The sequence below is a fragment of the Hibiscus syriacus genome, unplaced genomic scaffold (assembly GCF_006381635.1).
Source record: "Hibiscus syriacus cultivar Baekdansim isolate YM2019G1 unplaced genomic scaffold, ASM638163v2 tig00113725_pilon, whole genome shotgun sequence".
Lineage (NCBI taxonomy): Eukaryota > Viridiplantae > Streptophyta > Magnoliopsida > Malvales > Malvaceae > Hibiscus > Hibiscus syriacus.
In genome coordinates this window covers 20,231,698-20,303,786 of record NW_024063471.1, presented here as the reverse complement: position 1 = coordinate 20,303,786, position 72,089 = coordinate 20,231,698, and the positions used below count along the sequence as shown (strand labels likewise).

General features: G+C 33.0%; 2 protein-coding genes and 3 pseudogenes across 2 annotated transcripts; 2 read left to right on the top strand and 3 right to left on the bottom strand.

Annotated features, from left to right (window-relative positions):
• Positions 1-14,951: 14,951 nt before the first annotated feature.
• Positions 14,952-16,635, bottom strand: LOC120187509 (F-box/LRR-repeat protein 4-like). Its single transcript, XM_039191219.1, has one exon. It carries the CDS (start codon positions 16,417-16,419, stop codon positions 14,983-14,985), a length of 1,437 nt encoding a protein of 478 aa, XP_039047150.1. The 5' UTR covers positions 16,420-16,635; the 3' UTR covers positions 14,952-14,982.
• Positions 16,636-18,650: 2,015 nt separating this feature from the next.
• LOC120187331 (glycosylphosphatidylinositol anchor attachment 1 protein-like) lies at positions 18,651-22,525 on the bottom strand. Its single transcript, XM_039191071.1, has 6 exons — positions 22,268-22,525; positions 22,056-22,147; positions 21,640-21,739; positions 20,241-21,099; positions 19,911-20,041; positions 18,651-19,661 (listed from the first exon to the last, which is right to left on the bottom strand). Exons 1-6 carry the CDS (start codon positions 22,372-22,374, stop codon positions 18,803-18,805), a joined length of 2,148 nt encoding a protein of 715 aa, XP_039047002.1. The 5' UTR covers positions 22,375-22,525; the 3' UTR covers positions 18,651-18,802.
• Positions 22,526-27,523: 4,998 nt separating this feature from the next.
• Positions 27,524-51,889, top strand: LOC120187390 (annotated as a pseudogene).
• Positions 31,423-34,285, top strand: LOC120187389 (annotated as a pseudogene).
• On the bottom strand, positions 36,026-47,624 carry LOC120187740 (annotated as a pseudogene).
• Positions 51,890-72,089: the final 20,200 nt, after the last annotated feature.

Sequence of the window (72,089 nt, the reverse complement as noted above, 5' to 3'; positions counted from 1 at the left end):
TAATGTTGTTGATTCATGCATGAAAGCAAAAAATGTCGATGATTGGTCCGAAATACCAAAGGTGAAAATTAAACAATTATGAGAATGTTTAAAGAATTCGATTTTGGATATGAAGCCAAGATTGAAAGAAGTACAACTAAAAGCTCATGACATCCTTCAGGATTATAAGGATAAATTGGAAAATTTTCATCAAAGGCTTTCTCGGAAAAAATTAACCTGACGGAGAAAACGAATGAAATGGAAAGAGCATCACTCTCAGAACATGTGATCTGAACTAAGCAGGTCGTCAAGCTAGCGACGTTAAAAATGAAACTAATGGGAGGCAACCCATATTTCACTTTCTTTTAATTTAATTTAATTCGTTTCGATTTTAGTTTCTGTTGAGTTAATCGATTGATGAATTGGCCAAGAGGGGGTGAATTGGCAATAAAAATTTCAGTGGAAGCTTTTGTAGAAAATTGAAAAAATATTTGCATAGCGATTTAGGGTGGTTCGACTTTCTCAACCAAAGTATACGTCCACTACCTTAGCTATCCACACAAAGGATTTTCCACAAATTCACTAATTTGTCTTTCTTTTGAGGACAAAGAGTAACCTTACAACTCCCTCAAGAATTATACCTCAAATTCTTGAGAACACTCTCTCCCAAAGAGAAACTTACAAATTTCGCAAACTTACAGAAAAACCTCACTAGGTAAGATGTTTGCACAATTCTAGAACAAAGAAATAACACTCAAGAATGAATACAATTGAGTACAAATGGTGTTCTTGAAAGCAAAATGAATATTGAATAAAAATAGGCTTGAAATACTCAAACTTGAGGTTTGATGTTTTCTCTTTGATTCTCTCTTGATTCTTGTTTCTTGTTGTTGATCAATGGCTCTTGAGCTTGTTTAAATACACCTTGGATCACTTCTGAATGTTTGGGGTCATTGGTGAAGTCAATAGAGTCGTTATGGTGTGAATACCATTTAAAAAATCTGTTGGGAGCGTAAGTGTATCGGTACACTATCAAGGTGTATCGATACACACAGTGTAAAATTCAAATATTTCGACCGTTGGTTGACCTAGTGCATTGGTATATCCCAGGTGTATCGGTACACTAATTACATTTGATGTTTCTCGGAGCCAAGAGTGTATCGATACATAGACTATGTATCGGTACACTTATTATATTCGAAATATGGGGTGTATCGGTACATACAGAAGTGTATCGGTACATACAGAAGTGTATCGGTACATCTCTTTGTAAAAATTATTTTTGGCCCGATTAAGGTTCAAAATACTTTGTAAAAAATTGTTTCAAAAATATTTTAAGATTAAAACACAATTTTACACTTAAGTAAGGATTAAAATTGACATTTGAAAACTTGGAGTAATATTTTGATATTCGAATAATTTACTCGAATATTAATTTTGAAATAGAATAGAAAATGTTAAAATTCAATTAAACTTTATTTGTAATATCGAAACATCAAAATGTTTTCAACAATCTCCCCCTTTTTTATATAACAAAACATTTTAGTAATTTTAAGATTTTCTTTGAAAATCATTTTTGAAATCAATTTTGAAACATGAAAAATTACTCCCCCTTACTTTATTCTCCCCCTTTTTGTTAAATCAAAAAGACTCTATAAAACGTTTAAACAAGATTATTAATAAAATAGCCAATTGGTATAAATAGATAGATTTTAAACTGCTAAGACCACAATCAAGAGAAAGATTAGTCATTAGTTTATAATCAATATTCAAATATAAATGCGTAAATTGGGAATTGGTCATATGAAATCTAATATGTAGATGATGCAAAAATTAATGAAGTCAAAAACATCCAAACATCCAAAAACACAAAAATCCAAAAGATTAAAAATGTTTTAACAATAAGTTCAATTTCAATCCAAGAAAACTAGGCAAGAAAAGGTCTAATCATCCATAAGAGGATCGGGAAGAGGAAAATGTGATCGCATAACATCCATATCGAGTGAAAGCGCATGTAGTCTTTCGTTAATAGCTCCATTGTTAGAACCATCTCCCGTTGAATCTCCAATTATTGAGCGTAGCAGGATTATAAATTGAAAAAAGAACGAAATCTGACTTGTATTCGTTGATTTGAAGCAATTTAGAGAGTAGGGGTTGAGAGCATAAGAACTGACTGTGGTGTTTGTGTTTTAGGGTTTTGACACAAATGAGAAAATTTGGGATTTAAAGTCAAAAACCTGACGAGTGTATCGGTACACTTCAGAGTGTATCGATACACATTCAAGGAATGTATCAATACACATTCATAGTGTATCAATACATAGCAAGGGGGTATCGGTACCTAGGTATCGATACACTTTGAACAAAAATGTCAAAATCTATTTTAAGCACTTAGAATGCTAAATTAATTAGCTCTGGTGGTATTGGCAACTCATATTTCAAAAATTAACAATGTTCAATCAATAAAATCTATCCTTAAAATTTTATTTGAACATATTATTAATTTTCACTAAAGATCATAAACTCCCCCTAACTATTAGCAAAGAATGCAATCAAAAGTGTTATTTTTATAAGCATTTTTCAATTATAATTAAAAGTGTTAAATTATTTTAAACACTAATTCAAGGTAGGTTTGTTAAACCTAATTCTCTTCTAAGTGTCCAAAATCTTTCTTTATCTAAAGGTTTTGTAAAAATATCAGCCATTTGATGCAAAGTATCAACAAATTCTAGAACTATATCTCCTTTTGTGACATGATATCTAATGAAATGATGTTTGATTTCAATGTGCTTAGTTCTAGAGTGTTGGATGGGATTTTTAGTGAGACAAATAGCACTAGTATTCTCGCACTTGATAGGTATGGTACCAACTTCAATTCCATAATCTAAAAGTTGTTGTTTCATCTATAAGACTTGTGCGCAATAACTACCCGTTGAAATGTATTTCGCTTCAGTGGTAGATAATGGAACACTATTTTGTTTCTTTGAAAACCAAGAAATCAGCATATTTCCTAGGAATTGACAAGTTTCGGATGTACTTTTCCTATCTATTTTCCATCCTCCATAATCCGCATCAGAGAAGGCATGCAAGCTAAAGCTAGAGTCTCTAGAATACCAAAGTTCTAAACTAGGAGTTTCCTTAAGGTATCTAAAGATTCTCTTAATGGATTTTAAATGTGATTCTTTAGGACATGATTGAAATCTAGCACATAAGAAAACACTAAACATTATGTACAGTCTACTTGCGGTTAGTTAAAGCAAAGAGCTAATCATAGACCTATAAAGTTTAACATCTACACATTTACCTCATTCATCTTTGTCAAGCTTTGTGGATAAGCTAATTGGAGTGGCTTGGGGTTTGCTATTTTCCAATCCAAACTTTTTGAGTATATCCTTGACATATTTTGCTTGATTGATGAAGATGCCATCTTTTCTTTGTTTGATTTGGAGCCCCAAGAAAAATGAAAGCTCCCCCATCATGCTCATCTCAAATTCACTCTGCATTAGCTTAGAAAATTCTTGGCAAAGAGCATCATTAGTAGAACCAAATATATTATATCATCAACATAAATTTGAACTACTAATAAATCTTTACCTTTTCGCTTTAAAAACAATGTAGTGTCAACCTTCACTTTTGAAAAACTTTTTTCAATTAAAAAATTTGACAGTCTTTCATATTAAACTCTAGGAGCTTGTTTTAAATCTTATAAAGCTTTTGTCAATTTAAAAACATGATCTGGAAATTTTGAATCTTCAAAACCAGGAGGTTGTTCCACATACACTTCTTCTTTTATAAAACCATTTAAAAATGAACTTTTAACATTCATTTGATATAATTTAAATTCATTGAAACATGCCAATGCTAATAACATTCTAATTGCTTCCATCCTAGCTATGGAAGCATATGTTTCATCATAGACTATGCCCTCTTCTTGAGTATATCCTTGAGCAACAAGTCTAGCCTTGTTCCTCACTATATTACCACTTTCATCAAGCTTATTCCTAAATACACATTCAGTACCTATAGTAGATTTATTACTAGGCCCTTCAACTAATGTTCATACTTTACTTCTCTCAAATTGATTTAACTCTTCTTGTATAGCCATAATCCAATTTTCATCATTTAATGCGTCTTGGATATTCTTAGGCTCTATACATGAGATAAATGCAACATAATTATATATATATTTCTAAGAGAAGATCGAGTTGTGGCCCCTTTCGATTGATCACCTATAATCTCACTATCCTTGACATAGTTGTATTCTCTTGGGTAAGATACTTCCCTTTCTTCAATGGTTGGATTCTCGAGAACATCTTGAGTTTCCTCATCTTTCAATTCTTCCTTTGATGATGGTTCTCCAACGTCATGGCCAACGTCATGTGTTACCTATATCATCATCAACACAAGAATCCTTCCTCAAAAGGAGATTATCATCGAAAATAATATGTATAAACTCTTATACCACTAAAGTTCTTTTATTAAGTACCCGATAAGCTTTAGAATTTAAGGAATAACCTAGAAAAATTCCTTCATCACTTTTAGCATCAAATTTGCCAAGATTGTCTTTACCATTGTTTAAAACAAAACATTTACATCCAAATGGATGAAAATAGCTAATGTTAGGCATTTTATTTTTGAAAAGTTCATATGGAGTTTTCTTTAAAATAGGCCTAATCATTACTCAATTTATATCATAAAAGGCGGTATTTGTGGCTTCCGCCCAAAAATATTTTGGCAAATTGTTTTCACAAAGCATGGTTCTAGCCATTTCTTCTAAATTTCTGTTTTTCCTCTCAATAACTCCATTTTGTTGAGGGGTTCTAGGTGTTGAAAATTATGGCTAATTCCATTAGAATTACAAAAACTCAGTAAATCCAAGATTTTCAAATTTAGTACCACGATCACTCCTAATACTAGAAATGGAGTAACCTTTTTTATTTTGGATTACTTTTGAAAACGTGATGAAATTTTCTAATGCTTCATTTTTAGTACTTAAGAATATAACCCAAGTATATCTAGAATAGTCATCTACCAAGACAAATGCATATTGTTTTCCACCCAAGCTAACAGTCCTAATTGGCCCAAAGAGATCTATATGGATCAATTGTAATACTCTACTAGTTGATACATCATTAATGGATTTAAAGGAGGCTCTTTTGTGCTCTTCTTTAGCACATGCATCACAGATTTTATCATTATCAAATTTTAGCTTTGGCAATCCTCTTACTAAATTTCCTTGAATTAGTCTTTGTAAAACACTCATCTTGTATGTCCTAGTCTCCTATGCCATAACCAAATATCATGTTCATCCTTGGCAACTAGGCACAAATTAGTCATATTTATTGTATCTAAATGCACCATGTATATGTTTCTTATTCTATTACCAACAAGCATAATCCGATTATATGCAATGTCAACAATTTTACAACCATTTGTTTCAAATAAGACATTGTATCCTTTATCACATAATTGACTAATACTCAATAGATTATGCTTTAACCCATTCAGATATAATAGTTTTTCTATTTGTATGGAAAAGGTATTACCTATAGTACATATAGCTTCAATGTAACCTTTTGAGTTGTCACCAAAGGTTACCACTCCTCCATTTTTTTCGTTAAGTTCTATAAATCGGCTCTTGTCTCCGGTCATGTGTCTTAGGCATCCACTATCAAGGAACCATTAATTTGAACTTTTATTTTGAGCCTTGTACCCATGCTCCTTTTCCTACAAACATTGATTAATTTCTAATTTTTGGTACGTAATTTATTTTGGGTCCATATTCATTAGTTTCAAAAATCCTAGTCCCCTTGGGTATCCATTTTTGTAGAATATCCTTATTTTTAGTAGTAATGAGTTCTTTAGGAACCCATATACTTCTAATGATTTACCATTTGAGGTTCTTTAGGGGACTTTATGATTGTCGTTTTTAAAACTTTTCTAACAAAGTTGGATTTTGAACTTTCTCCATTTTCAAAACGTTTTGTTCCAACTTTATTGAAAGAAACTTTAAGATCATCAATTTTTTTAAGATCGTCATGAACTCTTGAAAGTAAATTATGCAAATCATAATTTTTCTTTTCAAAATCTTCGATTTTGATTTGCAATTCTTTAATATTACTTTCAAGATTAATGGTTGTCTTGGATATGAGATTATTTTCATTTTTCAATTTTGAAATATCTTTCTTGTATTTTGAAAATAATTTATCATAATCCGAAGTCAACCCAGAATATTCCTCTACTAACTCATCATAAGAATAATCTTCTAAATCAAATAAGTTAAAGGTTACCTAAGAATCTCCCTCGATGGCCATCAAGCACATGTTTACTACTTCTTGTTCCTCTTCATTTGATGATTCATCGTCATCGCTCCATGTAGCCACGTGTGCCTTGTGCTTCTTCTTGGATTGACCATTTTTCTTTAATTACGGGCAATCGTATTTGACATGCCCGGGCTTTTTGCATTCGTAGCAAATTATCGGGTCCTTCTCTTTTGGTTCATTTTTGAAGCCTTCATTTCTTTTGAATTTTCTTCCTCTGTTGGGCTTCATTAATTTTCTGAACCGTTTGGAAAATAATGTCATTTCTTCATCATCGTCATCGTCATCATAATCACTCTCATCTTTTGTGGATTTGAGAGAAAATCCAACGTTCTTCTTCTCTATCTCCTTCTTTCTCTCGTTCTTCTTCTCGAGGTCTAACTCATCTTTAATCATCATTTCATGCATAAGGAGAGAATCGTTGAGTTCATTGAGAGTTAAAGACTTTAGGTTTTTAGCTTCAATGATCGTCGTCTTCTTCGATTGCCAAGCTTTAGGAATAGAATATATTATCTTCTTCACAAGCTTCTCATTTGGAATGATCTCTCCATATGACTTGAGACCATTGACAATCACGGAAAATCTATCCGTCATAGCTTTGATGTCTTCATCCGGTTTCATCCTAAAATTTTCATAGCTATGAGTTAGAAGACTAATTTTTTATTCTTTTACCTCGTTGGTGCCTTCATGAGTAACTTGTAGTTTATCCCATATCTCTTTGGCGGTTGTAAAAGATGAAACTCTCTCGTATTCATCTGGTCCAAGAACACAAAATAGAATATGGATAGCCTTTGAGTTGAGCTGGAACATTCTTGTCTCTTCTTCACTCCACAAATTTGGATGTGTGGATAGTTCGATGTATTCATTCACCACGATTTGCCATGCTCCCATGTCACTAGCTTGAATGAAGTACCTCATCCTATTCTTCCAATAAGCATAATTAGCTCCATTGAATAAAGGAGGCTTGTTGACAGGCTGAGAATCAAGAACGAAGTTGAAGTTTGAAGTGGAGGTCATCGATGACTTGAATATCGATATAACTCTTCTTGAATCGACTCAAGAGGTGGTAAAACCTTTAAATGAGTGTATCTTTGATACCAAATGTTGAGTTAATTGATCGATGAATAGGCCAAGAGGGGTTGAATTGCCAATAAAAATTTTGGTGGAAGCTTTTCCAGAAAATTGAAAAATATTTGCACAACGATTTAGAGTGGTTCGACTTTCTCAGCCAAATTCTATGTCCACTACCTTAGCTATCCACACTAAGGATTTTCCACAAATTCACTAATTTGTCTTTCTTTTGAGGACAAAGAGTAACCTTACAATGCCCTCAAGAATTATACCCCAAATTCTTGAGAACACTCTCTCCCAAAGAGAAACTTACAAATTTCGCAAACTTACAGGAAAAACCTCACTAGGCAAGATGTTTGCACAAATCTAGAACAAAGAAAGAACACTCAAGAATGAATACAATTGAGTACAAATGGTTTTCTTGAAAGCAAAATGAATATTGAATGAAAATAGGCTTGAAATGCTCAAACTTGAGGTTTGATGCTTTCTCTTTGATTCTCTCTTGATTCTTGTTTCTTGTTGTTGATCAATGGCTCCTGAGCTTGTTTAAATACACCTTGGATCACTTCTGAACGTTTGGGATCATTGGTGAAGTCAATAGAGCCGTTATGGTGTGAATACCATTTAAAAAATCTGTTGGGAGCATTGCTGTATCGGTACACTATCAAGGTGTATCGGTACACACAGTGTAAAATTCAAATATTTTGACCGATGGTTAACCTAGTGTACCGGTACATCCCAAGTGTATCGGTACACTAATTACTTTCGATGTTTCTCGGAGCCAAGAGTGTATCGATACATCAGTTGTGTATCGGTACACTAATTACATTTGAAATATAGGGTGTATCGGTACATCCCTTTGTAAAAATTATTTTTTGCCCGATTAAGGTTCGAAATACTTTGTAAAAATCGTTTCAAAAATATGTTAAGATTAAAACAGAATTTTACACTTAAGTAAGGATTAAAATTGACATTTAAAAACTTGGAGTAATATTTTAATATTCGAATAATTTACTCAAATATTAAATTTGAAATAGAATAGAAAATCTTAAAATTCAATTACACTTTATTTGTTATATCGAAACATCAAAATGTTTTCAATATTTTCTCTTTGTTTTCGATTTTAATTATTTTATTTTTCTTGAGTTTAATTCTTAAATTTTTCTTGATTTTGTAGGTGCCCTGTTGTCCAGTGTTGAATTTAAAATTATTCATCGGAAGCAGTTTAAATTAACGGTCGAAGAATCGATTCGAATTAAGCATGATGAACATTCCTAAAGCAAATAATTTTCAAAGGAAATTGGAGCAGGAGAGCAAGCCAATTTTAGGAGGAAATTGGGTAGCTTGGGTGAAAATTGCATCCAAAATTGAAACTCACCATTTCATTAAAGCAAGGGGTACATGTTAGCAAGGTAAGTAGGGCCGACGCACGTTAGTAAAACCCAAAATTTGGTCCCCTCTTCATTGCCTCCTACCCCACCAAATATCCCCCAAATTCCAAACACTTTGTTTTGTTTGCTTTCAGTCGAAATTTTCACCCTATTATCCACATTTTTCAAATTTTTGACTAAAATTAAATTATTATTTCTTATCATAACTCATCCCCTCCCTTTTCACATAAACCCAACAAAACCAAAACTCTTTCATCTTCTCCAAATGCACGTCGACCACCCAATATTGCCACCGCCTCTTTTTCTTTGATTCGATTGTGCACCGCCACCCCTATTGCTCTGATCATCACTCTGCTCCGATGCCTTACCCGTGCTCGACAAAGAATCGTGCACCACCTTTACAAGAATTTGAAATCTCATCGAACTCCATTCCCACCACCGATCGTCATTTTTTCTTGAACTAATCATTTTCTTTAACTATGGTTCGTATAAGAAATAAAAAAAGAAACCCGCCTTGACCGCCTGTCACTCTCGGAGGAGGTCACTGACGCTTTACCGACGTTAGAGCTGGTTCATATGGCTGAACTATCCTTCTATGCTACTACCGAGTACAACTCCATCGATTATCTCGTGTCACCACAATCTTTTTACAGTCCTTCTCATGCATGGGCGCACTACTCGTAATCCTCCGTGGCCTGTTCCTTCCATATGGCACCTTCGGCATCATGTTCTCAATCACTGTCGAATGAGCCCTCGCCCGCGCCTGAGTGCACTTCCTCATCACGCTACTTTTCCAGGCAACATTATGTACCTCCCTCTCCCGCTCATTCGACCGAATCCGAGGAGGTGGACAATGATGAGTTCGACCCCTTCGACGAGCGCAATTGTCGTGGTCGAACTTATTGTGTTCCGTTCGAAGAGGTGTTGCAAGGCTATCTTGACTTCGACGATGTCGAGGCGTGGCGCTTTGACAATATCCATCAACGTTGATTTCAATTTTGTAAGTATATCCCTTCACGTACTTTAGATATTTTACATTTGAGTGATGACATGTTATGCACTATTTCGATGCTATAGGTTGGACTCTATATTTTCATATTCATTGCAACACTTATTACGAGCTAATCTTTGAGTTTTATACAACTTTAAATTTGCTCAAAATTATGTTATTACTTTTTGTTTGTTGGGACAATACTTTCAGATGACGTTCGTTGATTTTAACTTTTCCATGGGGTTCGTGAAGGATGTCACATACCAAGCATTTTTAATATCTTTGTGTGAGATTCCACAGGAATTTGACACCGATATGCCATACGAGCGTTTATCAGTTTGGTGGGAGTACAATTCGACTCTCTGACAACGAAGTGTGGCACAGTCATGACCTGACTCTTTGATATGTTCAATGATTTCTAGCATATAATTACTTCAGCCGTAGTGACACCACATCTTTCTTGAGTACTTGGAATTGATGAGACTTCTCACCGGAACACCAACCGCTCCACATATCGTGCCTCCCGGTACCGTTACGCCGCGCCTTGAGCGCGTATTTGTGAGGAGGACCGATCCACCACCGGCACAAGTGGCGTTCGCTCAACTCGACATACAAGAATAAATACATGGTGTTTAAAAATTCCTTGCCTCTATTGAATCCAACCTTGCCGAGATCATCTCCTATTTGCACCCAGGATCGTCTCGAGCGACCGCGGATGCTACCGTAATTAATCGGGGAGAACTCTTTTACCTCACTTTTATACTTTAATTTAATCATCGTTTTGGGACAAAACGAAATAAGTGAGGGGGATAGTTGAATTTCTCCTTACTTATTTGTGCTTGAAATTGAAAATTTTTGAAGTTAATATGCTTGAAATTGGTTTCATAATTCCTTGACTTGTTGATTAGTTTGATTGATTTTGTAATAAATTGCTAATATTGCTTTGAATTGATGATTAGTTGCATGATAGTTCGTTGGTTTAGTTACTTGATTTTCGAAATTTTTGTAAGTTTGATTAATTAAGTGATGCGTGTACTTGATTTAATTAAACCAATTTGGTGAGACTTGAGCCTATAATGAGCATGATATTTTGATTTTGTTCCTTGCTTTTTGTTTATTTGAGTGTGCCAAGCATTGTATTGCATGCTAGAACTTGTCATTTAATACTTTTCGAGGTTACATGCATATGGATTTAATGTATTTGGATGATAGAGGCATTAGGATTAACCAACTTCTTCTCCCAAATTAAAAAGCTACCCTTTAATTACCCCTTAGTGAACCCAATTTGAGCCTAAACCTTTCTTTGTTTTCACCCAAATTCAATTAAAATTAACCTTAGCCTTTTCTTTTCTTTTACCCCTCTTTTTTCCACCCTTTATCGAAACTTTGGGAATTTGTTTTCACCACTCAAATCACCATTTTTCTTAAAAGAAAACAACAGTCAAAACAGTGAAAATTAGCTGCTGGAGTTTTCCCTTTTAAAATAACAGTTTCGAAAAAACAACAAAAATAAAAGTTTCTCCTTGTTCGAATAGTAGGAAAAAAATGATAAAAAAATATTCCTTCATTCGATTATCCTTTGGTTATTTTCTTCTTTGTTCTTAGTTTGATTTGTGGCATAATTTGATTTTCCAATGTTTTTGGCATATTTCCCTACCCAAACCTTAGCCAAGTTACAACCCGAATAAAAGACCTCATGACTTTTACATTGAATTTGTTTTTAACTAGTGGAGATTAAATTAAATTACAAGCCTATGGTTGTGCTTTAACTTTTCTTTGTCTTGAGTGTTTCTTGTCCTTAAACACTTAGAGCGAATGAGCAAAACCTTTCTGAGGTGATCAAGTTATGTATCATTAGATTAATTTGCTATTGGAATGTCTAATTTCGATTGTTTCTTGGCTTAATCACTTACTTGAAATGCTTTCTTTGCTTAATTGTGGTTTGTTAGAACAATTGAGTTATGAAATGAGTTAGGGAATGACAACCTATATTTTATGCATGTTAATTGAGAAATGCTTGAGGACATGCATTAGATAAGTGAGGGGGAATTTGACTGAGGTTTATTTTGTGCCACTTTTCTTGTTTAATTGCTAGTTGTTTGTTCACGTTTTCTACTAAAATGGGCGCTTTTACATGCTTTTTGTGCATGAAGATAGATTCTGGAAAATGTGCTAAAAGGGGGCCAAAACTACACTTTTTGTTCTAGAATCAAGACTAGAAAAGTAGGCATGAAATTGGGCATGAAATACTAACAGTGACTCAGCAGCTTCTAGAAGGTCCAGTCATCATCTAATCAGCAAGCTTCTGGAAGACGTGCGAACGGCAGAGCAATTCAAATTCAAGAAATTAGATTTATCTTTTAAAATTAAATTCAAACATTTTTCAGAATTATTTTTTAATTTTATTTGAATTATTTCCTAGCTTTTCTAGGGTTTTAGAGGCTATAAATACCCACCTCGGGTAAGCCATTTTCATCATTCAGTACTTCAAAATTCTCTTGTTCTTTCTTTGTTTTATACTAAGTTCTTTCCCTTTTATTTTCTTGTTCCTACTTTTTAAGTTTTTGTTTTTAAAATGTAAAGTATAACTTTTTTCATGCTTAGTTAATTTTCCTTTCTAGCTATGGGTAAAACTGATGACTTAATTCTGAAAATATAATTGAATAGCAATTAATAATTTAGAAATTTTTCTCTCATTCTCTGTGCCTATTTTCTTTCTTTATTCGCAATTTTTTTGAAACTAGAGATTGACTTCGGTATTGATCATTGTCGTGATTAAATATTTATGGGAGGAAGGATCGGCTCAACGCACATTTGACTTACTAGGAACACAATTTAACAAGATTGCCTTGTTAAGTGGGAATTGAGATCGGATAAGCGATTATTGAAATATCTTGTCCGAGTTGGTTGCAAATGCACTTGGGTCATGATCATTATCAAGATTGTCTTTGTTTTATTAATTTTCAAATTTGAAATCGAAGATTCACTTGGGTATTCAGTGTACAACGTAGTCGTGTGGATTGCCCATGCTTGATGTGGTAACCGACGTAACTCCCGAAGGGAAAATCCGTTTCGATGATCCGAAGAATTTGAGTTATAACTATTACCCAAGGATGCCTAAATCAACAACATTTTCAAGTTTAATTTTAGTTTCTTTATTTTTATTTATTTAATTTAGTTTCTTCACTTTCTTTATAATCTTTATTTTAGCTTAATTTTCCCAAACAATTAATCCCCGTCATTTTTTTTTACTTTCCACGCAAACACGCCAAAGGTCCTTAATCAAAGAAGCGAAGAAAATCACTAGTCTCCTTAATCCCTGTAAGATCGACCCTATTTCTCTATTATCATCCAATCTAATTTTCTTATTTACTATGTTTTATTCAAGAAGAAAAGAAATTATTTGACGCGAAAAACGACACGCATCAGTTAACCAATGGATTTATGTGAGAATTTGAAAGAGAGAGATAGCATGAGAGAGAATACGAGTAATCTAGGTTAAAGTTGGGGGGAGAGTTCCCCTTTTAGTCTTTTTTTGAGGTATAAACATCTTTGTTATAGGACGGTTTGTGTTAGACCTATGAGGGATTGGTGGTTGTTTATAAGTTGATTTAAATAAGATGGTTATAGCTGTTGCAGGTTTATCTATGACAAATTATGTGAGATTGTCAACGATCCCATGGTGGGATTTTCATAACTCCCGATGGATCATAAGTAGATGTGTTATTTTCAGATAATGTATTTGGAGGATATCTTCAATTGTATAATAAGTTTTTTGACAAAAAGGTAAAACAATTTAACTAAAAATGTAGGGTCATATGGAAGATAAAAGCCTAAGTCAAGCGCCAAAACTACCCTCAACAAAACGTTAGGGATCAAACTACATCAAAAAGTCTTGGTCCAAATTGCATATCAAAACCAAAGTTAACGACCAAAAGATACATTAACGCTTTATTTTATTTTATCAAAATCTTTTGGGGTCTGCACTGCCCGACTTTTTTGGCAGGAAATTTACCCTTAGAAATTTTAGGGCTTGTTCCCACCTCCAAAATTAGGCCACAATTGACGAGATGATGATTTGGCTCAGTGCTGATGAGAGTGAGGGTTACTTTTTAAGGCAAGCCATCATTTTAAATTTTATCACAATCCTCCTCTTGGTTGACTCTTGATATCAACTTATTTGGTTTATTTTTTCAAATATTATTAAAACAAAAATTAATACCAAAAATAATTTTTATCACAAGTTTATAAAATTTTATTGAATAATTACTTTGACTCTTATTTTTTTGAAATATTTTAATTCTAACATTTTATTTTGGAGCAAAAATATCTCTCTATAAATGAAAACTATTAGTTAACAAAATAATTAACGCTACAAAATAGAAGTTTTTTACCCTAAAATAAAATATTGAGGGCCAAACTGCTCCACAAAAAATAAGAGTCAAAGTGACTATTTGATTAAATGTTAAGAGCTCTTTTACTCTAAAATAAAACGACTTTTGCCTACTTGAGCGGCTTCCTCGCCCATGTAGGGCGTTGGAAAAAAAATTCCTCATATAGGGCTCTAACCAAATTATTTCTTGAACTGGGGTGTTTGCTACAGTGACCTCATTGGTCGCCAAGTGCTCCTTGCGACAAAACCTCCTCTGTTGTAGCAACTCTTCTCTCTTCCCTCGCAGTTGCAGCTCCATAGGTCGCCAAGTGTTCCATAGGTCGTTCTGTGCTCCTGGAGACCTATGGTGGTCATTGTAGCAATCACCCTATTTAAGTAAATAATTGTTCGACTGCACTATGTGAAGAATTTTTTTTCCATTGCATTATTCAACCACTTTTGCCTAGTTGAGCTGAAGCCTTTATTAATCTATTTCTATTTTCACACGAACCAAAATGACAATTTTAATAAACGTCTGAGGTTAATTTTCACATTATGCCTTTATTAATCTATTTTCTATTTCTCTTGTTATGGGTTTGTTTAATGTCCAAATTATGAGGTCTACTTGAGCTGAAGCCTAAGTTGCTCCAATTAATATATGGCCCAAAAACATGGACTAAAAGATATAACCTATTATATTAACACTTGAATGCTTTAACTAGAACCAATCCAGTGACTCCACTGTTTCCTTTCCTCCAATTCATGTTTCAAATAGAACAACACAAACTGTATGTTACACTTTTCTTATTACAATAACATGTATATTTTGGTACCAATAAAAGATGAAGAACTGAAATATCAACCAGAAGTTACCTCTATAAATTTATGACAAGCCCTTGTCCTTGCAATGTCTGAAACCTTGCTGTCCTCAACCTGAATCTGTCTCAAAAGTGGACAATTCAAGACAAAGAACTCCACATCCTGAGTTTCAATCCCATGACAGTTCATAATATCAACACTTTGCAAGCTTTTGCAGGTCTTAGATATGGAAACCATAGTAATACTCGTTAGCTTTCTGCAACCTCTCAACCTCAATTCGGCCAGATTATTGCAAGAAACTAGCATAGAAACCAACTCTTTATCGACCAACATTTCATTGTAAGACAAGTCCAGTTTCCTTAGCATCTTCAAATTTTGACCCATTGTGGCTAGCAACCCTAGTTCTCTATCCACAACATCACAATTTATTAAAGCCAATTGTTCAAGTGTAGGGTTCAAGGCAGTCCCGAGAAGCTGCAGACCTTCACCGGTTACCAGACAGCAACTTTGAAGCCTAAGTGTTGAGAGGCTTCTTGTATTCATAGCAATGGCTAAGAGGTGATCGTTATCAAGGTCTAATGGCAATCGAAGGTCAAGTTTCTGAAGATTACGCCTGCAAGTTGTTATGAATTCAAGCAACACTTGTCTGCTACATCCATCGTGGATCAGTAATGAATTCAATGAAGCACAATTCTCTGCTAATCGTAAGAGTACTCTATCAATTATGCTCCTACATTTCCTTAACTCTACTTCTTGAAGACCTTCCACGCAGCAGATAAATGATGAAAAAGACTCTCCATCGCCAACACTCTCACAGCTCTTTAGCTGTAATTTGTTGAGCCTTTTGCAGTTCCTCCATAGCCAACTAACGCCCTTATCAGCTGCCCGAATTCCTGACAAACAGAGAGTTTCTAAACCGAATTTTACATCCAATTCTTCATTTGAAATCGGCTCAAATCGCTTATCTTCGTCATCAACACCACCAGCAGTTGAACACACATACAAAAACAACTCCTTCAAGCAAGAAAACGAAACAACCCAGTTGAGAAAAAGAGGTCTGGATAAAGAAACAGTGATTGAAGTGAGTTTGGAACAAGATGTTGATAGGGACAAGAAAGGAAGACCAGAAACTGGGCCGGCTAAGAACCTGAGATGACGCAGGTTAGAACAAGAAGAAGAAACAATGGAAAGCAAGTGGTCGGAAAAGGCAGTGTCGGTTGAGTTGTTGATGGAGGAGGTGGCATCAGATAGAACAAGACTGACAAAGGAAAGAGAAGGGTACTGAGAAAGAAGAGAAGACAGAGAGACAAGAGTAGAATTGTGTGGAAGGAACCTGAGAGAAAGAGATGCTTTTGAGACTCTGTAAAGGTTAAGCCAACGTTTGGAAACTAAACAAACTGATAAAGAAGATGATGGTTTTGATGGCAGTTTTCTGAATATTTCTTGAACTAATTCATCGCATAACATGCTATCCATGGTCTGTTTCTTTGCAAACTTGAGAGTTTTTTGTGTTCTATGTGAGGCTTTCAGTTCCTTTTCTGGGTTTTGAAAACTGTTTTCGTGGCTGTGATTTAAAGGCTGAATCTTGATTATCTGAGAATTTACCTAAGCACATATGGAAGCCCGTGGAACACATGTTGGAAGTAAAACAAGCTTCCCCATAGAAAACAGGAACCAAAACAAACAACTTTTGAACAACTGACTTGTAATTCTTTTTCAAGTTTTTTATGTTCATTTCAAGATCAAAGATTTGTATATATAAATAAAATAATATACTATGGCATTTAATTGTAAATCATAATAATTAGTTAATTATTCTTGCCTTTTTCACCCAAGGTTTATAGGTGATTGATTAAAGTAACAAATTATCACGACTTAAATTTTTAATGCTGTTGGTTTAGTTTCTGTTTTAGTTAACTTACCTTATTGATGTCAACAAGTTAAAATATGATAAGGATTTGTACTAATAATAATGTTGTAAGTTATCATGATCCAACCATATTATAAAATTATTGCTTTCAAAACAATTCTCTTACACCAACAAAGACTTTCAATTGATTGTTTTTTTAAATAATCACCTTATCTTACCGTTCAATTTATAACTTAAAATTATACTTGGAGGCAAAGGAAAATAAACCTATAAGCAAGCTAAGATTTCTTTTAAAAAATATATCTTTAATATGCTTGTATCAGAGAATTTTAGTTCTATACTCTACATTAAGCTCTTATTTGTTTGAAATTAATTTTTTATTTTCTAAATTTTATTGATCTCATTTATGAAAAGTTTAATTATTGTTTTCCTTCATGGGTGTTTCGGAAATGTGAATTTCATCTACCGGCTTTGGCAAGAGTGCTTTGGGCTTGGTATAGGTATTGGCTACCACGAAACACCAGCTCGTTTTCTTTCACTCCCCGCCTTGACGAACTTCCATGCCAAAAATAAGGTTTTAATTTTTTATACATAGGAAGGTTGGGTGGTTTGATGTATCGAAGGAGTTTCCTCACAAAGCGACGTAATTTGTAGTTTAATACTAAGAGGTTTTGGTAGCAAAAGCCCAAAGTCTTTGTCTAAACACTTACTGCCATAATGCAAAAAAAAAAACTCTTTTAGATTAAATTAAATAGTGACTTTGATCTTTATTATCTTTTGAATTACTTTTATCCATAACGTTTTATTTTAAGACAAAAATACTCTTAAATTTTAACTTACTAATCACTTTGACTCATGTTCTTTTGGAGCATATTAGACCCAATTTTTCATTTTATGATAAAAAGACTTTTTAGAACGTTGATAGTTTGTTGACTAACGATTTTTACTCATATAATGGCCTTTTTGTTCCAACTTAAAATGCTCCAAAAATAAAAATCAAACCGATATCGACATTTATTTAACATTATATCATTTTTATTCTTCTGAACTTTTATTGATTATAACATTAACAATCAAGAACACGTTTTGAAACAACATTAAAAAATTGCAGCTTCGCCGTAAAAGGTTTGAACAGATGCATCGATCGTTAAAAAAATTGAAGAAGAAAAAAGATTCCCATTGATCAAATAATTAAACCAGCAGCAAAAAATCAATAGAGATCAATTTGCAACTTTATGAGTGAATGAAGTTTTTTTTCTTCTAATTGGTTCCTTATTTTTTTTATGGTGGATGTTGAATATGTTCCTTTGGTATCTCGCGTCTGCTTTGCTCATCCGTGACAAATATGTCGCTTTACCTAGAGAAAATGGAGTTGGCATATAAAACAAACATATTCAATTGGAAGCTAAGGTCAGCAAGGCATCTAGTCCTTATCATTTTCTTCCTTCTACTTATATTTAAACCTTCAACAGTCTACCCCTATTTTTAAATAGTCAAAACAAGAGATGATTCCCTTCAACTCGAAGAAATTATGTCGACATAACCAATATTCTGCAACAATATCATGCCTAATTTTCTATTTCATGGCCCATCTTTTTCATAGAAAGCAAGGATGGATGCAAGCATTTATTTGTGAGTGGAAGAATGTCACGGAAATAAGTAGAGATATTAACTCTGTGTTTCCGGATCACGTCGAATCAATTTGGCACAAAAATAATCATAAAGCGCTCATCAATCAGTGGGTTACCACCATTCCTTAAAAGACCTGTAACAAGTGTGCCAAAACCTCATTCTAGTCCTGCCAGCTAGCTACAAAATCAGACCCATATCATCCAAGTTCCAGAATATCGTGAGAGTTTGACGAGCAACGATCTCATGTACTCTCCAAGCTTAATTCCAGTTTTCATTAAAAGGTTAAAATTAGTGAAGGCAAACAATGAAACTAAAGTGCACTTGATACCAAGTTTGCAGGTCCAGAATTAAGACGCGTCAACAACTATGAAACAAAATGCTAACACATAAGACCCAGCATGGCAACTGTACCATACCAATGAAGAGATATGTAGCACTGTTCCATGCCCAAAGAGACTCAACCCACATCCAGAAGTCACCCACATTGGCACTGCCGAAACCGTCAAGCATCCCTTTAAACAGAAAAAATGCAGCTGGCGGAAAGGCAATATGCCCTAAAACCAGATTGCAGATAATCCTGCAACAACTTCTCAAAGTACCAACTCTAACATCAAGCTTTAAAGGTCGAGCAAGTAAACACATTGGGACCATCAACAAAGCTCCAATTTCTGCAGTAGCAAAATTAATGACTGACATGAGCCCCAACCCAATGAACACTGAAGAGATAGTCACTGATTTCACAAGAGCCCATTCTTTCTCTTGAGATGCTTTAACACAAGCTAAAGGAGAAGCAAGAACTAAGTTCAGGATAAGAAGGCTGAGGATTGAAAGCAAAACCCAGATCATGAAACTGGTCGTTGGACTACAATCAGGTATTTGGCAGATGAAATATGGGAGTAATGAAACGATAGCACCCCATAAGTGAACAATAAAAACTGATTTTGCTGAGTTAAGCCACCTCCAAGATCTGATAGTGATACCATGTTCATCAGTATCAGTGATTGCAAATAGGAATGAGCTATCACCTTTTGAACTATTTGCATCAACATAGAGAGAAGCCGCAACCATGGGAAGAGGTGCTATGAGAAGTGCAAATGCAATCATGTAAACTCCTACTGACACAAACTTACTAGGAGATGTTAAGAGGTACAAGAAAAATGATTGGTGAAACTTCTCAAGGAGGTTATTCACTGATCGTATGACTCCTTCAATCAACCTGCGCCAGGCACATGAAATCCTTCAGAAAACAGAACTGCCAATAACAAAGTTATCTACTATTTATCTATAAATCGTAAAACCTCTCCAAAGGCTACTACCTGTCTATACTCTATGCAACTTAACTACAAGACTATTCACATTATCTAGAGTTCAAAATTTCATGATAACCTCCTGTCGATCAAAAGCCACTTGCTGATGAGAACTACAATAATAAAAAAAATGGAAAACAAAGGGAAGTAACACTTACCGGCCACCTCTCAGAAGAATGTCACTGCACCAGACTTTATCCAACGAAAATTTAGGTGAAATCTCCAATGTGATTGCATCAACTTGGTAGTCACGGAAAGCACCGTGAGGGCCTGTTGGCACACCTAGAGCCTAACAAAAAACAAAAGAAATATGGATAAAGTAAACATCTTTTCAATGAACAATGAGAAGCACAAATGTGCATCTCCTTAAAATTTAAATTCATCTATTTAATACTATTAGAAGTAGAATATTTGTGGCAAATGTAACATAAAAATGGAGGAAAACAATGAATAAAATCAGAGATAACCAAGTAACAACCGTATTATACCTGATAATACAATGAACTTGCAAGTGTAGCAATGCCTTCAACATACTCTGTTGCAGGTATACCAAATTTGAATTTAGGGTTTAAGCTTTTAGCTATAGTTGCTAGAGATTCAAAGATCTCACCCAAACTTTTAAGCCAACCGGAATTAAGGAGGGACCACAATTTCTCCACATTTACACGCAAACCTTGTCTATGCACTGCCAAATAATTTACAACATTGATGAGGTCCAAGTTTGGCATCTGTCCGTTAGATGCCTCAGCATAAATGCTAACAGTGTCATCAAATTGTTCACTTTGATCTCTAACCTTCAGAACCAAAGCAGCAGTCATTGTCCCAGCACGCCTAAAACTATTGGAGAATTTACTTCCAGCCATAGAATGAACTTTTATCTCAAAAAGATAATTAATATCTGGACACATCTCAGCGTTCAGGGTACTATGGCTGCTAAATTTAGGAGTCTGATATTCTCTTAACCAAGCAGAAACTGCTGCATATTCGCCAAATTGCGAATCAACAACAAGCCATATAATATCCTTGGCTAGCCAAGTAACTTGAGTGAGCAAGGAAAAAACCGAGTATGCAATGCCTAAAGATAAAACCTCACCAAAGCTACTCGTTAGGGCATTGTATGGTGTTACCAAGACAATGGCCTCCTTCCCATCACCACGAGGAGCTCTTATAATCCCAACAGTATTGATACCATATGATGAACAACTGCAATTCTCTTGTATCTTACCAGAATCAGGACTAGAGAAAAAGTGCAATGGATGAAACTGATTCATCTGAGGGTGAAATTTGTGGAAACTAACTTCAGCACCCACGTCTAACATGTATTTCGCAATGATTTTGTGACTTTCTCTGAAATGAAAATATAAACAAGGGAAAGAGAATCAGATCACATTTCTTGGACCCATTTTATCCATGTATTGTTCAGTGGTAGGCGATAACTACAAGCTCATAATCCAAAAATGTGAGAGAACAATTGCATATTTAGTCAGTTATGAAAAAGAATCTCAAAATAAACAAAAAGATCAAATTCTATCTATTTTTAAATCAAATATTGATCACATTCAAATTCAAGCATTCTTTGTTAAGCGCAGGTCAGCTAAATTTCAGATTCCATATGTTTAGGTGTGGGTTTTATCTATTGCTTTAGCTTCCCATGTTTAACCAAATCAATATGACCCGTGGCAATAAACAAGAACCCGAAATAAAGGGATGCTACATCATAAACAAAACAAGAATGGACATGATAACAATAACTTGCTCTTAAACATAAGCTCTCAAGCATTCTCTGTAAATACAACATGTTACAATACTCGAACTCTTTGTGCATAGAACAACAAAACTATTGCAAACAAGACTTTAGAAACACATATGCACAGAACCACCACATACATTCCTGTTTCAGAAGATTTCAAATTTGAATTAGTAAGATCCTTCACCAATCTATTTCCATCCGAAACATGATGATTAGAAAGCATGGGACTTGCAGAACCTGCATAAGTCAAAGCCGCACATCAAACATAAAGAATGCAGATCGGAAAAATCAAACAGTATTATCATTACTACAACATCCATATAGGGATCAAATGCTGGTAAAATAAATCACATACATAATAAAAGTAAAAGATAATCTTATATCAGCTTTTTTTCTTATTAACGTGATGAATTCATTGTTCTATTTTGATCAAATTGCATCAACATAAACAGTAAATTAACTTCAACTTAAATCCAAATTCTATTCAGCTATTCAACAGAATCCATTCAAATTATTCAATCTGCAGCATAAAGCAGTGAAAATGAAAGGGAACCTGGCATGAGGGCGTTTTCGGAGATGTAAGTGTTTTTAGCAAGAACAGGCAACAGAAACAGAGCCAAAACCCCAGAAGTGAAGCAGACGACGCTGAAATAAACATCAAAAGATTCAGAACGACAAGCACATTAGCAAATAACTGATTTAAACCCGGAGAATGGGGGCGAGAAATTAAAATTAGCATTAGAGTGAAAATAAACTAGTTTACACCTGACGAGGAAGCTGTGAGAAACTAGGAAGATCCCGAGGCGAACAATTGGCCGTACTCTTGGCTTGGGTTTTTCGTCGCTGTGGCTCTTTTCTTTGGTTTCGGCCATCGTTTTCTTCTACTATTTTAGGTGAGAGCTTCGATTTGGCTATGGTAATATCAGATGTTGAATTTGAGAAATTCCATTAGCAATCTACTCAGTGTGAAGAACTAAAATGAGGAAAGGGAGAAGGGGAAATGAAATCTTGGGGCTTCAAAGAGATGGATCAGGTCGGATAGAACCATATTTCACTTCAAAGATTGTTGGGCCATTTTCTGGCTATGGATTGGGTTTTGGTTTTGAACCCCTATTTCTCGGCGAAATTGACCCAATAGATCAATTGGGTAAAATATTAAGCTCATTAGATTATTTTTAAAATTATTTTAGGATCTGCAATAAATGTTATAGTATAAGAAAAACTCATCACGTCGACGTGATAAATTTTAATAAAATATAATTTTTTTCATTAAATTTTATTACATCAGAGTAAAAATTCAAATAAAAAAATATTTTTTATTAAAACTCATCATACCGACGTGATGAATTTCTATTATACTAGTGGACCCCTAAATAATTTAATTAGTGTTTTATTAGACTAAATAATTAGTCCGCATGACATATGGGCCAATTTTGCCGCTCCTTCGTTTCTCACAAGGGATGTAGATTAGGTGAAATAAGATTAATCTAGGTGATTATAAGTGTTAATTTTTGTTTAATTTTTTTTAAATTATTTAACAATGAATGCTTAAATACCTATAATCAATGATGCTCAAAACCAAAGTCTTTAGAGATAACAACATCCTTCTAATTACTGAGATCACTTAATTCATATATTTTCAATCAATGTAGTAACTGTAAACTAATAATTTAAGTATAAATTGATTTATAATATCAACATTTTAATATATCTAATGAAATAAATAATTGAGTTTCGAGATTGTTGAGTTAATCGATCGATGGAATCGGCCAAGAGGGGGTGAATTGGCAATTAAAATTTTGGTGGAAGCTTTTGCAGAAAATTAAAAGTAATTGCACAACGATTTAGAGTGGTTCGACTTTCTCAATCAAAGTCTACGTCCACTACCTTAGCTATCCACACTAAGGATTTTCCAACAAATTCACTAATTTGTTCTTTCTTTTGAGGCCAAAGAGATAACCTTACAACTCCCTCAAGAATATACCCCAATTCTTGAGAACACTCTTTCTCAAATAGAATATTACAAATTTGCAAACTTACAAGGAAATCCTCACAAGGTAGATTGTTTGCACAATTCTAGAACAAAAGAAAATAACACTCAAAAATGAATACAATTGAGTACAAGTAGTGTTCTTGAAAGCAAAATGAATATTGAATGAAAAATAGGCTTGAAATGCTCAAACTTGAGGTTTGATGCTTTCTCTTTGATTCTCTCTTGATTCTTGTTGATTGTTGTTTCTTGTTATTTGATCAATGGCTTCTAACTTGTTTAAATACACTTTCAAATGATTCTGAACGTTGGGGATTCTTAGTGGAGTCAATAGAGCCGTTTAAGTGTGAAAACAATTAATTAAAGCAGTTGGGAGCGTCAGTGCATCGATGCATACCCATGGTGCATCGGTGCATCAGTGTAAAATTCAAATATTTTGACTGTTGGACCCTTAGTGCATCGGTGCACTAAGAGTGCAACGATGCATCAAGTGCATTCGATGTTTCAAAATAACCAGAGTGCATCGATGCATCAAATGCATTCGATATTTTCATAAAATCCTCAGTGCATCGATGCATGGTATGTGCATTGATGCATGAAATGCATTAGATGTTCAATTTAATTCATGGTGCATCGATGCATGGATTGGTGCATTGGTGCATCACTTTGATAAATTGTTTTTAGGCTTGATTTTGGTTCAAAATACTTTATGAAATTTGTTTCAAAAATAGTTTAAGTATAAAACACAATTTTACACATTTAGTAAGGTTTGAATTTGAACTTGAAAGACTTGGAGTAATAATTTGATATTCGATTAATTAAATCGAATATACTTAGAAAATCATTTGTAAAATCTTAAAATTTATTTAAACTTAATTTGTTATATCGAAACACAAAAATGTTTTCAACAATCTCCCCCTTTTTGATATAACAAAACATTTGTGTTATTTTAAGATTTTCTAAAATTTTGAAATCAATTTTGAAAAATTACTCCCCTTTAAAACTTTTACACTTCTCCCCTTTAACACTTTTACACTTCTCCCCCTTTTTGTTAAATCAAAAAGACATTAAAATATTTTAAACAAGGTTTTGAAAAGCATAGCCAATTGATTTTAAATATATATATAGCTTAAGCTGCTAAGATCACAATCAAAAGAGAGATTAGCCATTAGTTTCATAATCAATATTCATAAACAAATTTGAAATGGCATAATTGGTCATATATATCTAATGATGCTAAAATAAGAAAATTCAACCAAACCAAATATATATATATTAAGTTCAAAATCCAATCATCCAAACTATAACAAATTCAAGCATTTTAACAATCCAAAACAAACAATCCAGAAACATAAAAAACAATCCAAGTTTGAAATACTAGGTCGGGAGGAGGAGGATAATGAGCTCAAACTTCAAGAGTGAGTGCGTCCATACGTTCACGCATCTCCTGCTGAAACTCAGTAATCTAAGACTCCATGGAGGTAAACCTCAGATCAAACGACTCTAAGAAGGATCAAAAATATGGTGGCATTTGATATTCTTGCTGTGCCGGTTCCGGTGCAGGCTCATCGTCTGTAACGTGATCGTTGATCATTTTAAGTCTATTTTTACTAAATTTGAACTATATGCTCCTAAATAATTGTAGAATGTACATTTACTTTCAATTCCTCTTTTTGATAATAAGTTTTCTATTTTTTAATTTAGTCCCTCAATTTTTCATAATTTCTTTATTTTTTCAGTTCATTCTTTATTTTAAATATATTTTTATTAAATTTATATCACTATAGAATAGCTATGTAACTTCAATTCTTAATTTTTTTAACTAAAAATGTACTCTCTTTTTCATTCAGTTTCTTAACTTTACATTTTACTCAATTGTTTACAAATTCTTTCTTACTATCAATTCATTGATTCCTTTATACTCTAATTGATATTTTAACCACAAAAACCTTTCTTTAAAATATAATATTGTGAATATATTTTATAATTTTAGTTTGTATTTGATATTAAATATCGTATATAATGTGAAAAAATATGATATATATATATATATATATATATCTATATATATTATGATTAGAAAATCAAAAATTGGAATCAATCCTTACCATAATACTATAAATAATTATAATAAAATAAGGTAGAAACTTAAATAACTCACACTAGAATAATTTGACTCGAAAAATCTTTCAAAAAAAATTTTAAACCCGTCCCTCTGGAAGGTTCGCCCCAAATTTGAATAGAATGTAGGTCTAATCCTCCAAATGCATAGAACCTAAAAGATGTAGATGTTCACATCGGAAATAGCTCACGCATTGAAACATGTCCAATGAATGACCAACACAATACAACATTCCGAAAACAGAACAAACTCAAACCAAAACAAAAACATTACCAAAATTAGTCCACAAGTACTAAATACATATAGCAAAACCATAAAATACAATAGCTACAGTTGTATTCAAGGCTTTACTGTTGATCCATATTTGCCAATGTACTTGTGTACTTTAATAAAGACACATTTCTCTTTATTGTTGGTTAGAAATAGGCGTGTATTCGGTTCGGTTCGATTTTTTAATAAAAAGATTAATTGAATTGTATTTTGTGGTTTTTTAAAAATTGAAATCAAAATCAAGATCAAATGACATAAAATCATGATTTTCGGTTCGATTTTATGATTTTTGCTTGTTTACTATTTTTCAAACTCAACATCCAGAGAAAACAAACTTAAAGCTTAAACCGAGTGCAAATATATATAAGTTTAAAATTATAAAAAAAAATTATTAGTTTTAAGATTTTATTTATTTAAATTTGTCTTATAATAAATTTAAAAATAAATTTATTTTGGATAATTATTTCTTTTTTAAATTTAGTTTGTTTTGGAACCATACCGAAGAATTAAGCCGGATCGAATTATAAAATAATATTTTTAAATTAAACCAGAATTAAACTGTAAATAAAATTCGTACCAAATTAGATAGTTCAATTCAAATAATTTTTTTTTTGATTTTCTCAAACTCATTACAACCTTAATGAGAAATTCCTTGACGTGAATTGTATCTTGATAACTAGAATAAATTTATAAACAATAAAGGATAATAAATTTATAATCTTTACAATTATGTGATAATACATTAATCATCAATAGTTCAATATAATGAAACTTTAGCTCTTGAATAATATTTAGGATCTGAGTTTTTATAATTTTGTCAAGACTAACTGATTAATGAATTAAATATTTAATAATTATAATATATATTTTTAGAAGAATAATTGTACAAATATAGACAAATTGACATTAATATATAAGTATTAATTATTAAACATATCAGCATCAATAGTTTTGTTTATGAAAACTTCAAAATCTAGCCCCTACCAAGAGAGTGAGAGTCCAACTCCCTTAATAATTTGTTTTCAGTGCATGGTTTGATAAAGGTACTATTCTATCTATCCACAGGCACATGTTGCGGTCTAACTTTTATTATTATGATATTTAATTGGTTCAATAATTACTTTTATTGTTTACAATAGTGCTAAAATATTAAAATCGATTTATATTAATATTATAGAGAAATTACGAAGAAATCACTGTTGTCAGAAATGGAAATTCAAGAATGAACAATAAAATCACTGTTGTTTAAGTCGAGACTTGCAATGAAATACTCGGGGAAATCAAAGGAAAATAAACAACAGCTTTCATTGCACTTCCATAACCTTCAGCTATTAAATACTCTCTCTGTCTCTTCAATAGCCAGCCCAGCGGCCACTTCTCATCCACTATTAACTCTCCTAGTCCTCCCAGTAATTTATTCTTTTAATTTCCTTCTATAATTCAACTATTGTTTTTTTTTTGCTTACTCAGCTCACTTCCCATTAAAAAAACTTATCTGTGTGTTTAAAAATTATTTTGTGTCAGTGTTTGCTTTGTTTGCTAAGGGTCTTTTCTATTTCTCTGTTCCCTCTGGGTTTATGTATTTCTTTTTATCTATAGTATAAAGTTATTGTATTAAATTTATGTTTGTTGCGGGTTGTCTGCTAAGAACATGTGGGACTTTATTCCTGCCTCGTATTAAAGGGCAATTCTTGATGGATTTTTGGATCTGCAATCCCTGATTATTGGGATGGTTTTGTTGTTTTAAAACTGGGAGAAAAAGAGAGTAAAAATTCAGACTTTGGGTCTTAATGTAGGCAAAGGCATCCCTTATTGTTGAAATGGTTTTGTTTCTTCAATTCTTGTCTTAAAAAAGGGTGGTTTCTAACAATGGGGTCTTCAAATGGATTTTTTTCAACTCAAGAGTTCAATTTAGATGCTAAGGTTGATTGATCCTCAGCAGCTCTTTGTTGGTCCTAAGATTGGTGAAGGTGCTCATGCTAAAGTTATGAGGGGGTAAGTCAATTTTTTCTTTGGATTCTACTTCATCCAGTTTGACCTTTTGGTCAATTGTGAAGAACACAAAGCTTATGTTTTTAAATGAATGGCATCCTTCAAAATTACTTGGCCTTGGTAATTTGATTAAATGTGCAATTATTCTGTAGGCTGGATATATTTGGATTATCGGTGCCTGTTATTGTATAGTAGTTATCTCATGTATTTTAATCCACTGGATGCATTTAGGTACAGGAACCAGAATGTTTCTATCAAAGTTGTTCGAAAAGGGGAAACCCCTGAAGAGATTGCAAGGAGAAGGAAGGTTTGCAAGGGAAGTTGCAGTGTTATCCAGAGTTCAACATAAAAATCTAGTGAAGGTTTTTTAATCATCATATATGTCAGGAGTTTCTTGTTGTTGAATTATGCTTCTTTTGAGGATATTGTTGGTATCGATAATGAATATCGGCTAATCATGATGTTTTAGGTTATAACAACTGGAAATAGGCTCGTATCTTAGCATATATTTTGTTTGTTTTCAGTTTATTGGAGCTTGCAAGGAGCCTATGATGTCATAGTAACTGAGATCTTACTAGGTGGGACATTGCGTAAATACCTTCTGAGTTTGCGGCCAAAGTGCTTGGACACACATGTAGCGATTGGCTTCGCACTTGATATCGCTCGTGCAATGGAATGCTTACACTCCCATGGGATCATTCATCGTGACCTGAAACCTGGTATGACTAGTGTGTTAATAAGCCTGAATTAGTAGCATTCCTTGAAAAGGTTGAAAACATAGATGTATAATATAATTCAGCTGCAAATAAATGAAGTAGCAACAGTCTTTAATGAACTTTATGCAATAATGCCTGGTCACCTCTTATAGGTTTGCATGATCCTGATAATTTCTTTTCGTATGCAGAGAACTTGATCTTGACTGAGGGCCGGAAAACAGTTAAACTAGCAGATTTTGGTTTAGCCAGGGAAGAGTCATTAACTGAAATGATGACTGCTGAAACCGGGACATACCGTTGGATGGCTCCTGAGGTAATGTAGTGATTTCCTCAAAACTTTAATCTTTTTTTCTTCTCTCTTGATTTTGGGTTTTTTCGGATGTTTGAGACGCCGAACCCTTTACATATGTTAACAGCTTTATAGCAGTCACGTTAAGGCAAGGAGAGAAAAAGCATTACAATCATAAGGTGGATGCCTACAGCTTTGCTATTGTTTTGTGGGAACTCATCCATAACAAGTTGCCTTTTGAAGGCATGTCAAATTTACAAGCAGCATATGCAGCTGCTTTTAAGGTAATGATTTTCAGCCTTTTTTTTGTATGATATCAGCACCATGAATGATACCCTTAACTAACCACTGTTGAACCCCGGGTAGTTATACCTCTTATACATTTGAATAATGAGTTTGTCAGTTAGACTCGTTTAACTAAAGTGATTCAAAAGAATGTCGGAATGGAGGCTTTTTCCGATTTATGGTCACAATCCAGTTTCCGATGATGCTGTAAAAAAATTCTTGTTAAGCAAGAATAAACTCATATACATCATGTTTTTCAAGTGAACTACGGGCTTCTGATATAATCATTGTGGTATAAGCTTAACTATGTTGTTTCAGAATGTGAGGCCTAGTTCCATGGACCTTCCAGAAGATTTGGCGTCAATCTTGACATCGTGTTGGCAAGCAGATCCGAATACTCGGCCCAATTTCAGCCAGATCATACAAATGTTATTACACTATCTCTCGACCGTTTCACCACCGGAGCCTGACGCCTCCTAAGAGAATGACTTCGGAGAATGTTGTATTGCCACCCGAGTCTCCCGTTACAAGCTCATTGATGGCTGCAAGATATGATGTAGCGGAAACTCTGAAAGCTGCCAAGGAAGACCGACCTAGAAGTTCTTCTTCTGCTTTAACCAGTGTTACTGAATCTCTCGAAACGCAAATTCGTTTCCGATGATACATGAACTGATGTTTAGGGGAGTTGAATAAGGTAACCAGTCTCGGATGTTAGAAATACCACAACCTATAACTTGTATATGACGGAAAGCTGTGTGGTATCCTATGTGTCTGTTAGCATTGCATGAATTTTAGACGGATCGACAAACTCATGGGGTTTAAGGGTTGCTGTGATGGAAATCTCAATGTTTATAAGGTGCATCCAAATGCCTCCTCTAGAATTTGCATACTTGTCCGTGTTGAACTCCAATATGTGTTTGACATAAGTATATTTAATTGTTTTACGAGTTTTTTTATTTTTTATTTTTATTATGAATTTGAGGGATCATCTGTCATCATGTTTGAATATATTTGAATCCGAATATGTGCTTGGCACGAGTATATTTAATTAAACTCTTTGGTTGAAAAATATCTTATTTCAATACATTATTTTCTGAAAAAAATCATCTTAACATGGAACACTAATTATTTAATTAAAACTAATAATTTGAAAAGTAACTTTATATTGATTTTTTATAGTATATTTAAATCTATAAAAATGATACTCGGTCAATTAAACGACGTCGTAAAGGATTTTATCGAGATTACATCCAACAATATATTAATTGTTGCTACCCTCGTTCAGATACAAAAGGTAAATTATGCATTAGTCATTCAAATATTACCTGTTCTATTAGAATCAATCAATTTTAAAACATTCAATTTTATCATTTAGCTTTCAAATTTTATTTTCTTTTATCATTTAATCGTTAGTTGTATAGTGACAGCAGAAAAATGATACATTTCGAGTAGTTCTATTTATGAAATTGATCAAATTTTCCTATGGCTAGTATCATTTTTCATCATCATTCGCCATTGTTAACTATTACTTGTAACTAACTGATATTAAGAATTTTTTTCTCTTTTTTTGTCTAGTACTTAAATTATCAGTTTTTGTTCATTTTAGTACTTAAGCTTTCAATTTCTTCAAAATCATACCTAACGTTTAGTTTTTGTTTCATTTTAGTATCCACCGTTAAAAACTTAACGCGTTTAATACCTAAACTATTAGTTTTTGTCTATTTTAGTACCTAAATTTCAATTTTTTCTTCAAAACTTATGTTAAATTTTTAATGGATTGCTAAAATGAAACAAAAAAATAAACATTATTCATGATTTTAAAAAAATTAAAGTTTAGGTTCTAAAACAAACTAAAATTGATAGTTTAGATACTAAATGCATAATTTACCCCAAAATAAAATAAAACTTCAAATCAAAACTTGATATATCTTGGTTAGATCTACAATCTTCATTGTATAATCATCATAACATTCAGATATATTATTTTTTCCTTCTCAACCTCTTCACAATTCGAATATGAAAAAATATTACAATAAGATTAATGAAAATTTCTAAAATTCTGAGTTTGAAAGGAAAGATTCGGAGACCTTTTACATAAATTAACCCAAAATGTTAAGAAAAATGGAATATTTAAAAGTTTGGTGAATAAGAAGAAAGAAATGATGAGTGACCTAGAAACATAGTTTACCTAAAAGAAAACCCCACTGATTGAGTGACCTAGAAACATAGTTTACCAAAAAAAAAACCCCCAACCCTGGAACCTCTTCACCATTAATCTTTCTTTTCGCCGAAATACAATGGAATCGAAGAAGTGAACGACAAAAAAAGAAGCATTTTATTGACAGATTAAATGTTTGCTGCTAGGAATTTTCAAAAACATTGCTGGAAGACTATGTCTTCTCTGTTACAATCAAATTCCCACAGGTACGCTTCTCTATTATTGCTTGATTCTTCAGTTTCAATTTCCTTTACATTGTAACTGAGTATTTGATTAGTTTTTTTCCTCATTCACTTGGACTTTTTATCGTATGCTTTAGTTTAATTATGATGGAATTTAACAATTTCCTTTTTTTTTCAAAAAAGGGGGTAAAATTTTGGGGTTTATCACTTTTTTTGTATTTTTTTGTTCTTTGCGTGGGATATTTTGTTTTATCTTCTATTTATATCTTTGAGCATTGTATTTTAATTAAAATGTAGGAATGTTGTGGATTTTAAGGAAGCTGCTTCCACTTTAGTCTCAAACAGTGTGATACGAATAGATGGATGTTTTGGAGATAATTTTGCCTCAGTTCCTTCCTTTACTAATCCCTTCAATGGATGCTGTCGGACAATGTCGACTTCAAGAGGGGAGTATGCGAAGCAAGGTCGAAAGACGAATGCAGAAAGAGTCTGGTAAAACAGCTAGAGAAATCCGGAGGGCTAAGAAAATTAAGAAGAAGCTTATGACTGATGAAGAGGTTTATTTACAACCTTAAAAGAGTAAGTTATTGAGCCATTGATAACTGACAATGCACTAATGAACGATTTCTTGTGTTGATTTTTTTGTTTGATGCTTGCCTTTAGCATATCGTAATTGGTTTATTGTAAAGCAAGTTTTAATGTTTTAACACATTTTTGAGGTCAAACAATCATTCAGACAGAGATTTTGAGTGTTCTTTCGTGTTCTTTCTATTGTTACTGGAGGATGGTTAGAATGGTGCTTTACTGTTGAAATGTGAAATTTTTAGCTGAAAAAAATGAGTTCAATGTTAGGGTAGTTTGCTCGGGTTGTCTATTATTGGCTTTCTGAAAATAGTTTGATCAACATATGATTTGTTGACCAACATAGGCTAAGAAGAAAGTGGCATTACTATTACAAAAACTCAAGAAGTATGAGCTGCCAGAACTACCGCCTTCTGTGCATGATCCAGAGCTATTCACCCTTGAGCAGCTTCAAGCCTTTAAGAAGATAGGATTCAGAAACAAAAATTATCCGGTCGGAGTCCGTGGGGTCTTTGGAGGTGTTGTCCAAAACATGCATCTTCATTGGAAGTTTCATGAGACAGTACAAGTTTGTTGTGATAACTTCCCCAAAGAAAGATCAAGGAAATGTCAACAATGCTTGCAAGATTGAGTGGTGGAATTGTCATTAACATACATAATGTAAAAACTATTATCATGTTCCGTGGAAGAAACTATCGCCAACCAAAAAATCTGATTCCCATCAATACTCTTACTAAAAGGAAGGTAAATGTCTTGTTATGGTCCTTACTACACTATCGTTTGCATCAGTAGTGTATCTGGCTTATGCTTTCTATATGGAAAAAGTGTTTAATCATATATCCTTATCTTAAATGCAGGCATTGTTCAAGGCCAGATTTGAACAAGCTCTTGAATCTCAGAAGCTAAACATAAAGAAGATAGAACAAGAACTTCGGCGGGAAGGTATTAACCCTGAAGATCCGGTCGCAATGGCCAGTATTCAGAGAGTTGCTTCAACATTCTTCAATGCAATTGATGAGAAGGAAGGCAGCCCATACGTCTTTCGTGGTGCCCAGTCACGTAAGGAAGAACCTAAGATAGCCTTTTGGCACATGAAGAAGCTCCTGCGGAGAGCGACCAGGAGGAACTAGATAGATTCATAGCTGAGATTGAGGATGCAGCTGATCGAGAATGGGCTGAAGGGGAAGAAGAAGAAAAAGAAGAGATTGGCAGAATTAGATACTTGAATAGACAAGAATTTGGTGGAAGGCCAGGGAGATTTGATGACCTTAGAAATGATTATTCTGATGATGAGGTTAGAGGGTCAAGGGGTTGGAAATATGCACGTGGAAACAAGAAGACTGCTGATAGTGATGACGAATATGAAGAAAATTTTGCAGATGCTGCTGAATTGAATCGAGTTACTGCTGGTGATGTGAGTGAGGTCGAAATTGATGATGCCAATGATTCTGAAGAAGTTCTTGAGACCAAGAGATCTATGGTACAAAAACGGAAGCAAGATAAGGTTGGAAGGTGGAACAACAATGCAGGTGTAAGAAGAAACACTGGAGGTAGTTATAGGCAAGCAATGGCAGAAGAGGATTCTGAGATAGAAAGTACATTGAGTGACCTTGACAATGCAATGCTAGAATCTGATGCTGAGAAAGATTGTGATTTCAGAGCATCAAATTATAGTAAAAATTTCAAGAGCAGCAGTGATGAAGACGATGGATTTTATACCATGAAGGGAAATAAGGGAAATGAGAAAAATAGGGTCGAATATTACGAGAGTGATGATTCTTATGCAGACAATGCTTATGGGAAGCTGGATAGGATTGATAGAGGCAATTTTGCTGGTTTGAAGAAAAACAAAGATGCTGAATTTAAAATGATCACCAAGGAAGCTGGCAATGATGTGTTAGTGACTAATTTTGGAATCTGAGGAACCAAACACAAAGAAACTCCCCATTTTGATGAGCTGAGATGTGATTGAAGGACTTGCCATATATTTGTCATTCCTTTTGAGTAAAGGACAGAAGACAAGCAGTGGAAAGTGGGGAACCCGTATATCATGATCCAAAACAGGTTCTGAGTTATACAAGTTATTATTGTTAAGATAATTCTTATTGTCTGATAAAAACCCTTTTGTTTCTAGGGAAGAAAAGATAAAATGCAGCATTATATAGAAAGATACTGGCTGTCAAATACTGGAGTGCAAATGAAATGTTGAATGGAGTATCTCCAGTTTCTCCTTTGATGGAGTTCAAATGACTTGTTTAGTGATGACGTTTTAGAGTGCTGTTATCGGAGTCTTTTTCTCTGATGAGTGTTTACTTTTTGTCGAATTTCATGTTAAATCTTCAGATTTTAGAACATCTTGAAACAAACTTCTGCGGTAACATCATTGCCATTTTGTCCGTTGATCCTCGAATGATCCAAAACGTTAATTGGATTTTGGGTTCACAATCACACATGGCACTTAGTGCATCATAATTCACATTACATTGATATCAGGTTCATTTTATTCATTACCTTTATATTTGACTGTTATTTCTAATATTTTAGTTGTCGGAAAATAAAGAACTTCAAACCACAACATGCTTAATGTCATAGCATTAGAGAAGGTGGTTAAAGAGTGTTATTCTCATTTAAGGTATTGAGTTTGAGTAGTTGTCTCTTGAGTGGTTGTCAATAATTAAGAAAAATATACATAGATACTACCTTATAATCATTCCAGACTATTCAAAAGAAATATCTTATACGAAAATGATCTAATAAAAATAAAAAAATATATATATACATTTTTTATAAGTTTTTATATAACTAAAATGCAATGAGAAATAGCAAACTTCTTTAATGACTATTAAACTTTTAGTAAAAAAGAAGCCTACTATATATATATTTATTTATTTATTAAAGAGCCTCTGTTTTTTTGGTTAACATAGGCAAATATTGGGTGAGAATCTACATATGCTGAATATCTAATTTCACATCTAAATTATTTATTATAATAAAATTGAAATTTGTCAGATGAGCTGGATGAATTTTAAAAATAATGACTAATTAGAACTCATCCCATTAGTTATGAGTTCAAGTTTATAACTCGTCCATCCATTCAAAAAAAAATTAATTGATTATTATATTCTATAAAATTCATCATATTTATATAACGGATTTTAAATTCATTGTAGTAAATGATGTATATCATAAATTAATGTTTCAATACATGTATTTCTTAACAAAAACAATCCCCAACTAGATTATTGGTAAGTTTAGTGCTTTTTTTTAATGCTGAAAGACCAAGCAAAAAGATAAGACAACTTTGCACCATCCATTATGCTCAATATCTTATTGAAATTATTATTACTTTTTTTCATGAAATAATTGTTGCCAACTAGAATATTCATCAAAAACAATCCTTTGTTCTTCCCAACAGTGAACGATCAGACGAAATAATTTAATTAATTTTTATCGTCGAAATTGATATGAAGTCAATGAATCAACTATACAATATCCGAGAGAGAGAGAGCAATGGAAGAATGTAAATGGTACAAATTAACAAGTCATGGATCAATAGTTAAGAAAAACAAAGATTCCCATCAAAAAAATCTGGGAAAATGTCATTCTAGTCATTTATGCAAATCCGGTGAATATGCCATTTTCGATCACGAACCAGTTAACCTATCTTCTTTGATAACAGTTATCGGATCGAGAAATACGATATGCCTCCACAATGGAAGAAATTAATCGACTTCGAAAAGAGAACATATATCGAGTTTCCCCTCACAATCATGGTTCTAACTAGCTTTCAGTATAATAAAGGCATAATTCTAACAATGTTACACCAATGCAGGTCACTCCGGTGAGGCACAACTCGTAATTGAGTCTTCCGGGCATGTTTCTCAATTCAGCCATTTTCTCTTTTGCAGTTGCCAAGCAAAAGATATTTTAGTATGACCGCGTTGTTCAACAGATATTCGGGAAGATGGACAGCCAAATACGAGCGGGGTATAGGTCCCATCTTCCCGATGATCTCCTTGAATGTGTATTCTTCGGGAATCATGTCGAATAGGTCAGCTCCTTTGCATATTATATCCTGAATCCTTTTGGGGTTCAAGTAGTGGGAGAACCTCATTCGATCGGTGTGGCTGTAAGCCTTCATCTTAAATATAAACTCACTTATGTACCGAAAACAAAAGCTACAATGCCACCCTGCATTGGATAAGATAATATCGGCTTGACGGTAATGCATCTGGTCTTGCCCGACTTGTACCTATGGACCGAGGCTCTCCAGCTTTTTTGTCGAGATATACTCGAAAGAGTAAAGATAGTTTCGCAGCTGAAGATGAATGATAGGCGGTATATCATCACACCATCTCAATAGATTAATCCTATGCGCTAGGATCTCTTCCATCCGACATAATCAATAGGTCATCGTCTTCTATTCTAGCTATTTTGATAAGCTTGTCCAATGCACTCTCTGATATGCTTCCTCAACAAAAAATTTTCACCCTTCTTGAACCTCCCACCATCCATATATTAACGAGGCTCGATGAACTTAAATCGATGTCGTTGCCAGCGAAAGCAATGGTTTCGGTATGCCAGTAAACGTCGAGTAGGACTCAAGAAGCACGAACTGAGATATGTACGATACATTTCTTTCCAACGCAGCGTGAGGATGTCGATCTCGTTGTTGAACAACACTGCATCGAAGACTCTAGGGGTCTCGCGGATTTTCCATCCATGAAGCTTGCAGAGTGTCTCCATTGTCACATTCTCATGATAATAGTGATGTCATAACCATTTTTCAGGGAGAACAATTGTTTATTGTTTTAAAAACAGTTATGATTAATTTTGAAAAATGGGGATTTTAGATTAATTTGGAAAAGTTAGATAGAGTCGCCATCAACCTTTAAGTAGGTTTTGAATACTTAAAAACGTCTATTAAAAAAAACTTTTAAGAAAATTTGTTTTTTAAAACAAAAGTTGGTCTGCGTTTACCAAAAATTCGATTAAAACGGGTTTGGGAGTCGGTTACACGTGGGGAATGATTAGTACTCCCACAGTGCCCAAAATTGGTACCGTGTCGCTTACATATCGCCATAAATAGAAATCATGAATCAAATATAAAATTAAAATATGATCCATTTATCGAACTTTGATTAATTTGCTTCGAATTGATTATTTAAAAGTGTTCTTGAAATATATTTGAATAAATAACATTAAAAAACCAATAAAATAGTGTTTGCTAAAAGTTAGAATATTAAAATATACATGTATGAATACATAAGATTTGAAACATAATAAGTAACAAATAAATCGATATACGTAATAAATTAAATAACATTAAGGCTTTTATAGTAAATAAACTTGCCCAGTAAATACAACTGAAACTATTTTACATGCCTAGAACAAAATTAAGTAAATTTACATTAATGTTATATATATTCAGATTAATATAGTATTAACACGAGACTTAAATACCAATTTACAAAATAAAGTAACAAAGACTAACGAACTAAATGATTAGGTGACTAAAAAACAAAGGTTTGCATGCATAACAATAAGTATGATAAAATATCCTAGAAAAAACGTAGGAACATGAAATAGGCACTGGAATAGTAATCAATTGAAATAACCCGTACGACTTATAAAGAAAATGATTAAAATCAAGTACTAAATGTGTGAAACAATAAAATATAAACAAGTAAAGATGACTACAATGCAAAAACCGCCACAAAGACCTAAACGCGGTTATACCTCAATTTAGTGACCAGGATAATAAGGTACTTAAAGTACAGGGACCTAGGAGATGATTATACTATGATTTGCTGACTTAAATGCAGAACACGCTAAAGGTATGAGGACCTTAGCGTGATTTGCCTAAAATTAGTAAGGAGGCAATATATCTCCTATTCTGTTTTAGTTTACCCGTGAAATAAACATTAAAAAACAAAACATTTCAACAACCCATATCTTTGTCTCACCTTCTAATCATCTCTCACGAGCAACCACCCTTCACTAAAAGGAAAACCACAAACGTCGACCACCACACTTCCTCAGAGTTCGGCAACCTCCTAACCCGACGATAAGGGCTGACAACTAAGGTAAAGAAACCCCTACCCTCTCTTATTTTCTTATTCGAATGAAAATAGGATAACTATGCTCAGATTGAAAGTAGAAAATAGATAAATACCTTTGAAAATTTCAGTTATTTTATTGATTGCCGATAGAAATCGGATTGTTACATGGTTTTTTTCTTCCCTCCCTATTTTTTTCTGATCAGGGAGTTCCCCTCTTTTCTTTTCTTTTTTCCCCGAATTCTCTCATTTTTTCCCAATCTTCCCTCAATCTATTTGAATACCCTTGATTTATCATTGATATCTTCACCAAATCCCCATGGTTGCATCTGTATTTTCTTTGTGTTTGGTATGAATGACGAGCTTAGGTGAAGTTTAGGTAAATTGATTGTTTATTTTATTTTCATTGTTTGAGGGCCTTTGGTCATTGTGAATCTCACCAAGTTCCTTTCAGGGCCGACTACTTCAACCACCTTCTTTTCCATATTATTCTTTCCATCATAAACGTAATGGAAGTTGAAAATGGTACCAACTTTCCCCTATTCACCTTCATGTAAATCACATTGTCAAACCTTGTCTTTTTCGGTATGGGCACATGGTGCAATTTGTTGGCCAACATGTCGTGAAACTGCTCAGGAGAAGCCTTGATCTTGATACAGCCTCAAGTTTACCAATGAGAGACGAAGAGCCATAATTTTGCAGAAAGATTTTAGCTAACTGGGATTTTGGGAGTAGTTCGATTTGCAATGGCCTACAAAAGTTATAAATTATTTAATAATAATAATAATAAAATAATAAATATATTTTTGACCCGGAGAAAAATGGGTGTCTACAGCTGCCCCTCTTTGCACATTCTTGTGTTACAAGAATAGGAAAGACGAAAAAGACATAAGGTTTTGTTCGATTCTCTTTTTGGTTTTGGAAACTTGATAGTATTTGATTTGGGATAACACTGCTCATACTGATGAAGAGTTCGTGTCGTCTATGGTGACAAGACTCCTATATAATGAGAAGATCTAGTCAATGGATGACACTGCTCATACGTGATGAAGAGTTCTTGCCATCTTTAGGAAGGGTGATAACTCGGTTTCCTACGCGATGAGGACGTCTGGTTATCAAAGGTTGGCATAGCTCCTACGATGAGAATATCAGGTCGTGTGATGACCGACTCATATATGAAGAGTTCTGGCCATCTAAAGTGATAACACGATTCCTACATGATGAGGATGGCTGGTTATCAAAGGTTGACACAACTCCTACATAATAGATCTGATCAGGTAATGACACGGTTCCTACACGATAAGGACGGCAGGCCATCTAAAGGTGATAAAACAGTTCCTACGTGATGGAGATGGCTGATTATCTGAGTTGACACAACTTCTATGTGATGAGGAAATCTGGTCGAGTGATGACACGATTCCTACGTGATGACGATTGACCATCTTTAGTATAATGGTTTCAAGAGAAACCAATTCACAGATTATTCTTCAAAGGAAGTTGTCTCAAAGAGACAAAATTCATTTCAAGGGAATGACTCAAAGATGGTTTTGTTTCAAGAGAAACAGACTCAAGATTTAATTCATTTCAAGGGAAACGATCTCAAAGATATTTGTTTTGTTTCAAGGGAAACAGACTCAAGATAGGTATTTCACAAGAATTATCTCAAAATAACAAAATCATTAAAGGAAAATGATTTCAAGATGGTTATTATTTCATGAGAAACATCTCAAGAAAATAAGATTTGTTTCAAGAGAAATATCTCAAAGATGGTTGTTATTTCCAGTGAAACAAACTCAAAGATGATTTTTATTTCATGTTAAACAATTTTAGAATTTGGTGTTTTGAGGAAAACTGTCTCAAGTGAGACGACTTTATTTCAAAGGAAACAATTCAAAGATTTTTCAAAGAAATTATCTCAAGAGAGACAAAATTCGTTTAAATAGAAACGATCTTATGATGGATGTTTCAAGAGAACTGACTCAAAGATTATAAAATTTGTTTCAAGTGAACAGACTTAAAGATTTTTTTCAGAAACTATCTCAAGAGAGACACTTTGTTTGAAAAGAAATAATTTCAAATGTGATCAACTTTGTTTCATTGAAAACAACTCAATCTTGTATCTCAAAGGAAAATGTCTCAAGTGAGATGAAATTGTTTTGAGAAATTGTCTTAAGTGAGACCAAATTTGTTTTTAGAAAACACCATCAATGTGATAGATGGTCTGCTTGTTTCTTCATGTTGAGGAAATATCTTCAGCAGATTTGATTGTTGACTTCAGAAGTCAAATATGTGGATGCCATTATTCTTTCAGTTGAAGCCATCTGTCATTTCTGAGCTTTTATTTCCTAAATATCGAAATGATGTTTTCTGACTGACTATCTTAGATGTTATGATAGATGTCAAGATGAAATTTATTTGAATTTGTCCTTAGAGGAGAAAAATATCTTTGATGCACATGATAATGAATGCAAAGATGCAAATTTCATGTGTCATGTATGTAATGTATGTATTGATATGTGAGGGGAACGTTTGCGTGAGCATCTTCGTTCTATTTCTGACTCAATTTGTCTTCATTCTACCAGGGTGTACTCTTGCAAACCTCGACCTGAGACAATTTATTTCCCTTGCCCCATCAATTTTGCCCCAAAGATTTGACTTCTCTTTCCTAGCTTCGATCCTTACTTTGAAGAGATATTTGTTGAATTCCAAGATACGCTTCCAGAGAACTTATCTTGTTTTGAAAAGATTTTCTTCCTTTGAATTTTCAAATTTGAAAAAATCAAAAGGAATTTTGAAAATGTTGCCTCCCCTAAGTTTCACAATTGAGCAAATCATAAAACATGAGTTGATTGTATATCAAAAGATTAACTACTCTTTAATCCTTGATAGCTGCAAATCTTTGACAAATATCAAGGTCAAAATTTGGTTTTGAGGTTGGCTACCTAAATTCTACGCTTGTTTCCTTGCTTTGGTCTCGTGAAGATTATAAACATGCCCCTCTTTCTTGGTTTGAAATTTTAATCAGGCGAACAAAATGACACAACTAGCATAAATCATAGCTAGACCTTTCAAATACTTCTGTTTCAGTTCTCTAAAATCTTACATTTGTTCAAGCTTCGTAGACTTACTAGTCAAGGTAGTGCAAAAATATCGGTCTAAAAATGAAATTTCTGAGTGCTCGTGTGAAGTTGACTATAACAGGTGTTCCTCAGCTCCCTTAGTCCATTCACCGAAACTCCTTATTTAGTAAATTTGATTTAATTTCCCATTATATGGCTAGCTGAATCTTATCCATAAAGCCGGAGCATTTAACCATAGCTCTAGAGGGACCAGCTCAAGCTTTATTGTGTATATATTTTATAATTGCCTTTGTTCGGCTAGCTGAAAGATTCATGTCATCATAAAGTCTTCGACTTGACAATCACAGTGGAGCATACACTGAATTTCTGAGTACCCGATCAATGTCATGGTTTGAATATAATCTATTCATAAAGCCAGGGCTTTCGAGTTTCATCTATAACCAAATGCTTTAGCGGAATAGCTCAGTTTTATTTTATACATATATGGTATTTTTTTTTGAGTATGCAGATTCTATTTCTTAAGCTTGTTGAGGAGAACATGTTATACTCCCGGTGTTTGTTGAACGTCATCAACAGAAATAGAAACCAATTAGCTTTGAAATTTCATGTGCTAGATGGCCTATTTGTTCGCTCCTAACACATAAATGAATGCCAAATGATGGACTCTTCATGAGAAGAGAAAACTAGCTCGATCCCTACAAGAGAAAGGTATAATCTGATGTATGCTCTAGGTTAGGATCAAGGGGTCCTTGTTTTTTAAGGTTCAATCTTTTAATTTATCAAGATTTACAACCTTAATTATTAAAAAGCTTTTAATAAAATGATATTCAAAGAATTTCAAGATTGAAATTTGCTCATTGTTCATTTCCTAAGAAGGAAACATTTTATTGAAAATGTTCAACATCAAGCGACTCACAAACATTTAAACATAAGAGAATACAAAAAAAACAAGTTCAAACAAGATGATATGCATGAGAATGCAACAAATACTCCTGATGGATGCCCTAGCAGAATCCAATCAAATGCCCTATCACACATTGAATGTTAATGACCCTGATCGATCAAATCTTGAACCTTACGCTTCAATGCCCCATAGTTCTCAATGGTGTGCCCTGAGATCCCAATATGATAATTGAATATGGCGTTAATATCATGACCTTCAGGATATGGGGCCTCTCTTGGTTTAGATTGAATTGGAGTCACAAGATTCTTCTCAACTAGAGTTGAAAGAAATTCCTCATATATCATTGTAATTTGATTGATGCGATACCTTAAGAGGTTTAGTCCCCAGATTAGCTTGGTAAGATCCCTCTATATTGATCTCAACTCTTTCCTCATTGTCAGTATGGCTAGTACTACTTATCTGGCCATTCTTGACAGCTCATTCAATCATTTCTCTACAGATGACGATGTTAGAGAAACTCTGGTGGCAACTCCTATCATGTAGTCGATATATGGAGACTTCAATGTATCGATGAATAGAGTGATGAATTATCTTTCAATCATTGGTGGATGCACTTGAGATGCAACATCCCTCCATCGTTAAGCATATTGTCGGAATCTCTCACCCCTCTTCATCTCCATATTCTGCAGCGTTGTTTGATCAAGGGCCTATCAATCATTCGCTTGTATTGACCTAGAAAGCACTAGCCAAATCCTTCCAAGAGCGTATTTGAGTACGACTTAATTGATTATAACACTTAGAAGTGGGTCCAATCAAACTGTCTTGGAAGTAGTGGATCAACATCTGATCATTGTTGGTGTACCCCTCATCCTTTGAACAAACATCGTGAGATGGGAATTAGGGCAACTGGTTCCACTGTATTTTTCAAACCCAGGCATCTTGAATTTGGGCGAATCATCAAGTCGGGAACTAAGACTAGTTCTCTTGCGTCCATTTCATTGTGAGAGCTTTGTCCTCTCATTCTGTTCAATGTCTCTCTGCACCATTGTTTCAAATTCTCTGAGATCTCATTATTGGCTCTTCTCGTCGCCTCAGGAGCAGAAATGTATGACTAGTAGAATTACCACGAGAATTTAACATGGTTGCTTGCATTTAGTGGAGGAACTTACTTGGTGACTTGGAATCTGATGGGGTGAAATGAATCGATGTTGATTAGCATAGGCCATTATACGTTCAGATTTCCTATAGTTGAGAAAATCTTCTCTTTATCTATTTCTTGTTTGAGCTCAACAAATTTTTGTACCATTTGGTCACTAGGTCTTTTTGGTTTTGCAAGATACGATCCATGGTGGCTTTTTTCTCTTGCTCTATTTTAACATCCCACTTTACTTGCATCTTTTGCAAATTCTCTTCCAAATCTTTCTTCATTTGCTCAAATTGGGCTTCCATTTTTAGTGATGTGTGAATGCAGAGTCATAGTTAAAACCACTTCCTCAGAGTTCCCCAAGATATATATGCATGTAAAATGTTTAAATGAATGTTATGCAAAATGCAATTATGCAAATGCAAATACAAAAATGTTGATCCCAACGATGAATATCGTAGAATAATTTTCACCTGAAATAAAAGCTTTCACATTACAAGACAGTCCACTTTACAAACATGTCTTCGCTTAGATGTTGAATCTGAAGTGGATCGCCACTTCATCTTGGATGTTCTTTCTTGAAAATAATACCCCTCAAGCGCTTTGTAACCTAACTTTGTTAATACCTCGGCAGTGATGAAGTGCATTACTCCTTGATAGTTAATGATGAAAAATCAGAGATAAGAATCTATTGCTGGATTACTCCTTAGATCAGTGGATTGTCATTTCAGTCTCGAATACTGCACGATCTTCGAGCTCACTGCTTCGTCTTGGATCTTCATCTTTATAATTGATGCCCCTAAATGCTTTGTAAGTTAACTCCGTTAATGCCTCGATGGTGCTGAAGTCAGTACGTCGCTCCTTGATGACTAGTTATAAATTGTAGATAAGAATCTATTGTTGGATTAATCTTGGATCAAGGATCAACTTTTCAATCTCAAATGTTGCACGATCTTCGAACCAGTCTCATTCTAGTACTCTGAACTTCTCTTAGCCCTAGGCGCATGTTTGTGTACGCGACTACTTGATTGAAATTTTTATCTCTTCTTGTGAAGATTTCTCATGAATATCCCTTTGCGGATCAACATTTTCGCATTATCTTATGACGATGCAATGCAATTCAAAGAAGGATGAAAAATGACACATACAAAAGAAATAAGTTAGTGTACAGGTAAATAATTGATAAAGATAAAAATGTTATTCAAAGATGAATAAAACACCTACCCCGTTATGATATCTACCAGAGCATGCTTTTCTTAGATAATAATCCTACCCAGACATGCTATCTACACAAAATAATTATTTCAAGAAAATAATCATAACCGCATGATATCTAGTTCGCATGTTGTTATTCAACAGAATTTAATAAAAAAGAAAAGGTTCAGAAATGCTTCTCCTTTGTGTACATCTATTTTGGGTATCTAGTGACAGAATGAGGTTCGATATGTCTATACTTAGGGTGATCGTTCTACGGTTCACTATATGCATGGTTTTGGCTCTAACGAGAAAAGGGTACTCGAATGTCCCTGATGTCAGTGCCCTCTTGGGCTGCCAAACCCTCGATCCTCACCCATTATAGGTTTGAACGGACCGAGTTCAATTCGAGAGGATACATTCCCTTATGCCTATGCGGAGATAAATTCACTCGAAGACATAAAGTATATGAATCCTGAAGGTTACTTGCTAGGCCTGCACGGAGAATAAATTCTCACGAATGCGTCGCTTTCAGCCCCACTTAGGAAGGGTTCGAAGCTCGGCTATACAGCTTATGTTATGCAAAGGCACGTGATGTGTGTGAGGAGGAACATTCAACCCTTTGACTCAACAGAAAATAAAACCTCTCGACTACAGCTTGGACAGATCTGAAAGCAAAAATTCAAATGTTAGTATGACAATAAAAATGAAGCAATTAAAAACTTTAATAAAAGGATCATAAGTTAACTAAGGCTTGAACTCATAATTTCCACCACAACAATAATGAGTAAGCGACTTATAGCCTGACTCTCTAAAAAAATCTCCAACGGAGTTGCCAAGCTGTTATAACCATTTTTCAGGTGGAACAATTGTTTATTGTTTTAAAAACATTGTGACTTTAATTTTGGAAATGGTGGTTTTAGATTAATTTGGAAAACATTAGATAGAGTCGCCATCAACTTTTGAGTTAGGTAGTGAATACCTAAAAACGTCTTTTAAAAACAACTTTTAAGAAACATTATTTTTTAAAACAAAGTTGATATGCGTTTACCAAAAATTCAATTAAAACTGGTTCGGGAGTCAGTTATACGTGGGGAAGGATTAGCACACCCACAGTGCCCAAATTAATACCGTCTCGCTTACATATCGCCATAAATAGTGTAAATCATGAATCAAATATAAACTTAAAATATGATCCATTTACCGAACTTTGATTAATTTACTTTGAATTGATTATTTAAAAGTGTTCTTGAAATATTTGAATAAATAACATTAAAAAATCAATAAAATAGTGTTTGCTAAAAGTTAGAATAGTAAATATACATGTATGAACATATTTTGAAAACATAATAAGTAACAAATAATCGATATACGTAAAAATTATAAATAGGCTTTTATAGTAAATAAACTTGCCCAGTAAATACAACTGCAACTATTGACATGCCTAGAACAAAATTAAGTAAATTTACATTAATGTTATATATATATTCAGATTAATATAGATATTAACACGAGACTTAAATACCAATTACAACATAAAGTAACAAAGACTAACAAACTAATGATTAGGTGACTAAACACAAGGTTTGCATGCATAACAATAAGTATGATAAAATATCCTAGAAAAAAAAAACGTAGGAACATGAAATAGGCACTGGAATAGTAATCAGTTGAAAATAACCCGTATGACTTATAAAGAAAATGATTAAAATCAAGTACTAAATGTGTGAAACAATAAAATATAAATAGTAAAGATGACTACAATGCAAAAACCGCCACAAGGACCTAAACGCGGTTATACCTCAATTTAGTTTCCAGGATATAATAAGGTACCTAAAGTACATGGACCTAGGAGAATTATACCATGATTTACTGACTTAAATGCAAAACACGCTAAAGGTATGAGGACCTTAGCGTTATTTGCTCAAAATTGCTAAGGAGGCAATATATCTCCTATTCTGTTTTAGTTTACCCGTGAAATAAACCTTAAAAAATAAAACCTTTCAACAACCCTCTCTTCGTCTCACCTTCTAATCATCTCTCACGAGCAACACCCTTCACTAAAAGGAAAACCACCAACGTCGGCCACCACACTTCCTCGGAGTTTGGCAACCTCTTAACCTGACGATAAGGGCTGACAACTAAGGTAAAGAAACCCCTACCCTCTCTTATTTTCTTATATTCGAATGAAAATAGGATAGCTATACTCAGATTGAAAGTAAAAAAAGATAATACCTTTGAAAATTTTAGTTATATTTTATTGATTGCCGATACAAATCGGGTTGTTACATGGTTTTTTTTCTTCAATCCCTATTTTTTTCTGATCAGGGAGTTCCCCTCTTTTCTTTTCTTTTCTTTTATTTCTTTTTCGAATTCTCTCATTTTTTCATTTCTCCCTCAATCTGTTCGAATACTCTTGATTATCATTGATCTCTTCACCAAATCCCCTGGATGCATCTGGATTTTCTTTGTGTTTGGTATGAAAATGACGAGCTTAGGTGAAGTTTAGGTAAACTGATTGTTTATTTTCATTGTTTGAGGGTCCTATGGTCACTGTGAATCTCAACAATTCCTTTCATGGCCTACTACTTCACCACCTCCTTTGCCATATTATTCTTTCCATCATGAACGTAATGGAAGTTGAAAATGGTACCAACTTTCCCCTATTCACCTTCATGTAATCGCATTGTCAACCTTGTCTTTTTCGATATGGGCACATGGTACAATTTGTTGGCCAACATGTCGTGAAACTGCTCAGGAGAAGCCTTGATCTCGATATCAGCCTCAAGTTTACCAATCAGAGACGAAGATGCCATAGTTTTGCGGAAATATTTAGCTAACTGGGATTTTGGGAGTAGTTCGATTTGTAGTGGCATGCAAAATTTATAAATTATTTAATAATAATAATAATAAATAATAAATATTTTTGACCCGGACAAAAACGGGTATCTACAGTGAGGGATTTCATGGAAGGGCTTAGGAGGTGACTCTAATAGTGGTCTCAGGAAATATGTGATCTTCTGACCGTGCAAATGTACGCCAAAGACGAACACTGGGATCGCGACGACGAAGACGATACAAAGCCAAATATCAATTGAGAATTAAATTTCATATTTATTATGTTTAGTTCTAACAAGTGATATAATTGCCTGTCATGTTCAATCATTGAGAATCAAAAATTTCTTTTTTGTTTCTAAAATTTGAAGGATGAGATATTTTAAGGTATACCATTTTTAGGGTTTATAAATTTTATGATTAAAAAATTTAGTATAATTATGATAAAATATGATATTTAAAGTTTTATATTTGGATTGCCATTATCAATATATTAAACTTTTGTTTATGCTTGATTGTTGAGCGACAATTTTTTAATTGTTTGGTGCTTCTGTGCATTAATTTTAATGCATAATTCAATTAGTTTTGAATTCTTTGTATGTTTTTCCTTTTGAAATAGTTTCAGTTTCAATTTTAGTTTCTTTTAATTTCATATGATTTATTTTCATTATTATGGAAATATTATGTTTAAAGAAAAACTATAAATTTTCAACAGTTTTGATTAGTAAGGAAATGCAAAATTTGATAAAATATATTCTTTGTATATTTATAATTTTGTTGTAATTTAATATATGAATTTGAATTATTCATACTACAGTTACATTTTTTAGTCACAATCAATATATATATTGATTTTCATAAATTTAAAAATCATAAATTAGGTTATTATGTTTTGTATTATATGAAATTAATTTATGGTCTTTTTTCGTATGATTATATTCAATTTCCTACTCAATATTTGATGATATGTAATATTACATCTTTTTGTTTTCATCATCATTTATTTGGGGATTTAAAATAGTCAATTATGGACACTGGAATAATCGACAATTAGATGTTGAAAGAGGAAAAGTAGACACTAAAAATAAGGTAAATTATGTTTTGGTTTAGTAAGATATATTCATGATTAAACACATTCTCGAGGAAAGTCAAATATTAATTTTTTTTTTAATTTCTAATAACACCATTTAGACAACTTTATTTACTTTAGAAATCATGATGTGATTATAAATTTCAGTATTGATTTTTGACTATTACATATTATACTATTATATATATATATAAATGGTGTTATTAAATTAAAAAAACTTATTATATATATATATATATATATATATATATATATATATATGTAATAGTCAAAATAATACTGAAATTTCTAATTACATATTATATATATATTCGATTCAGTTTGATTAAAGATTTAATTCAGTAATATGTATTTTGATTTTGACTTCTGGTTAAACTTTTTTTTTTTCATTTTGTCTTTAGAAATTTACGAAGTTATGAATTAAATGCATGTTTAAGGAATTCTTCAAAAACAATCAAAGACTTAAGTTTTTTTATTTATGATAGCATTTTAGAAGCCTTTAGGGGCACATAATCTGAAATATCACTAAGGCCAATGTTTTCTTGGATGAAATTGAGAAATATTTTTCCAATACAATAATGTTTAAATGACACCACTTTTGACTTCTTTGATGTCTGTAAAGTATAAGGGTCAAGGAAATGTGAGGGAGTACATTATGGATATGTTTCATATTGCTTCAAGACTTAAGACACTTAAGATTGAATTTTTATGAAGAATTACTTGTTCTTGTGATTTCAATATCACGTCCTATAAAGTTTAATCAACTCAAAGGAAGAAATGAACTCTAAATGAGCTCATTTTTATTGTGTGCAAGAGGAAGAAAGGATGAAACATAATAAGTCTAAAAGTACTCACATAAAAAGTACATATAAAGATAAGGTAAAAACAAAAACAAATTAGAATGTAGTTGTTAAGGGTCCAACTTAAAGAGACACAATATGTTACAAAGGGTTGTTCTATTTTAAGTTAAATTGGGATATATGAGGATAAATTAAATTCTAAACTAATAAGAAACTACTTTGGTTATTTGAGCGGTCCAAGGGGATATAAGTTTTATGATCTCAAAATTAAAAATATTTTATGGTGAGATCTATAACACTATCTTTTAGGATGTTGAGTTTGGAGGGAGAATAAGGTTTAAGGAATTAATTTTGAGGAGGAATTGTATTATAACTCAATTCCTATTACCACTTTTGATGATATCCATGTGTTCATACATGTCGTCAATCAAGAAGTGAGTCTAGAATCTCAATAAGATTATTTTGAACAATTCTCCAATTTAGAAAAAAAATTGTTATGGAAGATAAAAGTCAACTCTCACAACAAGGTCATTAGGAAGATCCACGAGATGAGAGAAATATTATTTTAGATTATTGTTTCTAAAAGAATAAGGATGATAATATAATGATAGATGATCTAATCAAATTCCTTCATGTTATAAAAGTTAAGACTCTCAAAAGTAATTAATGCCAAGTAAGCATAGTATACGTTTTATACAAGATAATAAGTTTGAGGACTATCCTCTTACCTAAAGGTGCAAAGTTAATGGTTATAAATGATTATTTATAATCAAGATGATGCAAATGGTGATGTTGAAGTATAAGACATCTTATATATAAAAGATATACTTAGAGATGAGGTATTAATTTTTTAGAGACTTTCTCTTTGGTTCATTGAAAGACTATTTCAGGAATTATAAATGACATGATACTTGTTTGCTCATATTTGATTTTGAGTTACATAAGTTGGATTTCATAATTGTGTCACTCAATGGCAACATTGATGAAATATTTTTAACGATGCAATTAGAAAATTGTATCTAATGATAGAAATTAATAATATGCAAATTAAGGAAATCCATTTATAAGTTCAAGTATTACTCCTGTTAATTGTATAACAAACTTCACCAAGTGATTATCTTGTTTGATTTTGAGATGAATTTGGTTGATAACTATATATTATAAGTTCAGTGGAGTAAATCAAATACCCTTATTGCTAAAGGAACCAAGTTTAGTTTTGATTAGTGCCCTAAGGATGATTTTGAAACTAAGGAAATGTAAAAGGTTCCTTATGCTTCAAAATAAATAAATAATTTAATGTATACTCAGGTTTATATGTATTCAGACATAGCATATGATTTTAGGATATTAAGTACATATTTAACCAATTCAGGTATGAATCGTTGGATAGCAGCCAAGTAATTCATGCAATATATCTAAGAACAAAAAATGTTACATGCTCACATATCGGAGATATAGTAAGTAAGAGATCATCAGGTTTATGGACTTCGACTTATTGAAATATAAATACAAAATTTGTCACACGAACTGCTAATTATGGGTGATAAGAAAGACCACTTGAATTGTTTTGTGACAATTAAGTTGCAGTTCTTTTTTCCATATAAATAGAAATATCTTAAGTCTAAGAACATAAACATTATTTTTTGGTTCTTAAAGAAAATTCAGAGTGATTATGTGTTTTAGAGCATGTTGGTACAAACTCATAACTGAGCATACTAAAGACTCTCACCCAAGGTCTTTCATGAGCACACTACTCATGTGGATGTAATATCATTTAAGGATATTCAGTTTTAGTGGGAGTTTGTAATTTTAATGCTCGTTTATTATAAATACAACTTCAGTTTAAAGATATATTTTAAAGTTATTTTTTGCATAAATAAAGTTTGTTTTTGTTTATATCCACTCTGGTTTTGGTAAAATTTGATATCACTAACGTATAAAGAGGACCAATTGGAAATAGACATGTGCAGTTCACATTACATGTAATTTCCATGCTATGCTCCGTGATTGATTTATGTCATTTGACTGTTTGTATACGTAACCATTGATGGGTCTAGTCATGATAAATATGGAAAAGCCTGCTTTGATCCTATATGGATATAGTTGATGGACGAGATTGTTGTAGAACCTATTGTATGATAACAAATTTGAGCTCATAAGGTTATACATTTATCATGAACATATGTTACCCAAGTGGGAGATTGTTGGATTAAAATTCATAATTATGGGCACATATTTATAATGTATATTGTTATCTTACAATATGACAAATTAAGTGACCAATTCTGTTATAAATATGAAGGTATTAAAAGTGTCATGGAAATAAAGTGTAGATACTATTAAAGTTGTATTTATAATTCGATGAGGGCAAAGTTATAATTATAGAAATAATTTATTCATAAATTAGCTATATAAATGGGTTATAGTCCCCAAGAAATAGACAATCTCGTATTTTTCTTATCCCCATCAGAGAGTTTATAATTAAGGGAACTCTATCTTCCTGGAAGATCATAACCAAAGAAAGAAGGATTTCAACCTATCAATTATTCAGGTACACTTCCGCATCTAATATTTATTTTATTCTTGATGATTTGACATGATTTGATCTTGGTTATTTCATAGTTATGATTAGTTCTAACATATTGGAGTATGTTGATGGATAATTTTGAGGTCCAAAGAATATTGACAAGTCATTGATTCTGGAGTAGTAAAATTGGCTGAAGACACTACTTATCGAAGACTCAAAAAGTTGATTTAAAAGGATTGAAGTTGAAAGATCAAGACAAAGAATTGTCTTTTCCAAGACATTGATCGCTCCATCTTGGAAACCATTCTTAGTATAAAAAAAATTTAAAGCAAATATGGAATTCCATGAAGATGAAACTACAAGGATCAAGTAAAGTCAGGAGACAATTGCTTCAAACACTTTGTACGGAATTAAAAATGCTTAGCATGAAATTCGGAGAGTTCATGTATGATATCTTCTTCATAACAATGACCATTTTCAACAAAATGCGAGTTCATTGTGAGAGAATAAACGACGTGGAAGTGATTAAAAAGATTCTTCGATTGATGAAGTCAAAATTTAATTATGTGATATGCTTAATTGAGGAGTCAAAAGATCTTGATGTCCTTTCTATTGATGAATTGCAGGTCTATTTTCTGGTTCATGAATTAAAAATGACTCGTAACTTTGCAAGCAACAACCAACAACCTGCCTTCAACCATTCATCGAGGAAGAGGTAAAGATAAAGTTAACAATGATTGAAGAAACTGACAACAAAAGACAAATGCCAATCAAGTTAAAGATTTATAAGGAAGAAAAAGAGAACGTGGTGATTATCAATCATTCAGATCGAAGTCAGTAGAACAATTTAATGTGGAGTGCTATAGTTATCATAAGTTTGGTCACTATAAATATGAATGTAGAATTAATATATTCCAAGGATGTGAAAAATATCATTTTTTAAAACGAGAAGAAGAATTGTCCTTGTTGATGGCTTGCCATGCCAAAGAAGAAACTCACAAGAACATGTGATACTTGCATATGAGTGTAGACAAGTCTGTATTTTTTGAGTTGGATGAAACCTTTAGCGATAATGTGACGTTTGGTGATAATTCTAAAGTTTTTACAATGGGTAAAGGAAAGATAACCATCCAAACCAAGAATAATTTCGCTCAAACTATCTTTAATGTCTTTTTGTCCCAAATTTGAGAACGGATCTACTTAACGTTAGTCAAATTCAAAAAAAGAATTTGAAACCTCTATCAAGATGGATTTTTGAGGATTGAGGATAAAAATTTGGGCTTAATTGCTCAAGTCAAAATGACGATAAATCGATTTTTTTCCTTTATCTCCATAATACGATCAATTCCTGCAAGAATGAAGTGTTGGATTAAAATCCATAATTATATTTATAATATATATTTTTACTATAAAATATGATATAAATTAAGCGACCAATTATGTTATAAAGTCATAAGGTATTAGAAGTATCATGAAAATAAAAGTGTATATACTATTAAAGTTGTATTTATAATTTGATGAGGAGCAGAGATATAAGTATAGACAATAACTGATTTTTAAATTAGTTATATAAAGGGGTCATAGTCCCTAAGAAATAAATAATCTCATATTTTATCTTATTTTCATTAGACAGTTTATATTCAAGAGAATTATATATTCTTGGAAGACCACAACCGAATAAGGATTCAATGATTTCAACTTATCAATTATATTAGGTACGCTTTCGCATTTAGTATTTTATTTTTGTTGGTTTGACATGATATATCTTGGTTAGTTTTCATATTTATTATAGTTTGGTTCTAACAAGTGACATCATTGTCTCAACATATTGAATCATTGAGAATAGATTAATTTTCAGTTAATTCGTACTCAAAAGATTTATGTGATTAATATATTAATTTGGTTGTTGAAATATAGATTATCAATGGTATAGTTTTAACAAAAACAATTGAATAAGCCTCTACTATATTCTTGCGTCAACGTGTGTAATGTTAAAAATCTATAAGGATTTGATTAGACATAAATTTTTTCTTTAATTTTAAATTGTCATTGTGCGATAATCTTGATTCGCGCGTGTTAATTTTAGCATTAAATGCGAATTCCTTTTTTGATTGCCCATTCTATGCGGCATATTATCATGTTATATGCGATTGCATATTTTGATTATGAATTTTGATCATGAAATCGAATCATTTATTTATTAGGGTTATGGGAGGAAACAAAATAAAACTTATAAAATGATTAATTTAAGTTTATAATTTTGACATTTGATATTTACTCAGAATTAAGTTTTGAATGCATGTTAGTGTATATATATATATATATCGTGGAATATATATAAATTAAACTATATTTCAATTTGGTTTTTATTTGCTAAAGTGGGGTTTTTAGCCCTTGTATTAGGCTTCCAGATATTTGTTTTTTTAACCTCCATACACTTTGGGTCTTAAGCTTTTATCGGTCCTAATCGACTCATCTTAAAAAGTTCATAATATCTTCATTGGATTTTGCTCTTTATTGCATTGATTGATGATTTTGACTTTGGATTTAATTTGGGCATGTTATCATCACAATTTATCACTATTCGGTTTTGATTTTTTTTTTGAAAGATGGTATTTTGTATTATAAGCTAATGCAAAGTAAACCATCTCAAGACCCTCATTAAAAACACCTCCCTAATCCTAAATAGAGGAAAAAAAGTGAACCTAAAGGTGGAATAGATAATATACAATGAGCACTTACATCACGAAAGCATGCCCCAAATCACAACAAAACTCACACAAACACACATGCAATCCAATTACAAGCTGATACACTATCAAAAACCAACTAATCGTTCACAATCACAGCAACGAAGACGAGTGACCGAACAACAGTAGAATCCAAGTTCACGCGACCTGATACACACACCAAGGCTTCAACGGTCTATAACAAGCACGCAAAAACAACGTAAACACTCCTAAAGAACAACAATAACATTCTGCCATGCGTTGCACAACAAACCATTCGCAATACCATCAGTAATATCACACACACCCAACACCCAAGTGCACTACACCTCAAGCAAACCGAAACATGCGCAGCAACCCATGACAGACTTTCGGCGAATCTGAGATCTGCACCTCTTACACAAACGCACTGTCATTGAAAGTATCACATGATTCCAGGTCAGGCCCCACAAGTGCCCTATTAACTGCCTCTAAAACGTATTAAAGTGACACTCCTCTGGCAACCAAAACCATGCGTCGCTGCCCCATAACAAGCTGTCGGGAGATCCATTTCGACAGCCCATACCTCTACTGACAAAGACCCTCACCTAACTACCTCAACACCTTAATGCCACGAACCACTACCAATATACGAGCCAACAGAAAAACTCGATTTTCTTCCTGAAACATCCTTCATTTGTTGCGCAAGGATAACTGATGAACGAGGAACAATGGGAAGAAACAACACCGAACATAACCAACACCAAACCCTGAACATGACCGAAACTAACATCCTAACAACAGAGTAGAAAGCATCACCGACAACTGCCTTGTACCCACTAAATGCGGGACACATTATGACAGTTCTCAAACACCACACCACTAGGATAGTGCTTCAATGAAAGAAACTACAAAGAACATTATCTCGAAACAACAACTCCAAGGGAACCCTCCTGCAACCTGAAGAGCAACTCAACACCGTCAAACCGCTGATATCTACGCTCCATCACCGGCCCAAGGCCAACACTTAACCTCTAATTTCTTCATGAACCTCCGAAAGAAATAAGAAGGACAAACCCTACCATTAAAAAACGGAAACAAATCTCCAGAACCGCCAAAACACTCTACATAACCGAAAACAATCTAGCTTCCTCAAAACGGACACTACCTGATCCTTCGACGAAACAGACCCCACGAGTTCCTGGATCAACAACACCAGGAACGACGCCAGACATCTCTACTAATCCAGCACAAAATATGCTCCATAACTCCATAAAACTAGATAACCACCAGCAGATCAAACCTAATGCTAACCCCCGCTAAAATCGAACCTACAACATGAAAATACAAAACAAAAAGAAAGGGAAACGAGATTCCAGAAAACTGAGAAAGAGAAAACTGCACCCGAATCAACTAACCTAAAATGCTGAAACGCTACTACCAGGACCTGAAACCTACCACCTACAATGTGCCGACCGCCCAAAAAGACCATGCAACACTAAGATCCGACAACCATAACCTATTCACCTAAAAGCCAGAAGCATATCCGAATCTTATTGAATCCGAGAACAAACAAGAAAAATAATAAAACTGGAGCCCTCCAACAACCTCCCATCTGCCCCCAGGACCACAACAGGCTTCATGCTTGCTTCTACACCTCACAAACACAAGAATGAATCCAACACAGAAGCTCCTTCTGCTTCTAAAAGCAAAGAACACGAATGGCACTGAAACCAAACTCCAAGAACACTTCCACAATAGAAATCGGTTGAACCCTCTTACTACCGTAACTGACAAGACATCATAAATCATCTTGGAGGAGGCGAAGCAGTTTAGCAATCAATCCTGTCGACGGAGGCAGATGGGAGAAAACAAAGCTACGTTCGTGTGTTCCTTTGACAACGGTAGTTGGCGATTGCTGTTGCACTTGGAAGAGAGCTATTATTAATGGCTTGATTTCTTGTATCATGTTTTGGTTTAATTTGGTGAATTAATAATTAATTTTTTAAGAAATAGTAAAAGTATAGGTTTTAAATTTCTAATAACGTATTTTAGGCAACCTTATTATGACTTCGAAAATGATGACTTGATTAGAAAATTAAGTTATTATTATTATTGTGAATTATAAAATATATACTTGACATAAATATATTCGTTTCAATTTGATTAAAAACAGTATTTTTTTAATCTTTGTAAAAGTTTTAATTTACTAGTATGTACTTTGACTTTGACTTTTGGTTAAATGTTGATTTTTTTAATTTCAGTTTGTCTATGGTAATTTATAAAGTTATGTATTAAATGCATGTTTAAGGAATTCTTCAGAAATAATCAAAGACTTGAGTTTTTTATTTTTGATAACACCATTTATGTAACCTAATTTTGGGTCATTTTGGATACTGTAGTGCAATTAGAAATTTCAATTTAATCTTTGATTGTTATAAAAATATTAAATTTGAATACTAATATTTATTTTGAGATGACTTAAAGCAATAAGTCGTTATAGTGGCCTCAGTTATGGAAATATTTTATACATGTAACTTAAAATATGCTAGTATTGATCGTGTAACACCATAAACCCAATTAGGCCTAAAATGCCACATTGGGCTGCCGAGACAACCCTTGACTTTCAAAACTTGTTCATTTCCTTTTTAAAAAACATTGTATGGTACCAAGAATAAATATATATAACTGTTATAAAAATGTTTTATAAACCAGAACTCCACTCAGAGTTTGATAAACCAAATACACGAGCAAGGTTTTATGAATACATATGCCCACTAAAGTTACAATACAATACTCTAAAGGAGATGCTAAAGGTCTTGCTGCGACGGTACTCCACAAACGACTCAAGCTAAACCTACGAACGGAAAACATCCGAATGCTAAGCTTACAAATCCCAACAATATAATCACTAATCTAGAGCATCATTATGAGTTTCATAAACATAAGTATGCTAAAGACATGGTACTAAGTAATAGGTACATGCATGATCTCAATAAAGTGCTTTGTACTTAAGGCTTAACTGTTATATCACTAAAATAAGGTCTCATGCTTTCTGTAATCCTTTGCTAAGGGCCTCGCCATTAGTACACCCTTAGAGGGTCTCTAACCATAATGACTATAACTGCTACACATTATCTAAATGCGACACTGACACTCTTGTACATTATCTGAATGCAACATTGACTCTATCGTGCATTATCTCAATGCAACACTACTAGTATATGGTCTCATATAGCCATCAGACACTAGTTTACTGAAGAAACCCGATACCACATAACATCGATGAAATTCTCACTAAACTATTAAATGATATCCTAGTCTCACATAGCTATTAGTTATATCAAGGAAGGGGAACCTTGTGTCACATAGTATCGATATAATTTCCCCTCAGCTGAAGCATCAACTTAGTCTCTAAAAGCAGTCAAGCCAAGCTTTAAGGATATATGTTGTACTGGACTGATGCAACTATACATGCATAAATAAGGGCCCTAAGGTCGTATGATGCTGAAAATGCCCCACTAGGGCAACTAAGGTAACCTGGCTACACTCTGGTAAAACTAGACGTACTAAGGTGAGGTCACCCTATCACTAGCTGCTATCTCCCTATGCATTTCATAATTTTACGATGATACTGATTCTACCGTTCACTTGTATTATTTACTCGCCCGATACTTGACTCGGGTTTAATAATGAGTGACGATACTTTAGTCGCTCTTACTACGTTTTCTCTCAATTCACCTTCGAATTGGAGGGACAACTTTACATTCACCATTCGTTGAAATTCTTGTAGTACGTGACTCCACTATTTCGTATACTGATAAATTTATTATATCGTTTGTTTGTACATCCTCTCCAAAGATCCTTTATTCTTAGATACTCGCTATGTGATCCATTGAAGGTATTTGAATGTATTATGCCTACTATGGTTACTTTGGTTGTAACCCTCTCTTACAAGTATTTTCAGGCCCCTTTGCCATTTACGTTCCACACAGACTGAGTTCTACCATTACATATCATCCTTAGCTCTTCGGGCCTTAAAGAGGTCAAATCTAACCATCTAAAGTGGGTAGTATTGAAACTCTACTTGCAATATCAATACCATAGGGTCAAGTATCGATACTTCTATGAGTATTAGTACCAAAAATGGATTTTTTTATTGAAAATTAGCGATACTGTATACCATAAGTATCAATATTATAGGGGCAATATTGATACTCTCCCAACAGTATTAATACTCATAGCTGAAAATCCCCAAATTTCATCCTAATTCATTTATTATAAATACTCGAACCCAAAAATGTCTTATTTAAGCTTGACAAGCACTAAAAAATCACCCGAAAGGTCCTAGTTTGGTTCTTAATCATGAGATAAATCTTTAGAAGTTACTTAGGCTCTTAAGGTGGAATAAAATCACATTCTTTACATCTAAACGTCCTTTAATAATGAAATCAAGTATAAACCCTAAAATAGTCAAATACACAAATCTTAGTAATTCTTAATATTTATGAAAGCCTTAACACTACAAAAGATTAGAAATACACTACCTTGGTTAAAGAATCACAAAATGAAACTCCTTTAGCTAACAATCACTTTCCACCAAGACTTGGAGGATAAAATCCCCACTTTTCTTGCAAACAAAAAACCCAAAGCTTCAAATCATTAAAACGATGTTGTTCGAGGGATTGGAATGAAATTGAAGCTCAAAAGAAGTATAAAAGATTTTCAACTTCTTACCTTTGAGCTAGGCACTTGGAGAGGAAAAGAAGGAAGAAGAAAAGTGAGAATGAAGAAAGTGGAGAAAAGAAGATGAAATGAGATATAAAATCTCTCATATTTTTAAAAATGAGCTAACTACACTTTTGATCGTTCTTATCTTTCTACTATACAAAAACCTTCTTTTTATGATCAACCGAGCCTAAATTCAACTCAATTAAGCCCAATGACTTTAATTACAAATTTCACGACGTCTACATAGTTCTCGAGTAAACACAAAATTACTAGCTCAGAATTCAAGGTGCTACAACTCTCCATTCCTTAAAAGAAGTTTCTTACTCCAAATTTACTTAGATCGAAAAATAATTTACTCTTAGGTCAAACACTTAGAAGCCTCAAAGCACATAAACCTTTATCATGTCTGATCCTCATGGAAGAAGTCCATGCAACATGACATGAAACTCGAAAACTCAAAAACTGATATATAACCCCATTTTCCTATAGGATGCTGCTTGCGTCGAATCTTATATGAAAACCTATGAGAGGCACGAAGACAAGGAATTGCATTCTTGATGTCTAACAATGGAAGCTTGAAATGTTTCAAAAGAACAAAGCTATTTCCTGATCCAAGCTGCTATCGTTAACCCCTCTCACTAGTTAACTCTTATAAGCAGAGTTAACATACTGCACAATTCTATAAATCTATGTTACTTGCTGAACTTAGATATCTCGTCATGCTACATGTCGAGGTCTTACAAACACTTGCTATGCTTAATTCCAATGTCGACTACTGAAAATATGAGTTAAACCTATACGCTTTTGGATTTTTACCTATCGATATGTGTTTTCGCTATACAATTCTAATTCGATATTCATCTATGCTATATGATTGATCCTCACTTTCCTTGCAATCGTAGGGAATTGTTCCTTTATATTCCAGTAAGATTTGGATCGATTTTTTAGAGAAGTGATCGATCATTTTCTGAAAAATGAAGAAAATTCATACGAACATATAATAACAAGCCAACAATTCATCATAAAATCGATCATAAGATCTATGAACATGATTGAACACACTTGAACCACTTAGAAAAAACTATAATTCATATGGAACATGCTTCATAACATCATTTAACAGAACATGCATGAATTTTGCATTAAAAGTCAAATATTGCATATAAAGTCAATTTCCACACAAGTCACCTAATCATATTATTTACTTCAAGTCATTTCATTCAACCTACAAGTTTAACATATTGTACACACATATTACCACTTTTCTAAACACACCAAACACTTAATTAAGGCATGTAACAACATTTTATCAATTAAAGTAACTAAGCATTCAAAACACTTGAATACAACATCATCAAAGAATATCTTCATTTATTTATTCAAAGAACCAAAGTATCCACAATCACATTATGAATCCAAGCCATACTCAACAAATTCAATATCAAATCTAAACCCAACATAGGATCCCAAATTACCTCGAATTACAAATTAAGTCCACATTCACTTGTATAAAACCAAGCGTTATTTGATCACACCGTGTAATACCCCAAGTATCAGGTTAGTGACTTTATTGAAAAGATTTAAAATTGGAGGATTAATTTGAATAAATGATAAAGGATAAGAAATGAATTGAAATAGTCTATTGATATTTGAATTGTTATAATATACTCGTGTTTAGAATTTACTTTATGATTGTTATGCCTCACTAAGTGATTACTTAGCGTGTGTTAATTTCAAGCGTAGGTATTAATACGAGCGGAGTAAGGAGTACATCTGACATCGAAAATCAAGGGTCACCTCAAAAGTAATTGTACGATACCCATGTCTACTTTTGATGTGTTTAGGTTGCATGTAATAAACCTAGGAATAACGCTCTGAAAAATATTTGATTTACAATGATGTAAAACGACAAAATGTTTGAACATTACTTTTAGTTTACATGCATAAATTTAATGAATGTTTTATTATTATTAACTTAAAATGTTTTCTAAGAAAAACAAAATTTTACGGGTTTTTAAAAGAGGAAATGCTTTAAAGGTGATGTGACATCTTTGTCTCGTGTATGGAAACGTATATGGGAAATGGGTGTTACACACCGGATGCTCCCTCCTTGCTTATAAAATAGCACTCAATCCTTTGTAAAATGTTAACAAGAAGTATGAGGGGAAATCCCAGTGAATGACTATATATTCCTAAGTGATGCACAGATCAAGGCGAAAGGAGAACACTCATAAATGCTATTCAAACCTCACTTGTTTTTACCTCAATGATCATACCATAATGTCATGCCATGATGGACACATTTTATACTCCAAATGGACATAAATATCATATTATAACTTGCTTCTTTTCAACATAAACATTGTTGTAAATAGCAAAAATTCATGCACTATTACATTTACGATGAGTCACACACACAACACACAATCATTACAATTTTTAGATCAATGGCCTTTGTTCCTAATACAAATCACTCGATGGATAAATGGACTCCATATAACTCTTTTATTTTGGACTCACATAGGTCCCAATTTTCACATTTCAGAGCAAAGCTCAACGCACAAACCTTATCTCTTATAACTTCTCGGAGCAAAGCTCAATGTACTAAGCTAATCTTGTTACCTTTACACTTATAAAAAACATAGATTACTCTTTCCTAGGCATGCCTTTCGTATCCATAGGTCATATTTAGAACAACCAATTAATCCACGTTCATCAAATGTAGTTGACACAAGATGCATTGTTTTACATAAACATTATTGGTTTAGAATTTTAAACACAAATCACATCGGTTGTCATGGCCAACCTTAATTGGAAAACGAGCCGTTCACTCATCCAAGGTTAGAAAATTCATTCCACTCATTTCATATCTAAGCTAAGCATTCATAGTTTTTAGAAAACAACTATTCATCAAGTGTAACATAATGATTCACAATTCATACATATATAAAAAACACATGAATATTCAATTCAAATCAATAACATAATTACCATAGGGTCTTAATCTAAGATATTACCCTCAACTAAGCCCTCATTCAACATTGATGATCGTCCGTCATTCAAGATGGAAAGCCACTCACCTCTGTGGTGATCCAAGCACAAAATCAACTCTAAAATATTATCTACTCAGATCCGATAGTCAATGCATCAATTTTAATTCATCAATGATTTTAATAATACCTTAAATGACACATTATCATGCCACAAAAATGTCCAAAATAGAGCAAAAAATTATGCTTCCAAAACAAAACGAATTTTGACAAAAGAATTTTGGTTCTTGCAACACGATCGCTCTAACTCATCTAATGCTTCGACACTTTTCTCCCCAATCTAAAATGGATAAAGAATGATCACAATCAACACTTATAAACATTTAAAACATCAAAGAACAATAACTATTAAATCAATTCCCAGATTTCCTAAAAACGAAGAAATCAAGCTTATTTCCAAGAAAGCGATTCCCAAATCAATTTCAATTAAAAATATGATTTAGTATGATAATAACCATATCATAAACATAAAAAAGAAACTTAATAAAACCTTGAAAACCTTCCAAGAAAATATACACAATAATTAATTTTGAAAATCACCATATTTGAGAAAACTCACAATTGAAAACTATGATCAATCAAGATCATCTTATTAATAGATATTTTTAATCATTGAAGCATTAAAGAACCAAGATTTAGGAAATTCCTTGCTGGAAAATGAAAGAATGAATTAAAGAAAAGTTGATGAAGAACCAACTCCACCAATGGTGACAATGGATAGTGACAGGAATAATGGCGGTGAAGAGGGAGGAAGAATATACTGAAGAAACAAGGAAAAGATGATACAAAATAAGAAAAGAAAGGATGGAAATGAAGAGAAGAGAAAGATTACGATTAATATTGAATGAAAAAGAATGGTTTTTCCAACTTGGTAAAATATCTTCATAGATTTTCATAAATTGATCTTTTACAAATTAGTTACCAAAATTGAAACTTTCTAATTATTCAATTTATTCACTAAATAAAATTATTTTCAACTTTTAAAAATTATTTAAATAAATTTTATAAAATATTTATCAAATGAAATTCTCAAAAATCTTTTTTTTTTTATCAAAAATCCAGATAATTAACCTAATTTTATACTCGAACTACTGATCAGTACTTTGGGACGCTATTGATAGGGAAGCAGTGGCAGATTAATGAACGTTGCTCTTGTTGAAGAATCAAACCTAGAAAGCTCTAGACTCGATGAAGAACAAAGGGGAATGAATATGGGAAGGTGGCGACATCAGCTAGGATTCTTTAGGGTTTTTTTTAGGTGTTGGAATCAAGGTTGTAACACCCCCAACCCGTATCCGACCCGGATCCGAGTCTGAGGTGTCACATTGACTTTTCAAACATTTTTCTCTACAAAATGACTAAAATTAAATTCACAATTCAAGAAAATGATTGTTTTTCATTCATTTAAAATCAATTTGGTTTTACAAAACATATAAGAGCTTATACAATTTATATCTTTAGAATTCATACCAACTACACTCTTTATAACAAAATACATATACTCAACTATAATTTTGATCTGATATGTGGAAAGGAGAATCTGGCCTGTCTTGCTCCTCTTCGCTTCTCTTCTAGCTTTCCGGTACCTACGTGTTAAACACTCACACACTAAGTCTATGACTTAGAGAGGCATTAAACTTATAAAAGAACCCCTAACTATTATAACATGTATGAACATATCATCTCATGATGCCACACAAATAATATAACATTATATATAATGTTATGTACACATAGACATATCACACATTATATCCATCACTAACCTTATTCTACTATCAACATTATTATCATTTATATCTTACAATCATATCTTCTTATACCTAACCTTTTTTATCAACATAGGACTCATTTATCCAAGCAATACACACATCATCATATAAATCATATAATACAATTCATATCACAAAAGCATATTATCATATGTAATATATCCAAGCAATACACACATCATCATATAAATCATATAATACAATTCATATCACAAAAGCATATTCATCACATGCAATATATTTATTTTTATCTCTTTGTTAGCCCATGTACATATGTGAGAACTATAGATATGTGAGTACATAGAGGTTGTGCACATATGATGTCACCACAGCTCGTATAAGTCTGGCATGTGAAATATTTCCCGAAGGACCACTATCCATATGTTCCGAAGAACATAGGTAACTGTCCATATGTCCCGAAGGAGATAGGTAATCCATTCCATATATCCCGAAGGACATAGGTAACCCTCGACTCTTGGCATGCCAACTATACCTCTAGTTTCGAAGACACATAACATGGGTATTCTCTTTCACCTAGATCATATCTCATAGAACTCATAACCTTTCTTATTTAATCACTTATATCATATCATATCACTTACCTTTGGGTTATCTTATGTTTACATATATTATATAATTCTTCAGCTCATAGCTTATGTCACATGTTCATATCATTCCTTATGTCCTTATCATATCTCTTATTTCATATTCTTAGATAATCATATAGATCATTTGCACTATTTCACACAACTTATCACACTAACATGTATTTACATAAATCATGCAACATACGCAATACATGTCACCACATCTACTCATGCACACATATGAACCATAATAAATACATATTTCTATCTATGAATTCATGTATTTTACTATCGGAAATAGACTTGTCGCAAGTCTTATTTCCATTAAACATAATATATTATAGTAATATGCACTCACCTGCCTCACTTGACTCGAATCAATTCTAGTACTTTATCTTTTTCTTGACCGTTTTTAATTCTTCGATTGCTCCGGAAAGGGGTTACGTTCAATATCTATATAATCATACATTAATACATATCAGTATTCCACTTGACATACTCTAATATTTCAATTCTTAGACTAAAGGAAAGGCTAATTTCATTTCTTGTTTAACGTAGTATCGGTACCCTCTATAGGGTATCAGTACATCCCTTAACTGGTGTATTGGTACACTGCCTAGGTATCGATACCCAAATTACATTCGAAATTTTTTATTTCAAGGGGGTATCGATACACTCCTTAAGGTATCGGTACCCTTTGAATATCTTCCTGAATTTTACTCTTGAGGTATCAGTACCTGATGAATGGGTACCGATACCCTTTACCTTGAAATCATTTTCTAAGCCCCAAAATCACTTCATTTCTGCTCAAATGCTTCATATTTCATCCCCTTTCTTATTCTTAACTCAAGTACACGTATATAAACAAATTTTTATTCATTCAATACGTCTTAAACCTCAAAATCCTATTATATATATATAAATCAAGAATTATACCAAATTTTCAACATGTTCTAATTCCAATTTTATTGCTTCAAACTTCCTAATTAGACCATTGACAAGTCAAATTCAACTTCAAAATCTATTAACTCCTTCTATTTCAATAATTCATTTAAAAACTCATTTTACTTAATCTCTCATAACTTGTTCATCTTGGAATTTTAAGTCACATTAAATCTTCCCTTACTCTTTCTTATCACTAAAGGATCAAAAGAAACCATAAAATTGAAGAAACAAACAAATTGAATCCAACTCATCTTATTCATGAAGAAACGGGAAGAGAAGAAGATAGCTCCACCATCTCCAGACTTTTCTTTTTCTTTATTTCTTTCATCTCAATTCCCACATGTTTTATAGCCTCAAAAGAAAGATAAAAATCTTTCTTGTCAAATGACCATTTTACCATTTATTTCATTTGATAATTACTAGCAATCCCTCACAATAATATTTCCAAATGAGTCCATAAACTTTATAATCTTTTGAAATCATACCTCAAAGTTTCAAAAATTCCATTTTATCACTAACCCTGATTTTGGGATATTACAAAGGCAACATGACTAGAACAAGATAAAGAAAAGAAACTGAAAATAAAGTAGTATAATAAAGAAATTAAAAGATCTCCCTTATGAAGGTGAACGGTAAAGATGGTTGATGGTGCAGATGGATTTGTGGAAAATATATGGATAAGTGTCCTACCGAACCCTCCTAGTCGTAATGAAAAGGAAAAATTGATAATATGACTCTAACCAACCCTTCTTGTCCTGATGAAAAGGAAAATTGGAGTGTTAAGATTAATCTCCCTCACAAGACTTTTAAAGAACTCCAAGAGAAGAAGCTTCGAAGGCACAAGGAAATCAACACTTGCAAAAATAAACTCTCGTTGTATTATTACTCAAAGAAATCTGTCTTACAAAGTTGAATGAAACCTCCTTTATATAGGGGACGAGTTCTAAAGTTCCTAAATAACTAATGAATAAAATAATAAAAAACTAAACATGTCTTAACTCTAATTCCTAATATAATAATAATAAACTAATAATAATGTTTTAACTCAACCATAATTCCTAATAAAATAATAAATAAAATCCTAAAATATAATATATCATCCTATGTTAAATTATATTAAAAATAATAAATAAAATATTGAAAATTCGTAATATTTACAAAATCCCGTATAGGATTTTCTGCATGCATTGTCTTCACTAAAATGACAATATCTTGAGTTCCTGATATCGAATTGATGAAATTCAAGAACCGTTGAAAGATAAAACACAGAAGGTTGTATCTATAGAAGACATGTTGACCAAATAAGATCAGGATGCCATTCAAAAAGTCATCTCAAGTCTGATGTTATTCTGGCCTTCTTTTCCAAGGCTTGGACGAGTGGATCATTTGTAAGAGTTATTACTTTTTCCTTTGATGTGATCCTTGTGATTCATGTATCAGTTACATTGGTATGTTTTACAACTTCATTGTTACTTCCAAAAATAAGAATGCCATCAACATATAAGCATAAAATAACATATCCAATGTTTGTAGTTTTGACATATACATACTTGTCACACTCATTTATCTTAAAGTTGTTTATTATCATGACACTATTGAACTTCTCATGCCAATGTTTCGGTGCTTGTTCGGGTCCATAAAATAATTCACCAACCTACAAACTTTTTTTTGTTGACCTAAAACTACATGACCCATTTATGAAAGTTGTTTTAACATCCATTTGATTTACTTCTAGATTTCATAAAACGACAATTGCGAGTATCATTCTTATGGATGTTATTCTTGATATATAAGAGTATGTATCAAAGTAGTCAAGGCCCTCAATTTTTCGGTATCCTTTTATTAACAATATAGCATTTTACTTATCAATTGTTCCATTTACTTTTATTTTCTATTTGAAAGTTCATTTAAAACTTAGTGGTTTAAATCCTAGGGAAAGATCCACTAGTTCCCACGTATGGTTCTATATAATGGAATCTATTTCACTCTTAATGGCTTCCTTCCATAAGGTGCCTTTAGAGGATTGTATAGCATTATTATACATTTGAGGTTCAACCTTCAACATAAAGGTTAGAAAGTCTGGTTCAAAGGAATTTTCCACCCTGCTCATTTTCTCCTTATTGGCTCTATTTTAGTTTCAGCCTCTTGTTGATCATCTAGACTATATTCATTGTTAGTCTCTAAAGTTCATTTTATTAAACTTCGATCAAACTCTTTAGATTTATGAGGAAAATATTTTCAAATAATGATGCATTCTTTTATTCCATTATCGTGATCTTATGAATCTCATGATTCTTTGATTCATACACAAGAAATTAGTACACATTGATACGTTCTGTATAGCCTATAAAAATGCAATCCACAATTTTAGAACTTATTTTCATTTTCTTTGGTAATTGGATCATTACCTTGGCAAGATACCCTATATTTTTAAATGTTTACAGGAAGGTTTTCGATTTTTTCTATAATTTGTATGGTATCTTGTCTTTGTCCTTTTGGGGCACCATATTTAAAAGGTAATTAGCTTAAAGGACAGTTTCTCCCCACATGTTCTCTAATAACCAGAACAAACATTCATCATTTATTTTTAGAGTCTGATTTTTCCGCTCAACTACTGCGTTTGATTGAGGAGAATATGGTGGTGTTACTTCATGAATAATAACATATTGTGAATATAATTCATCGAATGGTTCATCATATTCACCAACATGATATCTTCTTACCATTTTAATTATTTTTTTAAGTTGGTTTTCGACTTTCTACTTATAGAGTATAAGTTTCTCTATAGCTTCATCATTGCTCTTAAGCAAATATACATAGAAATACTTTGTGCTATCGTCAATGAAGGTAATAAAATAATTATTCCCTCATCTTCTTTGAACAAATTTCAAGTCACAAATGTCAATGTGAATTAAATCAAACGATTCGATATTTCTTTCCATAGTTTGAAAAGATGACCTTGTTAATTTTGCCTCAAAACATGTTTCACATTTATGATTATAGTTAATATGAAACGAAGGAATGTGTTCTAAGTTAATTAATCTCTGTAGAGCATCATAATTAACATGTCCAAGTCTACCATACCATAAGTTAAATGACTTAAGCATATAAATAAGAGAAGAAACATTATTCTTATTCATTCTTTTGGCTTTTACAAAGATAGCATTGAGTTTACATATATCATTCAATACATATCCTCTACCCAAAACTATTCCCTCTATAGACAAGTTTAACTTTTAGGATTTAAATACCATTCTAAAGTCGTGAACACTTAGGAGTGTTTCAGAAATAAGGTTTTTCCATATGTTAGGTACATACAACACATTCTGCATCTTGAGTTTTTTTTCTTCCAAAAGTCATCTTCAAGACTACATTACCCTTACCCTTGATTTCGGAACTCGCGACATTGTCCATGTAGAGCTTCTCCCCATTGTTGCAAGGTGTCAATTTAGAGAAAGATTTTTTATTGCTACAAATATGACGTGTGACTCCAGTATCAAGCCATCATTGTCTTGGATTAGAGTCAACCAAATTAACTTTAGAGATCACAATACATAGATCTATATCATCCACATCATTAGCCATTTTTTCCACAATATTAGTATCGTGAGCTTTGGTTCTCTTTAGATGTCTACCCTCAGAGGATTTGTGCCCCATTTTTCCACAGTTAAAGTACTTCCCTTGGAATTTCTCCTACATGGAAATTCCACCTTTAGGTCACAACTTTGACTTCCATCACATTTTCCTTAGCCTCTATGAAGGTTTCTTTGTTTAGCTTTTTGGCATTAACTTTGTTGTCATCTTCTATTCGAAGTCTGACAACCAATTATTCCACGATTATTTCCTTCCTTTTGTGCTTTAGATAATTCTGGAATTTATTCTATCCGTGAGGTAATTTCTTAATAATGGTGGTTACCTGAAAGGATTCACCTATAACCATTCTTTCGGCAATAATTTCATTGATCAGTAGTTGGAGTTCATCCACTTGTTTTACTATTGGTTTAGAGTCAACCATGGTAAAATTCAAGAACTTGGCAACTAAAAACTTTTTAGCTTTGGCATCTTCAGCTTTGTATTTGTGGTCAATGCCTCCTACAATTTCTTAGTTGTTTCATTACCAGCATATACTAGATATAGGGAATCTTAAAGACTATTTATAACTATATTCTAACATATATAATCTGTGTGCTTCCAATATTCAACAACATTGAAAGCAATAACATTGTCTACCCATTCTTCTCATTCTTTAAGAATAGGAGAATCTTCCTTCAAGAATTTTGAAAGATTATTTATGGTCAAATGGAAAAAAACATCTTATATTGCCACATCTTGAAATTCTCTCTGCAGAATATCGCTGGCTTTCATTGTGATTAACTAACACTATCGATTGACTTGTATTCAGATTTGGATTCTGAACCAGTACAACCATTTTAGCATCCAAGTTGGATAAATCGGTGGGGTTTTCTGTCTCAATTTTCTATAAAAGAAACGAAATCAGAATTAGAAATAATTCCAATAAACAAGAATTAGTTATTGTTTATTTTAGATTGTTATTAGACAAAATTAATATTCTGAAAACAAAATCAGTAACCAAATTTACATTCATGATAATTTTTGCTATACATAATTGTCCAATTTGAGATTTTAGCAAACCCGTTATGATGACAGGATAAATCTCGAAACAAATTTGTTCGTTATCTCGTTTTTCTTAAAATTACGAATCATCTTGGATTAAGAAAGGTAGAAGAATGATTTTGTCTTAAGGTTGTTATCCACAATAACAATTTAAGATGAAATCGAACTTGAGAAAAACAAAATAGAAGAAATTAAACTCCTTAAAAATTAAAATAAATTAAATGGAAGATAAAATACTCTTTGATTTTGATCTTGTGATTGGAACATTTGAGTCATGTCGCTACACAGTTTCCTTAAGACATATTTTTGGTCACTCCCTTTGTGCTTGAGATCTTTGGTTGTATGTCTCCTAAGATACAATAACTAAATGATCAACAGTTGCACAAACTTTCGAGATCACGAACTATCCTTTCCTTCGTCTATCACCGAAAAACTAAGGAGAGAAAATATATTTTTAAGAAAAGAACAGTTCTTGAATTCTGAGTTATGAAAAACCTAGCACGGTTGCTCAATATTTATAGGGGATTTTTAAGAGAGTTTTACTTCAACCAGATATCTTTTAATATCCAAATTTAAACATATAATATTATCTTTTAATTTGAAATATTCAAAAGATATAAACTCATTTTACCATTTAAATTTTTAAAAAAATATTATTTTAATTTGAAATATAAAAAGTATATAATTATTTGTTAATATTCAAAATTAAATAGATAATAAATACTTTTCAATTTGACATATTCAAAAAATAATAATTATCCTACTAATATTCAAATTAAATAATATTTTTTAATTTACAATACCTAAAAGGACTATGAATTTAATATAAATATTAAATACATCAATAATGAAATTCATTCTTTTTTTTCCAACACCTCCAACATTGTTTCTCCTAGAAGAATCGAGAAATCCAGATTTCTCATTGTCCTCTCCTTTGTTAACAACCATACAAGAAACCCAACTTTCATATTGTTCCCTCCCTCGTTAACAACCGTAGCACCATCACAACGCTCCTACACCATATTTTCAGGAAAAAAGCTATCCAAACGAAATGACTCGTAACGTCCACTTTTCACCACCATTCTAAAAGAATAAGACCGAAACCTAGCACTGCCCAAGTAAGGACCATCTAAGACTGTAGTGGGCGAGCAAAGTTTGTCGTTGTTGTTCTTCTTCTTATTGGCTTCTTGCAATAGCAGCAACCTAGGAGGCAGTTCCAAGCACTTTCGAGAAAAGTCAATGGAAAAATAGGCGATCATGGCATAAGCTTTTGTCTTTCCCGGTTCCTCTTCCCACCAAAATGGGATAGAGGTTGAGGTGCCTAACAGTGGGGTTAACGTCCCTAGTCTTTCTAGTGACACCATGTGTGCATGTGGAGCTGAAAACAATGGTAACCTCGATAGCTCTTTCTCTGCTTCAAATCCCATGGTCTGGTTCGAAAAGTGGTAACAAATGTTTAGGGTAAACTACAAGGCACCAGTATAATCTCAGTTAAGTTTGTCATCAATCGATAAAGAGGTTGTTTTGGGTAAGATATATTAGAGCCAAAGCTAATGCATAATAAAATGTCACATTGTATGGAGCACTTCTAAACTTATTGTTGTGTAATTATCTTCATTCTGATCGAAAATAATAAAGTTCTTAGGACCAACATTGGTGAGTGGACAGTGCGAGAAGAAGAAGATGTTATTACCCTTATAATTACTAGTAAATTCTTCTATATCTAATTACATGTTCAGGTAAAACTATAGGAGTAGTAGTTTGCTATCATCATGGTATGGTTTTAGATGGTGTTAACCGCAAGCTTAAGTCCCCCCAAGTCCCTAAATCTTCGGATGCAATGGCCTTCATCTATAGAATTTGATTGACAGTAGAGAATG

Bases quoted from the DNA above. Each gene is read 5' to 3' on its own strand.
- LOC120187509 (XM_039191219.1), bottom strand. From the start codon at position 16,419: ATGGATAGCATGTTATGCGATGAATTAGTTCAAGAAATATTCAGAAAA.
- LOC120187331 (XM_039191071.1), bottom strand. From the start codon at position 22,374: ATGGCCGAAACCAAAGAAAAGAGCCACAGCGACGAAAAACCCAAGCCA. The intron at 21,740-22,055 runs GTTCCCTTTCAT...TGACTTATGCAG, and splicing joins CGAAAACGCCCTCATGCCAG to GTTCTGCAAGTCCCATGCTT. The intron at 20,042-20,240 runs GTATAATACGGT...GTTTTTTGTTAG, and splicing joins CAAGTTCATTGTATTATCAG to GCTCTAGGTGTGCCAACAGG.